The 72089-nt window shown below is 38.2% G+C and overlaps 2 non-coding genes across 2 annotated transcripts; both read right to left on the reverse strand.

Moving 5' to 3' along the window:
• Nucleotides 1-7949: 7949 nt before the first annotated feature.
• On the reverse strand, nt 7950-8056 carry LOC112619804. Its single transcript, XR_003118307.1, has one exon. It is a non-coding gene; the product is annotated as a U6 spliceosomal RNA (small nuclear RNA).
• Nucleotides 8057-48887: 40831 nt separating this feature from the next.
• LOC112619908 lies at nt 48888-49022 on the reverse strand. Its single transcript, XR_003118386.1, has one exon. It is a non-coding gene; the product is annotated as a U8 small nucleolar RNA (small nucleolar RNA).
• Between the last annotated feature and the right edge of the window lie 23067 nt (nt 49023-72089).

Below are 72089 nucleotides of genomic sequence, written 5' to 3' on the forward strand. Positions count from 1 at the left end.
TATGTTTTGTATAGGTAATACTGAGTGGATTGACAGGATATTGCTGCTGAGATATCTCTGGGCAGTCTGTCTTTTACAAACCTCTTTGTCTTTTTCAAACATTGATGCCTTATCTGTTCTGAGAACTCATATGTGATATTTTTGGCATGCTTGTCCATTTAGGTTGTATGTAACTTTCAGTTTTCCTAAAACTCTATCATGGATGTTCATTTCAGTTTCTCTAAGATCCATGCAAGACCCATGTTCACTTGGGGCATATGACACACTTCTTCTGTAAGGCTAGCCTTACCATGTCACATCTTAGGTCTTGGAGGGAGTTATGAAAATTGTCTTAGTTCTTCCTCACTTTAGCATCCATTTACTCTCTTCCACATACTATGTTTTATTTTCCCAAAGACCATGAAGTGATCAAATACCAGCTCCCCAAGGAACTTTTTTCAGTTTAATTAGAAAAGAACAGTACTCAGTTCCTTTACTGTTCTTCTGGAAGTAATTTCTAGCTCCTGTACCCATCTTCTTCCTCTGTTCCAGTAAATTATCTTTTGTCCTGTATTGTCAATCAGACTTCTAGCCCTATCTTACTATGTCACATACCTGGATTATAGTCATTGCAGTAATGGAATTTGACAATAAATCTAGTTTGCAGACCTATGGCAACTGGGGTTAAGGTATGGCAGCATGACTTAGGAATTATTGATGTTTTTTCCTGGTCTACATGATTAAATGGTGATGCTTTTCTCAGTGGGGCACTTACCATAGAAGGGTAACTATTGTTTCACAGACTGTCAATAATAGTATATATGAAGAAAGTCAAAAGCCTTGACTCCTGATTGCAGCTATGACTGAGGAACTGGTACAAGACTAACCCTTCTGCCATAACAAATCCCCTGCCACAGAAAGGAAACAACAAAATTACATGAAACAACTGCTTTTAGATATTGGACAACAGGCCATGAAGGACTGCACTGTCTGAGAGAAGAAAAATACACTAGATAACTGTTATTAGTGCTGGGTTTTCTGGTTAGAGGCAATTACTGGGCAAGGTGCAGAGAGGTGAAACCCAGACAGAGCATGGCAGCCTTGCTGAGATGATGAGACAGATATTAGAGTTTGGAGAGGCTCAAACAGCTGAAATTTATGGGCAGGAGACCAAAGAGGAGAGAGCTAAGCAGGGAAAGAACTCCAGAAATCTGCATAGGTTCCTTTTGAGTATTTGATTACTAATCTGCACAAATATAGGGTGAGACTCCACAAGACCAAAGAACAATTACCAGGGAAAGAATAATTACTGGGAAGCTATAAGCTGAACAAGTATCAGAATTTCACAGGACTGAACAACTAGGGTGGAAAGACCCTGTGGAACACTCAGACAATTCATTAGAGATTGCCAAAAGGCCATACCGCTTTTTAGTTTTAGTCCTAAGAAGAAGGGCTAAAAGTAGTCTTCTAGTAAAATCTATTCTAGACCCTTCTTAACAAGGTTGAAAAGGAAGTTTCAAAATAAACAATGCAATTCAACATGTCCTATATATATATATAGATATCAAAAGTTACTAGACATGAAAAAAAAAAACAAAAAACCCATGAAAATGTGACCCATAACCAGGTTTGAAAAATCCATTCATAGAAACAGTTCTAGAAACAGGCAAAATTAATGGACTTGGACTTTTAAAGAGCTATTTTAAATATGTATGCAAATTGAGGCCGGGCACGGTGGCTCACGCTTGTAATCCCAGCACTTTGGGAGGCCAAGGCTGGCAGATCATGAAGTCAAGAGATCGAGACCATCCTGGCCAACGTGGTGAAACCCCGTCTCTACTAAAAATACAAAAATTAGCTGGGCGTGGTGGCGCACGCCTGTAGTTCCAGCTAATCGGGAGGCTGAGGCAGGAGAATCACTTGAACCTGGGAGAGGGAGGTTGCAGTGAGCCAAGATCACGCCACTGCACTCCAGCTTGGCAGCAGAGCAAGACTCCGTCTCAAACAAACAAACAAACAAACTAAAAAAAAAAAGCAGAGTAGGAATGGAGATGGAAGAAAGGAAAAATAACTTAGGTATTTATTTATTTATTTTTTTCCTGTCGGTTTCTGCCTTGGAATAAATTCTGGTGCAAGTGCAATGAAGGAAGAGAGTAGAGGTAAATTGCTTCTCCCCGTCTTCCTCTGATGAGTCTAGTCTCTGTGTCTTACACTTTCTCCCTGGAGCTCTAGTAGGCTTGCCGAGGTTTACCATGCTGTGGCAACTTGAAAAAAATGAATCAGAAAATGCATAAGTGATGCTTTAGAACAGTGAATACCTGCTGGACAACCCTGGGACTCTGTGGAGTCCAAGAGGCATGGAAAAAAGCAGTGAATGTTTCTCTGTGTCCACAAGAAAGAAAGGGCATAGACTATAGGTGAGAAAGTGGAACTAAACAGACTTGGGGGAGACTTATTCGCTTCCTTAGCCAGGATGAGGAAACCCCTGGGGAAGATGCGAGAAGATCAGAAGAAAATGCTGCCATGTCTCAGTAGATTATCAACACAGTGGGGAGACATGATCTCCAAGGACACCAGCTCCTAAGAATGAGACTGGTTAAAATTCAAAGTACACAACTCTTCTATCAGGATGGCATGGTGGCATTTATTAAGACTCCCAGCTCAGCAACAACTAGGGAAGAGGAAGAGGGCAAAAAGAAAGCAATCTTAAATAGTGCTAAGTGCACTATTTATTTTGGTACGTCTCAGTTTGTTTCATTTTGGTACATCTCAGTTTGTTTCTTGTTAAACAGGCTAAAATAAAATGATATCCTGCTCCCCAATTGCTCTTCTAAACATGTAGCTTTAGATTCATTACTGAAGAAGTTTAGAAATGTACTTATTTCTGTAGAGAAACATGAAACCAGTCAACAAATTTGTGCGAAGCTAATGCACTTTGTGTAGGTAAGCAATTTACAAAGTAATATGTAGGTATGTTATTGAAAGGAAAAGTTAAAAATAAATAAATAAATAAAAGCATCATAGACAGCTAAAAAGAAATGATCTTCTCTATCATTTTAAAGATGTGATGATTAAATACTTGCATACTTCACTTTGTCTTATCAGCACATATGCAGCTACATTAAAAATCTCCATCTACCCTATCAGTGTGATCTGAGAGAACAGAATACTATGTCTACTTGGTTAAAGCTTTTCTTCTCTAAACATCAGGATGATTTAAGGAAAATACACATCTAAGCTCAGTTCTAGTAGTTCCTTGCCACTCACTTGGAAAAATTCACTGTGAGTTGCAAGTTCATGTAGTAGTATACCTGGTTAAAATACAGCAGCTCTACCATTGTTACCTCATCATACTATAATTTCTTTGGGACATGAACTTACATTTATACAATATTTTATTATAAAATGCTGTCTAATTTAGGGTCACTTCGATTTTTTTTTTTTTTTTTTTTGACAGAGTCTCACTCTGTTGCCCAGGCTTGAGTGCAGTGGCATGATCTTGGCTCACTGCAACCTCTGCCTCCCGAGTTCAAGTGATTCTCCAGCCTCAGCCTTCTGAGTAGCTGGGACTACAGGCCTGCGCCGCCACACCTGGCTAACGTTTTATATTTTTAGTAGAGATGGGGTTTCACCATACAGTCCAGGTTGGTCTCGAGCTCCTAACCTCGTGATCCGCCTGCCTTGGCCTCCCAAAGTACTGGGATTACAGGCGTGAGCCACAGTGCCTGGCCATGGGTTTCATTGGTTCTTAATGCCTAAAATAACTTGTACATTTCCAGCTTTAAATTTCTGTGACTATGTGATCTTTAGTTTTCATAACCTTTTGTTTTGGGAAAGAAGTTACACTTCCTTTTCAGACTAATATAGCCCAAAGTGTCATTTATTTTATAACTAACATCAAATTGACTCATTAATTCACCCTCCTGTGCCAATAGAAGGAGTTTGGGAAGAAAATATAACTAACAACAAAAATATAAATGGCTTTCTTTTTTCAAGGATTAGCAGGCTAAACAGAATGCTTATGTTGTGGAAAGTGCTTATGAAATCAAGAAAGGCAATAGAAATATTTAATAACACAAATCAAATTATTGCATATGGCAAGTTTTTATATATATATATATAAATGTATATATATAAACATTTGTTTCATGTCTTTATTGGCATAAAATGTGGAAATTAGAAGGTAGACGTTGTCACCATATTTTTAAATGCTACTTAGCCTAAACTGGTAGGTTCTTATATTCCTGAACATCATGACACTTGACAGCTAAGAAGAGAATCAGATTCCAAATACGGTACTGGGGCTTTAGTGGTTATTTGTTGTTTTTTGGTTGCCTAGTATCTATTTTTCCTAGTTTTGGTAATAGTACCCAAGGGCTCACCCTTCCTCCACTCTCTGTCATTGGGCTGTGGTTGGCCTGTAGCACTGAATCTAAAGACAGGCCAGTCATCTTGCTTAATACTTACGATTAAATCGATTGGCTTAGGAATGGGCAGGTGACTTGATTTAGGACAACAGTAGTCAAGCCCAGGATCTCTGATTAAAGTGTTGAAAGGACCTTTTAAAATTTTATTAGTTTAATTTAAATTATTATTTATTATTTTTTTGGAATGTCAAGCTGAAATTACTATCAGATATCTTGCCACCACATGGAGGCTTTGAGTGAAGTCTACATGGAGGCGAACAGAGCTGACAGATGGAAAGATACTGAATCCCAGCAACATCCTTTGAGATGCTGGATCAGCTGAGCTGGGCTTGAAGATAGAGCTACTCCTGTACTTTTAAGGTACATAAGTCAATGAATTCCCTTGTTTGCTTGGATTAGCTTGATTTTATTTTCTGTTACCTGTAGCAAGAGTACTACTACCTTGAATATTTCCCACTTGCTCTCCAGATTCACTCTCTACTTTTTTTTTTTTTTCCCAACCTTCTCTGTGCCCGGGGACTTACCTATAAGGATTGTATCAAAGAACACATTTGCCCTCTGGCTTCTGATTGTGTTCAGCCAGTGGGAATCTCCCTAGAGAGGGAGGTCAGAACATATATACTCTAGGGGCTCTCCCTGCTATATCACAATAGGGTGAATGGTTCCTCTTTTAAAGGCTATTGATCCTGTCAATTGCCCTTTCCTCTCCAGGTTTAGTAGCCATCTTCTCCCTGTACACATCAGATCCAGGGGAGTTATACCTTCTTACAGTTGCAAGCTCTGGAATAAAACAGTATCCCTAACTGGTTTCCCTTAGCCCTTCCATATTTCTGCAAATAGTGCCTCTATTAAATTCTTCTCAATTACACAGTTTGAGTGAGCTGTCTCTTTGTACCAGGAGCCAGAGTGATACATACTCCATTCATTTTGGTATTCAAAATAAGTGGAAAATGCAGTATTTTTAAAAGACAAAATCATATTAGCCATTTGAACAATTTATTGCTTGATAGTGAATACCCAATTTAGTATCACGATAAGATTTTAGAATTTTTGCAATACATGGAATTTTAGGAAGTCTGTGGTGCAGGGAACTGAAGGCTGTTGCCATCTACATGAGTGGGGACTTATTCTAAGATTTTAGATTATTTTCTAGACTACCACTCACAGAAACTACCTTTTAGTGCAACCACGGTGGAACCCTGCATTTTTCTTATCCATAGTATCTCTAGGTAAGCATCACTGTGCTCTTATAAATTTATATTTTCACTTCTCCAGGTCTTAGAAAGAGGACTGCTTGATTTTTTTGTGAATAAATGAATAAAAGAAATAATTTTAAGATGCACACTGAAATCTATGCTCAGTGAATTTACATCTCATGATTTATTAGAACAAACTTTCCATAGGTCTTTTGTAGTTCAGAAGGACACAGCAACAAGTATGTTAATTTCAAATTTATTCACTGAAGCAAGTTTTGAAGAAGTCAACTAGGTATCATGTAATTACCCTGTATATTTTAGGTATTAAGATTAATTTAAGATGATTTATCACTCTGTTTACCATGTTAGGCTTTTCTTCAATTAGTCTAAATTGATGAGTCCTGATGAGCTTTTTTAGTGATATACTATTTAAAAGATTAACTACATTGAACATATGTAATGGATTAATAGCAGTGTCTATTCAATATTAGCTTGAGGCTATGGAGTATATTCAATAGTCAACATGAAGCAAAATATTATTTATGCTTTGAATGGAGAATACTTTACTAAACCAGTCAAGAAACCTTCTCATCTGGCTTTCCCTGGTTCTTCACTTGCAGTACTATTTTATATTGGACAACAGTTCAAACTAGTAATAAATATGTGATTGCCATATTCTTCTGAACCACAATATCTACTAATGTTGCTAATCAAACAAAATATTTGGATTGCCCCAACCTAAGAAAAAAAAATTTAGGCCATAATGTTGCTAGGTGTATCCTGTCATATGTGTAGCATGCTTCCTTTCAATCCATTTCAACAACAAGCTTAAAAAATATGTGCCAGTCTTCAGGGAAATATAATAGATAAAACAGCTAAGAATATAAGTGTTATAATTAACATTACATAAGAGTTCTGTAATAGGAATTAGAGATTCAGTTTATGCAAGTCAAAAGGTGGTAATAAGTAGCATATTTTCATCTTCCAAATAAAGGAAAAGCTCAAACTTTACAAACATGGTAGGGTTTTTATTTTCTCCAGAGTCATAAGTCAGTGAATAGATAGATAGATGATTCTTATAGTGTAGAATTCTGCTAGGCACCTTTGTTGATTCAAGAGCACAAAGAAATATGATTCCTGCTTTTAAGGACAGTGAAATGAACTATTAACACAAGTCCTCTAGTAATCCAGCCCTCTGAAATGTTATGGCTTCTTATACTGCCTTGTGTTAATAGTTCACTTCTCTTAAATTAGATTACACTTGATGAACCAATATTGACACATTATTATTAACAAAAGTCTGTAGTTTACATTAGGATTCACTCTTTATATTATAAAGTTCTGAGTTTAGAGAAATGTATAATATCATGTGTTCACCATTACAGTATCATACAAAATAGTTTCATCACCCCCCAAATCTCCAATGTCCCACCATCCCTCCATTCCTCCCCTAAGCCTGGAAACCACTCATCTTTTTCCTGTCCTCATAGTTTTACCTTTTCCAGGATGTCATATAGTTGGAATCAAATAGTATGTAGCTTTTATAGACTGCCTTCTTTCACTTAGCAATATACAGTTAAGTTTCCCCCATGTCTTTTGTGGCTTGATAGCTCATTTATCTTTTTAAAAATCACTGAATAATAGTATATTGTCTGATGTGCCACAGTGTGTTTATCCATTCACTTATTGAAGGATATCTTGGTTGCTTCCAGAAAGCACAGTGCTGAGTGATGAGTGCTGTAAGAAAGATATGCAGGGTGTTAAAATGAAGAATGAGTTTAGCATTTAGAGGAGGCTTCACAGAGAAGGTGACACAAGCTGAGTCTTGAAGGATTAGTAGGAGTAGAAAGGTATACTAGGGCAGGGGTCAGGGGAACAGTGGACTATAGGTAGAGGAGAAAGAATACAGAGATGTGAGACAGCATGGCACATGTAAGGCACTGCAGAAACCCAATATGGCTGTTTCATAATGCAGGTTGGGGCTGGGCTGGAGGAGGCATAAGAGACTATCCTAGAAGGACTTTGTATACTAAAGAGTTTAGATTTATTCTGGATAAATGGAGAGCTGTGGAAGGATTTTAAAGGGAAGAGTGATTTAAAAAATAACAACGTGGCTAATAGAAAATTTGAAATTACATATGTGTTCACATTATATTTCTATTGGTCAGTTTCTATTTGGATATCCTGTCATCAGTTTGAAAATTCCATGTCTAAAATGAAATGTTTCATTTTGCTCTCAAAACCAATTCTTCTCTTTTCTATTTCTGCTGGTGGTGTCATAACCTATCTTCCCATTGCCTCATTACCCTAAAATCTGGCTCTACTAAAACATACCAATAGCCTCCTAATAAATATGGAACACTTCATGAATTTGCATGTTCTCCTTGCACAGGGACCATGCTAATCTTCTCTGTATCATTCCAATTTTAGTATATGTGCTGACAAAGCAAGCACCTAATTTTTTTGTGATCCTCATTTTCACTGGTCTTTTTTTCCTACTGCTTCATGCAACTGAATCTCTACTTTCTTGATTATCTTCCTCCTTTGACTTCTGTAACTCTGAGCTACTACAGTTCCTATCCAGTTTCTCTGATTACCTTTCCTCTCCTTTCTTTCACTGGCTTCTCTTCTTCTTCATACCTTAGAGATCTAGCCACATGCTCTGCTTTGTTTCCCTTCCCTCCTCTTCAGATATCTCATCTATTATAATGACATAATCATTGCATAAATGAAAATGATCACATTACCATCTCCAGTCTCAACCCTTCTTTTTAGCTGCACTATTGCATCTGCAGTTTTCTGCCAGATGTTTCTATTTGGACATCCTGTCATCAGTTTGGAAATTCTATATCTAAAATGAAATGCATCATCTTGCTCTCAAAACCAGTTTTTTTTTCTTTTCTGTCTCTGCTTGTGGTATCACGATTCTCTTTATCACTCAGCTTGAAATCTCTGATTTAAGTTGAACTCTTACCTTTCTCCCTAGCCTCTCCCATTCCTCCAGTCATGAAAACCTGTAGGCTCTTCCCTCCTAATGTCCCTTGTATCCATTCCCTTTCTCTGGTCCCATGGATAGGTATCCTCACATGCTACACAGTCAGCTGCTGCTTTCTGAACTCAGGGTACCTGGGAATATGAATGGATAAGAAACACCAAGGTATGGGGTGGGGAGTGAGAATGGCAATTCCTTAGATAAATGCTCCAAAGTGATTTATTCGCAGTATATTTTGAAGTTGCTGACAGAACATAAATGAAACTAGTGATTTAAAAAAGAGCTGTTCTTATATAGTTATGGTCAGAGATGACATTCTTTATTTGGAGGTAAAGAGTTAAATGTAGATATACAGGCAGGAAAAAAAAAAAAACAGCATGAAAGCACAGTATGTACATTAGAAGAGCTGAAGAGAAATGAGCCTTATCATGCAAACCAGATTGACTTTGAAACATATTGAAGTCATAATATTCTGAAATTCTTATTGTAGGATACATATTGAGATTGTCAGAAAGGCTATGTGACCACTGGGGCTTTTGCAGCACTGACAACATTTTTACCTATTTTGTTGCTTTGGCTTTTGAACTCTCTTCCCTCCCTTCTTTCTTTCTTTTTTTTAATGGAAAAGTGGTTCCTGAAGAGACAAAAACCACTCCACGCATTCTTTAATTGCTTGACACCTTTCATATGTTATGGCCACAAGGCACTCTATAATTCTCAAAGATATGAGACAGAAAACTGCAAAAAAGCAAAGTGTAAGGGTCTTTGGGTAGCCTTAGATAGAAGTTACTTAGGCAATTCAAATGAAATGAAAACACTGTATAATACAAAGTTGTATTTGAGTTTGGGCAGGCTGGTCAGAGATGACAATGCAAAGAGACTGTGTGCCCTGTTTTTGTTCCTACCATGACATACTAGTGATGCATGACACAGTATGCAGGTCCTTCACGTTCTCCAAAAACCCTTAAGACAGATTGTTATTTTTAGTGTATTTCCCAATAAAAACTTTTGCTTCTTTGTTGTGTAAGTCTCTGACATCATTCTGATGTTATTTATCTTAGTTAAAGAATCAGTGAGTACAAAACTGGGCTTGGGCAAGGATGTGTTACCATTTTTATTTTGATGTACCCAGTCTCATGTTTCTGCCCTCCAATCAGACTCCCATTACTCTTATGGTTTTTCATCTTTTCATGCATTTTTAAGGGAAAATATTTTTTATACTTGTATCATTCACTTATGTTTTAGTTTACTGACCCTCAAACTTGTGTATGCATAAGTGTAACTGGAGGAGCTAATGTAAAATGCAGGTTACAAGTCCCTAGTTCTACAGATGCCAATTCAGTAGGTCTGGGAGAGGATTTTTTACTAGGTTCTCTAGTTATTGTGATGCAGTATGCTGCAAGAACATACTGTGAACAACACAGGTATAGTGAATTTGAGAAAATTTCTTCTAATTCCTAAGTTATTGTGTGCATATTATTTCCTGTTTTTCATTTTGGAACACAAGTTTTATGTCCCTGCACATAGAATTTCAGATGACAAATGGTGTGGGAAATATTGAGGAACAGAGTAAGTAGAAGCCTATGTGGTATGTGAAGGTGATGCCAATTTAAACAAAAGTTTAAAGTATTAAAATGGTGTTGAAATCCATTTCCTCTAGATGGATTTTTTTTTATTAAATGCCTTAAGTAGAAATTATTTATATAACCAATCAGTGAAACAGCGAGGCTAGGATGAGCCAAGTGAAGAGATGGGCAGGATCCTATGTTTACTTGCTCATTCATTTTTCCATTATTTTTGAGGAAAAAAAAGTATTACTGACATTGATCAAGAAAGGCCCCCCTTTTTATTGTGGTAAAATGTGCATAAAAAATTTACCATTTTAACCATTTTAAGTATACAGTTTATGGCCTTGAGTATATTGACATGGCTGTACAACCATCATTTGCAGAACTTTTTCATCTCCTCCAACTGAAACCCTAGACCCATTAAACACTAACTCCCCATTCCTCCCTTTTCCCAGCCCCTGGCAACCACCAGTCTACTTTCTGTCTCTATGAATTTGACAACATTAGGTACCTCATATAAATGAAATCATACAGTATTTGTCCTTTTGTTGCTGACTTATTTTCACTTCACAAAATGTCTTCAAGGTTCATCTAGGTTGTGTGTGTTGGAATTTCCTTCTTTTTTAAGGCTGGCTAATAATATGTCATTGTAGGTATGCACAATATTTTGTTTATCCATCTATTGATGGACACTTGGGTTGCATCCCTCTTTCACTATTGTGAATAATGATGCTGTGAACATTGATGTACTATTCGAGTGAGAAAGCCCCTTTTCTAATTTAGAAAAAAAACCCTAAAAGGTCATTTCTGTGCTTTTTAGATACATAAAATTTCTACATCCTCAGCCACCTACTCATAAAGTAGGTATAATGCTACAGCTTGCTTGCAGAACACACAAATCCCTAGGTTGTAGGTCTGCTGCATTATTATTTATTTATCTGTTCTGACACAAATAACATACTTGCTCAACAGACGGTGAAGTCTGCAAGTAAAATACCATTTGAAAATCGGAGTTCAGTTTTGCCAGCCAGTGACCTGGAACCAATCCATATGTAATAGTACCACAGCATACATAATACAGACATATAAGAGAAAAATAAAAATACAGCAGAGATCATTAAACCTATAGCAGACTTGTTTTTAGCTCAGTTCTTTCTGCTCTTGCAAGAAAGAAAGGAAGGAAGTTTCATCAGTGATGCAAAAGCAAAATGATTATTAGGTAAATGTGTTTTCAAAAAAAGAAGTAAGTATAGGCAGAAAGAAGACAAAAAGAGCCAGAGCCTTTGCTAGATCATTGGGTTGAAGAGAGAGGCCTAGCTATGTATGAGAGAATGTTGCTTTGGAGTGTCTCCCATGGAGGTTTTCCTGACTCCCCTCATTTGTGTTAGTGTACTGGGAAGACCCTATGAATAGCTCCTATAACACTTCTCTCCTTAGTTTGAAAGGAAAAGAAGCACTCTTCTGGTCTTCCTGGAATTTATACTCTGGTTATGGAGAAGTAGAGAAGTGAAACAGCTCAGTAAAAGCAAACAACCAAGAAATAAGATATATGAGCGACAGAGACAATGATGCTTTAGAGAAAAGGGGAATTGATATAGACTGATATATTTGGAAGGCAACTCAGGAAGAAGTTGGATGGGGGAGGGTTTGATTTGGAATTGAAAAAACAGACAGGCTCCGGATCAGTGGAGAGGCGGAAAGCTTCTCTGAGAGATGTTATGTTGTAGAAGCTATGCTAAAGACAGAAGGCAAGACTTGAGCAGGCTTTTTGTGTGTGTGTGTGGTGGGGTGGGTGTGTGGGGGATGGAAGGGATATACTAGAATGTTCCTCTAAAATAAGGAAAATACAAAAACAGTTTTAATTCAAGCAGCACTTCCTTTTCCAAACACTTGCACACTTATAACACACACATACACAAGCTTCCTTTCCTTAAGTTTTTTTCTTGCGATAACTAGACATCACAGCTTGACAAGATTATCTCTTTTCAAAGAGTTATTACAGACTCAGGAACAATTTAGCCACCTCTTTCAACTCTGCACATTGGGCCAACCTATGCAAAACTTGCAGATTAAATTCTGAGTACATATCAGAGTAGCAGATTGGGGTTTGGCAGAACTGGGTCATTAGATTCATTGATAACTTTGTGCAGAAGATGCCAAAAGACTAAAGAACATAAAGGGTTTCAGGAATCTTTATGTCTGATGAACTTGTGGGTAGTTTTGCAGTTTTCCTCTTATCTCCAAATCAGCAATTCTAAAGAGCAGCTTGTGTAATGTGCACAATAAATAGTCACTAAAGAGCAATTAGAACAAATAACCATGGAACATTCAATGAACAGGGAGTTAATACATTTCCCTGAAGTAATTAACATTCCCTTTCCTTGTTTTGTTTAAATTTTGTTTTTACCTAAATTACCTTAATGCTGCCCTTAGTGAAACAGTTTAAAATTAGAGTTGCTGGAATTGGATCTTTCTTGATTAAGTGCTAGAAATACTGAGGTTAATTAGATCAAATCTGTATCTGGAGCTGTTGAGTACAGATCAGTGGTCCTGACGTTTTCCACGGAAGCCTTTCTCCTATCTCACAGTAGGCCCAGATTTTAAGACACAAAGTTCTGCACCATTACCCCTGGAGCTCCCTTTTGTACATGCATGTCTGTAAAAACAAAATACACAGAGACCTAATGATTTGGAAGCATTATCTTGGGACTCCTGTCTTCTCACATTTTGCCTTAGAAACGGCTACACAAGTTGCATCACCTTATGTGAGCTGAGGTAAGGCTTAGCAGAAATGTTCCAAAAGTATAGCCTTGTGGTAAAGAAGAACCAATTTATAAAAACCAAATGTCCATGGACCCCTGAATCAAAGGGTGTCAACTGAGATATGCCTCTGTCATCACCATTTCTTGCAAATTCAATGGCTGTCAAACTTCTGCCTATTTTCCAGTGGAATAAGAACTTGAAGGTTACAATAAAGATCTCTGTTAACTGCTCCTACTCCTCCCACATCCCAGGAGTAAATTTTATCTGGCTGTTTTAGCAATGGAAATATGAATAACTCAGAAACATATTTCATACTTTTCTTAAAGACCAGTGTAGAATTATAGACTCAAATACTGCTGGTACAAACATTCATCATTATAAGCAATAGGATAATCAAATAATTACCAATAAACTAGATTGATAATATTGAACCTAAGTGAAAACCTCTTTTTAAAATTGTTTTATTTTTTATTTTTAAATTATTTTTGTTTGTTTTTATTTTTTATTTTATTTTATTTTTTTTGAGATGGGGTCTCACAGTCTCGTCCAGGCTGGAGTAAAGTGGCGTGATCTCAGCTCACTGCAAGCTCTGCCTCCCAGGTTCACGCCATTCTCCTGCCTTAGCCTCCTGAGGAGCTAGGATTACAGGCACCCGCCACCACGCCCGGCTAATTTTTTTGTATTTTTAATAGAGACGGGGTTTCACCATGTTAGCCAGGATGGTCTCAATCTCCTGATCTCACGATCCACCTGCCTCGACCTCCCAAAGTGCTGGGATTACAGGCGTGAGCCACCGCGCCCAGCCTGTTTGTTTGTTTTTGAGACAGAGTCTCACTCTGTGCCCCCGGCTTGAGTGCAGTGGTGTGATCTTGGCTCACTACAACCTCCCGGGCTCAAGTGATTCTCCTGCCTCAGCCTCTCAAGTAGCTGGGACTACAGGCACCTGCCATCACGCCCGGCTAATTTTGTATTTTTGGTAGAGGTGGGGTTTCACCATGATGGCCAGGGCAGTCTTGAACTCCTGACCTCAAATGATCCACCCACCTCAGCCTCCCAAAGTGCTGGGATTACAGGCGTGAGCCACAGTGCCCAGCCATGAAAACTTCTATATAATAACTTCTGTATAATTAAATAGTAAGAATTGCAGCAGTCAACACCAGAAGTAATTCATTCATTCGTTCTTTTAGCCCACAAGTATAGACGTGTATATGTATATATATATGCACACAGACATATATACATTTGCATAATGTACAAGACATGCTATGGGCTGGGTTCATATTGGTGAAAAAACAGACGTGGTTACTGACCTTATGAAGCGTAGTCTACTGAGACCAACAGACTTTAAACAATTTAATTAATTACAACTATGGTAAGTGATGTGGAATAAAAGTATAGTATGTTATGGTTATGATGGTATATAATGTCTTTGAAGTAATGTAGGGAATATAATATGTAATCTTTGTACTGTTAAAACTAAACAGGCTCAGAGGTGGAGAAAAATCCTAATTTTAAATTGGTTTTAGTTTGTTATAGTCAAATTTAAGTAGTGCTTAGTAAACCATTTAGTTTTATTAAGCATTATTAGATTACTAATAAGTAGTTTATAGTACATAAAGATAAGTATATAGCACTTGGCTCATTAATGAATCCTTAATGACCAAAGAAATAATTCACAATTTTGAATCAGATCCTACCACAGGGAACCTTGCAGCTCTCAGGAGGCCAAATATTATAGTTTAAGAGTTGTCACCTTAGACCAAGGATGACCTGTATGAGCAAGCAATAACAGGCCCCTGGGCTGTTACTGTATGGCTTGTGAGATAAGAATAATTCTCACATTTTAAAACGTCAAAAAATAAATAAAAAGAAAGCTTTTTTTGTGACATGTGAAACATATGAAATTCAAATTTCAGTGTCCATAAGTAAAAGTTTATTGTAACACAGCCATACCCATTTGTTTGTGTGTTAGCTATGCTGCTTTTGTGCTACAATAGCGGAGCTTTGTGGTTGCTACAAAGATCTTATGATCTGCAAAGCCTTAAATATTTACTCTCTGGCCCTTTACAGAAAAAGTTGACTGACCCCTGACCTGGATTATAGCACTTTAAAAGACCCCCTTTTTGCAACACTACCAGTCCCCAACTTTAAAAGCTTTTTGTATTAGAGTTTTCCAGAGAAACAGAACCAATAGGGTGTGTGTGTGTGTGTGTGTGTGTGTGTGTGTGTGTGTAGGGAGACAGAGGTTTATTTTAAGGAATTGGCTCACATGATTGTGGAGGCTGGCAAGTCCAAAGTCTGAAGGGCAGATTGGCAAGATGGAGACACCCAGGGACGAGTTGATGTTTCAACTCAAGTCCAAAGGCAGTAGGGAGGCTGAGTTCCCTCTTCCTTGTGAGATATGAGTCGTTTTTTCCTCTTGAGGCCTTTAAATGGTTGGATGAGGTACACTCACATTACGGAGGGTAATCTGCTTTACTTATTTAAATGTTAATCTTATCTAAAAAAATACCTTTACAGCAACATCTAGAGTGGTGTTTGTCCAAATATCTGAGTACCATGGCCTAACCAAGTTAACAGACAGAATTAACCGTCACATTTTCTTAACAGATACTAGAAATATGATCCCCAGAGTATTAAACAAAACTCTTATTTATAAGTGTCTAATGATTGGGATGGATGAAGACAGTGAGCCCAACAATAATCAATTGGTGTGGGGCAAAATTAGTTAAGGATTTTTTTTTTTTTAAAACATGGTATGCTAATTCATAAAAGGGAAAACTTGGCTGCATATACCGTCAATCAGTTGCAGCAAACAATATGGTTCTGAACCAAGCAGAGATTTTAGCAGAGGCGTTAACTCAGTGATCTGAATTTCCTTAGAGTTTTTTTCCTTGACGATCAGAAGACAAGGAGAAAACGAGCTTTCCTCCAGGCTTCAGGAGGTGTAACCTCAGACTTTGTCCATCTAGCAAAAGTAGGGACTTGCTGCTTTCTTCTGGATGCTCCCAGACCTCTGGTTATTGGCCACATGAGCCTGGGGATTCGGTGTGGGGAGGAAATCTACTTGAGCTTCCATACTGTCTCTGAGGGTTGACCTCTAAGGGGAGCTTCCATCCTTTCTGACTAGAGGCCTCTTAGAGAATTCCTTTGGTTTTACCACTCAATGGATGGGCCATTGTCTCAGTGCATCCACTTTCTCCTGTGAGCCTTAATTATAATACTACAATTTGTATTTTGAAGTTTTATGCCATAAAAGAAGCAGTAATCCAACTAGCTTCATAGCCCATCCTCTGGAATTCCCTTTTCAGCTTTTTCTCTTGGCAGCCCCACTTCTCACTCTACTGTTCATCTCCTCTGAGTCCTTTCCAAGGGAGTGCTGCAAAGTGAGATTGCCGTTAGGTCTATGGATATCTCGACCCAAGAACAGATGCCAACTCTTTCTGTTCCTCCTTCGGTTTCAAGCCGCACCCACCCATAGGCCCAGTCCTACCCTCAAAACCTCCAGGTTTAAAATTTATTTTATTCTGTTTCATCAGACCATCAAGGCACATTTCTACAACATCAAATTTTGGTGTAGTTTAGACATTTAGCTAGCATTTATTAAGTGCCTAGGATTTTTCAGGCACTTTATTTTTATTTGAATCTTATGGCAACCAGCAGGTTAAACATTACTAAATTATTTTACCAATAAAGAAACTTAAGTTCTGTGAGGTTAAAAATATTTTTCAAAATTACATAGCATGTAAGTGGGAGGCCCAAGATAGTGAGCTCAGGCTTGTTTAAATCCAATGTCTGTGTTCTTTCTATTGTTATACAGTATCTGAGAGATCAGCTTCAGCTTTTGAGTTCCCGGTTAGATAATGCCTTATAGGACTAGCTAGCACAACTTATTGATATGCAAAGCCACTATCTATGCAATTTTGTCAGCTGTATGTTTTTTTGGTACTTAGAGTGGAATATGGCAGATGTCAGGAAGCAACAGGCATCTGCTGTAGCCAGAAATCGGCACCCACATAAACATCAGTTGCCTAAACGTTTTCTTTAATATATCCTGATATTTCCTCAGAAGTACACCATCTGCTCATGGAATAGATAACCTGAAAAAGTCTGACGCAGTTTTTCTTATCTCTTTTCTTATAATGCATTACTTTGGTTCTTATGCATACCTAATCCAATCCTGTACAGAAGCACAAAATATCTGCCAGCTTACCCACATAAAATGGATTAAACATGAGAAGAAAAATAGGTAGAGATTAAGAGCTCAGCCTCTGCTCTTTGACAGACAGTATTTGAAACACTTAGCACAGTGACGAACCTATAGGAAAACTCAATAAATGCTAGATATTTTTATTGGTATCTTTTTTTTACTTGCAGAACTTTCTCCCTTACTGTGAGTGGACTAATGATAATAATGAAGTCAGTTTAATTGATCTTTTATTTTGCCTTATGTAGCATGTAAAGTTAAAAAATCAAACTAAGTTTTCCATTCATTTGTTTATTAAGAATACTTATTGTGCATCAAATATCTTTCTTTCTTCCCTTCCCTTCCCTCCCTCCCTTTCTTTCTTTCTTTCTTTGACGGAGTCTTGCTCTGTCACCCAGGTTGGAGGGCAGTGGCACGATCTTGGCTTGCTGCAACCTCCGCCTCCCGAGTTCAAATGATTCTCCTGCCTCAGCCTCCTGAGTAGCTGGGATTACAGGCACACGCCACCACACCCAGCTAATTCTTTTTTGTATTTTTAGTAGAGATGGGGTTTCACCATGTTGGTCAGGCTGGTCTTGAACTCCTGTCCTTGTGATACACCTGCCTCAGCCTCCCAAAGTGCTGGTGTCAAATATTTTTCTAGTTGCCAGGAAGAAAATGTTGAGCAAAAAGAGAAGGTCCCTGTGTTCAGGGCCTTAGAGTCTAGTGTGAAAAAGAGAGAGAAAGCAAATGACCACACACATACATGTGTACTTACAGAGAGAGGGGAGTGAGAAGAAGTAGGGTAGAGGTTTCTGTTGGTAGTGGGGAATTTGACTTCATATATGACATGTGAGTTGAGATCCATAAGATGAGTGGGATCTCACTAAGGGAAGATAAGTGAAAGGTAAGTTATTCTAGAGGAAATGACATGTTCATTGCTCCTTCTTTCTCTTCCTTTCCTCCTTCCTCAGTTCCTCAAAGCTCATGACAGCACCAAGGGTAATGCACTGTATGTCTCTTCCAGGTGTTAAAAATACTAAAAATCTTTCATTACTGGTTGGTAAAGAGTTTCTGCAGCAAAATCTTTGAGTGGGTCCTCCCTAGTCTTCCCTCCGCCTTGGCTGCCCTAGACCCTTTCCCAGAACCCAGCAGAGCTCCCCATAATCAGCAACTAAATGGTTGATGCCTGCTGCAGAAGAGGCTCTCGGGACCTAATTCCTCATTCAGGCTGGAGTCTGCTCTGCTAGATTGGTGCTGGTGCCATATTAGTTGTGAAATATTTCGAATGTCACTCATTGATACAATATCCACAGTTTCTCTATTTCATCTCCTGGGAGAGGTATGAAGAAGTGATAAATTACCTACCTAAATCAGTCTCAAGAGTTATTTGCTCGTCCTTTAATTTTTTAAATTTGCTTATAGTTTTTAGTTTATTATCTATAACCTTTGAAGCTAACAGCAGAGAAACTATCTTGCCCTTTGCATGAATTACTAAGTGTCTCACTTTCATTCCTTGGTTCATTGTGATTCTATTTTACTTTTGTGTTACTTATTTTAATGACAGAGTCACAGAAATTTTACTCTATCCTTCAAATATAGTTTAAAATGTATAGATTTAATCACAGTAGAAGGTAAGCAAGAGAGCACAAATTCCAATCTATTTCTAGAGGATTAAATTCACAGTTCTGGTTAGCAAAGAAGAAGACTATTGCTTTTCATACTGCTTTGAAAATTGAGAGCTAACTGTTGTGGTTGAACTGAGATATCAGCCAGTGTAGAAAATTTTAGTTTTATTATTGCCTGTACATATGGATGTCAAATCTTAGATGTTGCAGTGGGATATTTAATAAAAAGAAAAATGGGTTACATCCACTATATTGTCCTTTAACTCACTAAATTTTCCTTATTTCTGTAGACGTCTAAGTGAGGAATGGATGCTTTTAGCATGTGAACAGAATCTTCTAAAGCCCTTTCCTGAATGATCACTGGAAATAAGGGCTTGTTTTTCAGTTTCTCTGTGTTAGCTGTGTTTAATCTATTTGATTTTTCTTTATGAAGAAGTCAGGTTCGTGGAAGCAGCAGCCTTACCTTTCCATACATTATGTATGCACGCCACCTAATTTGGCACAGGTTTTAACAATACACAGTATCAGTAATTATTCCAAAGTTTCCATCTGAGCTAACAAACTTCAGTCTTAGCCAGCAGCTTCTCACTTTTAATGATGAATAGTCAATACCTACAGAATATAAAAGACTACTGCACAGGTTGTGTTTGTTACTTAACGGAAATTCTCAGGGAATCTTAGAAAGTTTTCAGAGGTTGTGATGAGCAGAGGAAGCAGGGGGCAGCTTTCATTTCTACATCTCCACATGGCAGGGGATTTTAATACAGTAATTATCTTAGTGTTTAATGCTAATGAGTTAACTCTCATCTAACAGATATATAGCAGTTATATTTTGGTAGGAAAGAATACAGAACATCACCACAGAAGTTCAAAGACTTCAGGAAGTTTTATTTAGATAGCAAAATATATTCCATGACAAAAACAAAGTGAATAATGAGAAATGAAAAAATGTGTCTACCTCAAAGGAAAGAGAAAACAGCAAAGCCTCCTCACACCATCACCAGGAAAAGAGAAAATGAGAGAGGAGTGCTACTGCAGGTGGGGCATTTACCTCCATAATAAAGGTGCTGTTATGGGCCACTAATTCCAGGCAATCTACCCTAACATAGATGAGTGGTGAAGTCTATTCAGAATCTTGACAGGGCCAGGTCCTGTGAATATCATGGTATCAAAAAATGATGGAGCTTGGAATTGGAGGAATTAATTCATTTGGTTAATAGTTATTGAGCATTTACTATTATAGCTGCCACTATACAAGCACTGAAGGTAAAGCAATTAAAAAGGTACCCTAGGTCTGTATCCTCAAGGTTATCATCAAATAAATTTTGAATGTAATTTCAGGTAACTGCAAATGCTATGAAGAGAAATGAAGTCCGAGGTGTGGGGATTGTGAGTGAAGGGCTGAGTTGTTTTAGTGAGGGTAGTCAGGAATTGCTGTTTGTGGAAGAGACACTTAGTCAGGGGCCTGAATGATATGAAGGTGTGAAATGTATAAATGTCTTTGGGAAGAACATTCCAGGCAGATAGAAATGCCAGTTCACGGGACCTGAGGTGGGGGTGAGTTCACATATTTGAAGAACAGCCAGAAAGAGAGTGGAGTAAGTTAGGAAGGGTGGGTAAGGATGAGATGAGAGAGGTAGTCAGGCTACATCATGTAGTATTTTATTCCAAATTTGACGGGAAGTCACTGAAGGTTTTGAGTAGGGCGAGGGGTGATGTGATCTACTCCATGTTTTAGAAATGATTACTCAGTATGCTATAAGGAGATGAGACTATAGAAGAGTAAGTAGAAAAGCAGGAAAGCCAATAGGGAGGCAATTGCAATATTCCTGGTGATGATGAAAATGGACATGCACTAAGTGGTAGCAGTAGAGTGGTGAGAAATGGTTGGATTCTGGATTTATTTTGATGGCAAACCTAATAAGACCTGCTAATGGGCTATGGGGTGAAAGAAAGGCAAACATCAATAATGATTCTTTGATTTTTAGCTTGAGCACCTTGGTGAATATTGGCAACTTACTACTATAAACTGGGAAACAAGCCTTAGGAAAGATGCTGTTATCAGAAGTTATCCACTTTACCTCAAAAGACCAGCAAGGTCTCTTAATCTCTGTCATGACCAGCTACCTAAATCTGTCAGGTTACCCATCGCCAGAGGGTCATAGCTCTGGAGTCAGACTGGTTTCAAATCCTAGCTCTGCCATTTACTATATGTGTAACATTAACAAGTTACTAACCTGTCTGTGACTCAGTATACTAATCTGGAAAGTGGGGATGAAAACAATGGTGCTTGCCTCATTTAGTTTGTGTGGCAGTTATTGTATGAGTTTACATATAGCTCTTCAACAGTGTGGCATATGGTTATTGTTCTCTAAGTTAGCTGTTATCACACAGACTTTTCTGTCCATAAGCCATTCTTATGTCTTAGACCCTATTATTGCTAATAATTGGAGTACAGTCTATATGGAGTTCTGGAGGCTTCATTTAAATGCAGGAATTTTTTAGGCTATTCAATTCAATGATTTCAACTTGTTGAAAAAATTGTTTTTGACAGATGTGTAATCTAGGCCACAGGGAAGTTAAGTGAGTTGACAGAGGTCCCAGAATTAATTAGTGGCTGAGCTGGAATGCCTACTTGGATCATTTTCACTGTATTTTTACATCTCTACCTTTCTTTTAATTTGAATTTCTTGACTTTTCTGTATCCTATCAAATTTCATATCTCTTATTGATAAAGTCACTTAAAGATTTTTGAATGTCATTGGTCATTAATAGTGTCTATCACACATAAATCATATTTGACAATTTTTGAGTCATATAGGCTCATAAATGTATAAACCCACTGGATATTACATTTGTGTTGTGTTTTGTTTTTAGCAATAACAAGCAAGATTCAGAAGTCCAACAAGTAAGATATTGATTTCAGTAAGAGAGAACTAGTAAGCAAGCTATTTGAGAAATACACTCTTGTAAGAATATTGTTTCATGAAGTCTTGAGCAACTTGGGAAATAGTAAGTAAGGGGAGCAAAATGAGGGAATCACTGTGCAGGGAAAAAGAAAGTACTTACTAGGCATGAGTTCCTCTCATAGATTCTAGTCCAAATATTAACTAGTTGTGCCATGTCAAAGAAGTCATTCCACCTCCCTGTTCCTTAGTGTTTTGCATGTAAAATGAGAGGAGGGAGCCAGATGATATTAGGATCTGTGCCATCACTAGACCGCTAAGGTAAGGCTTAAGTGATCTTGTCACCATTTTACATTTTGTTCATTGAGTCTTATTCAAAGGATTCATATGTAGAACCATTTGAAAAATATTGGCTAAAGATAGCTTAGGAGTTGAAGGAAAGTGTTAAAAATAGAATCAAATAAATGGATTTTCTCTGAGCAAAAGGCAGTCATCAGTTTCACAGACTCTGAGGACTGGTATAAGGAGTGAGCAGCAGGGTGATTTTAAGAGCTCTTCTTGGGAAATTTCGTGACTATCAGACTCAACATTAGTCTATCCTTGCTGTGTCCTGCCCTGACCTTGTATGCTATTTGTGGTTATGCCTCTAAAGTCTGGCATTTTCCTCCCAAGCCCAGACTAATACTTTATTTGCCTGCACAGGTCTATGAAGTGCACTGCTGTCAGACTCCCTCTAAGAACAATTCAACTGCTCATGAAGCGGGGGGCCTTAACTATTTACTTCTTTTGGAAGCCTCCATCTGGCCCATCTATCTTTATTCTCCCAGGATCCCAGGTACATTGTGATTATTGTACTTTCTTTTGCTGACCAAAGTCAGTTTTATCTCTCAGTCTGCTCATTAGATGGGGCCATCTAGTCCCTGGACGCTGTCATCCCTGCTGGAACTTCTGAACCCATTCTGACAGCAGGGTCCCAAAGTTTTATTTATCTTCTCCATAGTTCTGGGTCTACAGGGGTTGGATCATTCACCAACACTTCCCAGCACTGTTTCTAAAAGCCTACTTCTTCGTCATGGGCTATCTGGTGACAGGCGTGGTCTATTTGTTCATTCTATTTTCAGAAATGAGCTGAAAGTCACTGGGGCTATACTAAGGAACTTCGGGTACTATCCCTTAACACTCTTACCATCCATTCAGTTCCACTGACCCTCATGGAAGCAGTCAGTTACTATGGCTTATTTAAATAGACAGATGGGGGGCAGGGGTTGGTATATTGTCAGTAGTAGAATTAGAATCTCTGATCCACAGAATACTGTTCTTTTATTAAAGATGTCCTATAGAAGTTTGAAGTGATATAAAGCTCATTTATCCAACAGATTTATTATTATTCTTTTAACACAAACTATATATGAAGCATATACATGGGACTAGAGTTAAAAATAGTGAAAAAGGCATTTTGGTAATGTCTGAGGTATCCAGAGGACCTGGGAATAGTTACAGATACTCTTCGCATGTCTTCCTTAGAGCATATGCAAACTGAGCCATAGAAATGGTCCTAAACATGCTATAGTTGCCCCAGGTAAATATGCAAACTACTATTGGTTATATTTTCTTTGGTTATATGAGACTATATTTAAAGAAATGAACAAAATTCCCTGTCATGTCTATTACATGAATAAGTACTCAGTAAGAGTTTATTGTATAAGTAAATCAATAATCAAATGTTTTTATGAAATGATCACAGTTAAGTTCACTACCATGGAAGTTAAAATAGAACTGAGTAGCTGCAACTCTTAGCTATTGTTTGTCAAACACAGGAAAAATCCAAGTTTGGGGTATTTTACAGACTGCAGGCTTTTTAGACTTGAGAGGTAACTTCACTGCCAAAGGCTGCAACTGAAGAGCCAGCAGGAAAATTTCCACACTGACCAAAACAATGATAGTTTTCCTGTTACCCCCTGTAAAATTTATCATGACGTTGGCTGTTGGCAGGGGCTACAGATGAGATTGGGAAACATTGCTGTCAACAGCAAAAGTACTTTAATATTTATGCTTTTGACCTCAAATGAAATTTAGATGGCTAACTGAAAAATGATTTATATTTACCTTAACAGATTATTGATTTATGCTTTGTTTGGCACTCTCAATATCTGTATTCCTTCAATCTTGAAATGCTTTTAGGTGGTTCTTGTGGTATAATAGAAAAAAATAAAGTCAGATGTAAATTCAAATCCCGGCACTGCCACATATGACAAGTTATTTAACCTCTTCAGCTTCCTATTTTTCTTCTGTAAGATGAGGACAATAATAATAATAATACCTATAATTATTATTCATAGTATCTTTGATATAATGTGTGTAAAATATATAGTGTAGTGCTTCACACACAGTAAGTGCTCAACAAATACTAGTTAATTATATTAGATTGGTGCAAAAGTAATTGTGGGTTTTGCCATTAAAAGTACTAGCAAATGCCATTAAATGCCAATTAAAAGTAATGGCAAGACCCGCAACGCCATTAAAAGTAATGGCAAAATCCACAATTACTTTTGCACCAAAGTAATATTAATGTCAATTAAGATATTGCCAATATGAAATACCAATTAAAAGTAATGGCAAATGCCATTAAATGCCAATTAAAAGTAATGGCAAATGCCATTAAATGCCAATTAAAAGTAATGGCAAAACCCACAGTTACTTTTGAACCAATGTAATATTAATACAGTACCTTATATATAATAGATTATTATGAGTTATTATTAAATGAAAGAAAAAGTGAATAACTTTAGTATCACAGGATCTCAGGAATATTTTACCATTTATTATAATTTTACCCAGCTCTTTTTCATAGATCCAGCACATCACATTTTTCTTTTGTGAATAGGTACACTCTTTCTTAATCTCAGCCCTTTGGTGTCATGACAGGGAAGCCTTGGGATATTTTGTTTCTCAGGCCAAGTTTCATTAACCTGTGAAGGGATAATGGGAAAATCTGGGAAAATTTTCATCTGGGAAAAGAAATGGACATGGAGCTACTGCACACATGGTTTGGGGTGTTTTTCTCTTAAGAAATAGAAACATTAAACATGGGAAGTAACAAGAACATGAAGCATTCTTCAGATTCTGCACATCTTGCCCTACATTATGAGAATCTTATGCTTGCTGCTGAATAATTTGTATTGGAAGAAAGTGTAATGCACATTTCACTGCCCCAAATAAAACCGGAAAAGTAGCATTTGTATATTGTCACTAACAGTCACGTTTTGTACGAAAGAGTGAGGAAGATCATCTCAGCTCCAGTGAAGCATTAACTGTAAACAAGCCCTTCTTTGTCCATCTCTCCTATAATTAGATGTGGGTCAGGGGATGCCACTGTTGGGAAATTTGAAACAATAAAAGGAAAGGACTCTCACAAGAAAAAAAAAAAGGGCCATGCAAACAGTGTGAGTGATATTTGATTATGTCTCAATATTGTTTTGAATAGAAAACAAAAATAACTTCATTGAAAAACCATTCTGGCTGATAACTGTTTATACAAGCTCTAAATCTTTCCTTCACTGCCTTATACAAATATTGATTGGTTAGTTTCTGACCTATCAACAAGAGTCTCTCTGATTAATGGCTAAGTAGTTTCCCAAGCAATGTCTCATTTTTATTGTCTAATTTCATATTCCTTCTGCATTTTTAAATGTATTTATCTTGGACTAAGATATGTTCAATAGTTGCTTTTTTAACCACATGTTCTTTTTCTTGTTTTAAGAATAAACCTTTACTCATTACTAATTCTAATATGACTGAAGGGCATTGGTCAAAGTCAGGATAGCATCAGGGAAGATTAGTTACCTGCCAAGAGGTATCTATTTTGACACATTCATATTGGTTTAGGTCAGGCTCTCCTTGAAGGAAAAGAAGCCTAAACATGTATTAAGTTATGTTATAAGAACATACTGATATTTGACCATTTTTGACCTACAAGACTGGCAATTTCACATAGTTCAACCTAATCCATCAAAGATGGTTTCTCCTCCTGTCTCGGAGGAGAACCATTTATTTATTTATTTATTTATTTATTTATTTATTTATTTTAGGGTGATGAAACTATTCTTTTTTGTTTTTATTTAAGTTCTAGGGTACATGTGCACAACGTGCAAGTTTGCTACATATGTATACATGTGCCATGTTGGTGTGCTGCACCCACTAACTTGTCATTTACATTAGGTGTGTCTCCTAATGCTATCCTTCTCCCCTGCCCCCTCCCCACAACAGGCCCCGGTGTGTGATGTTCCCCTTCCTGTGTCCAAGTGATCTCATTGTTCAATTCCCACCTATGAGTGAGAACATGCTGTGTTTGGTTTTCTGTTCTTGCAATAGTTTGCTGAGAATGATGGTTTCCAGCTGCATCCATGTCCCTACAAAGGACACGAACTCATCCTTTTTTATGGCTGCATAGTATTCCATGGTGTATATGTGCCACATTTTCTTAATCCAGTCTGTCAGTGATGTACGTTTGGGTTGATTCCAAGTCTTTGCTATTGTGAATAGTGCCGCAATAAACATACATGTGCATGTGTTTTGATAGCAGCATGACTTATAATCCTTTGGGTATATCCCCAGTAATGGGATTGCTGGATCAAATGGTATTTCTAGTTCTAGATCCTTGAGGAATCACCACACTGTTTTCCACAATGGTTGAACTAGTTTACAGTCCCACCAATAGTGTAAAAGTGTTCCTATTTCTCCACATCCTCTCCAGCACCTGTTGTTTCCTGACTTTTTAATGATTGCGATTCTAACTGGTGTGAGATGGTATCTCACTGTGGTTTTGATTTGCATTTCTCTGATGGCGAGTGAACAACAAAGCAAGGCCTCATCTCTAAAAAAGAAAATAAATAAAATATCAACAGTAAGAGAAAAATATTTTCCAGAAAATATGAAAGAAAACTGCATAATGTAGGTGTTATATTAAAAGTACACATAAATTGGCAAGAAAAAACTGGCACTTGTCTATGATAAGAACATTATTTAAAAAAATTTTAACCAGGCATGGTGGCACATGCCTGTAGTCCCAGCTGCTCAGGAGTCTGAAGCAGGAGGATCACAAGTACCCAGGAGTTTGAGGCTGCTGCGAGCTGTAATTATACCACTGCACTCAGCCGGACAGCAGAGTGAGACTTGTCTCTTAAAAAAATTTTTTTTGATAGACTTTATTTTTAGAGTAGTTTTAGGATTACAAAATAATTGCAGAGAAAGTACCCCGCTCCCCGCCCATGACACAAACATTTACCTCTTATTAACATCCTGCATCAGTGTGACACATTTGCTAAAATTGGTGAACCAATATTTATATGTTATTATACACTAAAATCTACAGTTTCCATTAGGGCTCACTCTGTGTTGTAGTTTCATGGGTTTCAACAAATGCATAAGGCCATGTAGCTACCACTATAGTATCATATAGAATAGTTTCATCACCTGGAAAATTGGCTAGCCATAAGTAGAAAGCTGAAACAGGATCCCTTCCTTACTCCTTATATGAAAATTAATTCAAGGTGGATTAGAGACTTAAATGTTAGACCTAAAACCATAAAAACCTTAGAAGAAAACCTAGGTAATACCATTCAGGACATAGGCATGGGCAAGGACTTCATGTCTAAAACACCAAAAGCAATGGCAACAAAAGCCAAAATTGACAAATGGGATCTATTTAAACTAAAGAGCTTCTGCACAGCAAAAAGAAGTTACCATCAGAGTGAACAGGCAACTTACAGAATGGGAGAAAATCTTTGCAATCTACTCATCTGACAAAGGGCTAATATCCAGAACCTACAAAGAACTTAAACAAATTTACAAGAAAAAAACAAACAATCCTATCAAAAAGTGGGCAAAGGATATGAACAGACACTTCTCAAAAGAAGACATTCATACAGCCAACAGACACATGAAAAAATGCTCATCACCACTCGCCATCAGAGGAGAACCATTTAATAGAGAGATTGATAGAGTAAACCAGTTCATAGAGATTGATGTGTAAACAGGAATGCTACTTTCACAACATGTAATAGCCACTGTTAACTGCTGTGTGAAGCAGTTACTGGTACACTGTGACCAGGGTGACAGATCTGCCCTGCAGGCGGATCTATACAAGAAGCCAAATGATAAGCCAGTGGTGATCAAAGCTACAGAATGTATATATTTTTCTTTTTTTTTTTTTAAAAGACTTTATAAATTGAAAATACCATGAAGATATATACAAATATAAAACTAGGTAAAAACCCTTCAGATGTCCAAGTTTTTAGTAACAACCACCTAAACCCCCTACAAATCAGATACAAACAAAACTACAAAACCAATAAAATATAAATGAGTCACACTGATTTAATAAAAGTATTTTTTTTGTTGTTGTTTGCTCCAACTAATTCACAGATTGCATTATTGATAGTACAGATTTGAATAGTGGAGAGTCCTCTGAGTCTGTGTGAGTAAGTATCCTATGCATGTGATCACTGAGTTTTCTCTACATCATCTCTATTGTGAAAGCTTCATTCCTACAGAGTGGAGTGAAGTCGTTTGGTTTTCCCTTGGATGGGTCATTAAACATTGGGACCACCTCTGCTCTTTTGAACAGGGGTTGGAACAATTAAGAGTTACTCTTTGGTGTCAGAACTATAGCAAACACCAGCACAAATAACTCTTTGTATCTATTTACGCTTATATGGTTTCAGGGGGTAGCTCCTTGGGGATTCAGCTTTATGTGGGGGTGTCTGATGTTAGTTTCCCAACCCTCTAGCAAATCATTTACTTTAGCTGCAACATTTTGCTTGGCTCAATATAGAAGGCATGGTAAGACTATCTAGTCAGTAAAATAGCTACAACAAGAAGATTTCAGTTGCCATTATTTTAGTAATAAATAAATAAAATAAATCTTTGAAATTAAATTCTCATTTATGGTTTAAATCTTGCCTAAGTTGAGATTGTATTCCTCTGCTTTCCTTTCAGTAGACAGTTTTCCTGTCAAATTTCATTAGATTAGAAAAACACTATAAAGCTTCCATCCAAACCTTCCATCTCCTAATTGCTGACAAAGGATGATGGCCTTCCAACTTTATGGATATTAAAAAGTTAAGTAATGACTCAGGTGTTAAGTAATAGTATAGATTTTTAAAATATCAATTTTGCAATGGACATTACCAAGCATATCACTTTTGTATGTTAGGAAGAAGAGTAAACAACAAAAAACAAATATTTTAAAAATAAGCCTAAATTGTATCAAAGATCCCTCATGGTAAGATTTTTGTCTTTTTTTTTTTTTTTTTTAAGGAAAACTATTTAAAATCAATTAAAGTCATTCTATTGATTTATAGCTAATGAGTAGAAAAAGTGATCTTGGCCTAAATGCCAGCTGTTTCAGCTGTTCTTTAAAATAAAGGGCAAGAAAATGGGGTTAACCGTTTTTAAAAAAATTATACTTTAAGTTCTGGGGTACATGTACAGAGCATGCAGGTTTATTATATAGGTATACATGTGCCATGGTGGTTTGCTGCACCCATCAACCCATCATCTACATTAGGTATTTCTCCTAATGCTATCCCTAGCCCAGCCCCCCACCCCCTCACAGGCCCTGGTGTGTGATGCCCCTCACTCCTGGGTTCTCATTGTTCAACTCCCACTTACAAGTGAGAACATGTGGTGTTTGGTTTTCTGTTCTTGTGCTAGTTTGCTGATAATGATGGTTTCCAGCTTCATCCATGTCCCTACAAAGGACACAAACTCATCCTTTGTTATGGTTGCATAGTATTCCATGGTGTATATGTGCCACATTTTCTTTATCAAGTCTATCATTGATAAGCATTTGGGTTCGTTCCAAGTCTTTGCTATTATGAACAGTGCTGCAGTAAACATGTTTGCATGTGTCTTCATAGTGGAATAATTTATAATCCTTTGGGTATATAGCCAGTAATGGGATGGCTGGGTCAAATGGTATTTCTAGTTCTAGATCCTTGAGGAATCACCACACTGTCTTCCACATGGTTGAACTAGTTTACAGTCCCACCAACAGTGTAAAAGCGTTCATATTTCTCCACATCCTCTCTAGCATCTGTTGTTTCCTGACTTTTTAATGATCGCCATTCTAACTGGCGTGAGATGGTATCTCATTGTGATTTTGATTTGCATTTCTCTAACGACCAGTGATGATGAGCTTGAAAAAATATGTTTGTTGGCTGCATAAATGTCTTCTTTTGAGAAGTGTCTGTTTATATCCTTTGCCCCCTTTTTGATGGGTTTGATTTTTTCTTGTAAATTTGTTTAAGTTCTTTGTAGATTCTGGATATTAGCCCTTTGACAGATGGGTAGATTGAAAAAATTTTCTCCCTTTCTGTAGGTTGCCTGTTCACTCTGATGGTAGTTTCTTTTGCTGTGAAGAAGCTCTTTAGTTTAATTAGATCCCATTTGTCAATTTTGGCTTTTGTTGCCATTGCTTTTGGTGTTTTAGACATGAAGTCTTTGCCCATGCCTATGTCCTGAATGGTATTGCCTAGGTTTTCTACTGCGTTTTTATGGTTTTAGGTCTAACATTTAAGTCTTTAGTCCATCTTGAATTAATTTTTGTGTAAGGTGAATGGAAGGGACCCAGGTTCAGCTTTCTACATATGGCTAGCCAGTTTTCCCAGCACTATTTATTAAATAGGGAATCCTTTCCCCATTTCTTGTTTTTGTCAGGTTTGTCAAAGATCAGATGGTTGTAGATGTGTAGTATTATTTCTGAGAACTCTGTTCTGTTGCATTGGTCTATATCTCTGTTTTGGTACCAGTACCACACTGTTTTTGTTACTGTAACCTTATAGTATAGTTTGAAGTCAGGTAGCGTGATGCCTCCAGCTTTGTTCTTTGGCTTAGGATTGTCTTGGCAATGCGTACTCTTTGTTGGTTCCATATGAACTTTAAAGTAGTTTTTTCCAATTCGGTGAAGAAAGTCATTGGTAGCTTGATGGGGATGGCATTGAATCTATAAATTACCTTTGGCAGTATGGCCATTTTCATGATACTGATTCTTCCTATCCATGAACATGGAACATTCTTCCATTTGTTTGTGTCCTGTCTTATATCCTTGAGCAGTGGTTTGTAGTTCTCCTTGAAGAGGTCCTTCACGTCCCTTGTAAGTTGTATTCCTAGGTATTTTATTCTCTTTGAAGCAATTGTAAATGGGAGTTCACTCATGATTTGGCTCTCTCTTTATCTGTTTTTCGTGCATAGGAATTCTTGTGATTTTTGCACATTGATTTTGTATCCTGAGCCTTTACTGTAGTTGCTTATCAGGTTGAGGAGATTTTGGGCTGAGATGATGGGGTTTTCTAAATATACAGTCATGTCATCTGCAAACAGGGACAAATTTGAGTTCCTCTTTTCCTAATTGAATACCCTTTATTTCTTTCTCTTGCCTGATTGCCCTGGCCAGAACTGCCAATGCTATGTTGAATAGGAGGGGTGAGAGAAGGCATCCCTGTCTTGTGCCAGTTTTCAAAGGGAATGCTTCCAGTTTTTGCCCATTCAGTATGATATTGGCTCTGGGTTTGTCATAAACAGCTCTTATTATTTTGAGATATGTCCCATCAGTACCTAGCTTATTGACAGTTTTTAGCATGAGGAGCTGTTGAATTTTGTCAAAGGCCTTTTCTGCATCTGTTGATATAATCATGTGATTTTTGTCTTTGGTTCTGTTTATATGATGGATTATGTTTATTGATTTGCATATGTTGAACCAGCCTTGCATCCCAGGGATGAAGTCAACTTGATCGTGGTGGATAAGCTTTGATGTGCTGCTGGATTAGGTTTGCCAGTATTTTATTGAGGATTTTTGCATTGATGTTCATTATGGATATTGGCCTGAAGCTTTGTTTTTTTTGTTGTGTCTCTGCCGGGCTTTGGTATCAGGATGACGCTGGCCTCATAAAATGAGTTAGAGAGGATTCCCTCTTTTTCTACTGATTGGAAGAGTTTCAGAAGGAATAGTACCACCTCCTCTTTGTACTTCTGGTAGAATTTGGCTGTGAATCCATCTGCTCTTGGACTTTTCTTGGTTGGTAGACTGTTAATTGTTGCCTCTATTTCAGAGCCTGTTATTGGTCTATTCAGGGATTCAACTTCTTCCTGGTTTAGTCTTGGGAGGGTGTATGTGTCCAGGAATTTATCAATTTCTTTATTTGCGTAGAGGTGTTTATAGTATCATCTCATGGAGTTTGTATTTCTGTGGGATTGGTGGTGATATCCCCTCTATCATTTTTCATTGCATCTATTTGATTCTTCTCTCTTTTCTTCTTTGTTAGTCTTGCTAGGAGTCTGTCAATTTTGTTGATCTTTTCAAACAGTCAGCTCCTGGATTCATTGATTTTTTGAAGGGTTTTTTGTGTCTCTGTCTCCTTCAGTTCTGCTCTGATTTTAGTTATTTCTTGCCTTCTGCTAGCTTTTGAATGTGTTTGCTCTTGCTCCTCTAGTTCTTTTAATTGTGATGTTAGGGTGTCGACTTCAGATCTTCCCAACTTTCTCTTGTGAGCATTGAGTGCTATAAATTTCCCTCTACACACTGCTTTAAATGTGTCCCAGAGTTTCTAGTATGTTGTGTCTTTGTTCTCATTGGTTTCAAAGAACGTCTTTATTTCTGCCTTTATTTCATTATTTACCCAGTAGTCATTCAGGAGCAGCTTGTTCAGTTTCCATGTAGTTGTGCGGTTTTGAGTGAGTTTCTTAATCCTGAGTTCTAATTTGATTGCACTGTGGTCTGAGAGATAGTTCATTAAGATTTCTGTTCTTTTACATTTGATGAGGAGTTCTTTACTTCCAACTCTGTGGTCAATTTTGGAATAAGTACTATGTGGTAGTGAGAATAATGTATATTCTGTTGATTTGGGGTGGCGTGTTTTGTAGATGTCTATTAGGTCTGCTTGGTCTGGAACTGAGTTCAAGTCCTGAATATCCTTGTTAACTTTCTGTCTCATTGATCTGTCTAATGTTGACAGTGGGGTGTTAATGTCTGCCATTATTATTGTTTGGTAGTCTAAGTCTCTTTGTAGGTCTCTCGGAACGTGCTTTATAAATCTAGGTGCTCTTGTATTGAGTGCATATATATTTAAGATAGTTAGCCCTTCATGTTGCATTGACCCCTTTACCATTATGTAATGGTCTTCTTTGTCTCTTTTGATCTTTGTTGGTTTAAGGTGTGTTTTATCAGAGACTAGGATTGCAATGCCTGCTTTTTTTTCTTTTCTTTTCTTTCCATTTGCTTGGTAATTCTTCCTCCATCCCTTTATTTTGAGCCTACGTGTGCCTTTGCAGGTGAGATGGGTCTCCTGAATATAGCACACCAATGGTCTTGACTCTATCCAATTTGCCAGTCTGTGTCTTTTAATTGGGGCATTTAGCTCGTTTACATTTAAGGTTAATATGGTTATATGTGAATTTGATCCTGTCATTATGATGCTATCTGGTTATTTTGCCCATTAGTTGATGCAGATTCTTCATAGCATCGCTGGTCTTTGCAATTTGGTATGTTTTTGCAGTGGCTGGTACTGGTTGTTCCTTTCCATGTTTAGTGCTTCCTTCAGGAGCTCTTGTAAGGCAGGCCTGGTGGTGACAAAATCTCTCAGCATTTGCTTGTCCGTAAAGGATTTCATTTCTCCTTTGCTTATGAAGCTCTGTTTGGCTGGATATGAAATTCTGGGTTTAAAATTCTTTTCTTTAAGAATGTTGAATATTGGTCCCCACTCTTTTCTGGCTTGTAGGGTTTCAGCTGAGAGATCCACTGTTAGTCTGATGAGCTTCCCTTTGCGGGTAGCCCAACCTTTCTCCCTGGTTACCTAACACATTTTCCTTCATTTCACCCTTGGTGAATCTGACCAAGTGATCAGGTGAATGTGTCTTGGGGTTGCTCTTCTTGAGGAGTATCTTTATGGTATTTTCTGTATTTCCTGAATTTGAATGTTGGCATACCTTGCTAGGTTGGGGAAGTTCTCCTGGATAACACCCTGAAGAGTGTTTTCCAACTTGGTTCTGTTCTCCCCATCACTTTCAGGTACACCAATCAAACATAGATTTGGTCTTTTCACATAGTCCCATATTTCTTGGAGACTTTGTTGGTTTCTTTTCACTCTTTCTTTCTCTAATCTTGTCTTCTCGCTTTATTTCATTGAGTTGATCTCCAATCTCTGATATCCTTTCTTCCACTTGATTGATTCAGCTATTGATACTTGTGTATCATACTTGTGTATGCTTCACGAAGTTCTCATGCTGTGTTGTTCAGCTCCATCAGGTCATTTATGTTCTTCTCTAAACTGGTTATTCTAGTTAGCAATTCATCTTACCTTTTTTTCAAGGTTCTTAACTTCCTTGCATTGGATTAGAACATGCTCCTTTAGCTCAGAGAAGTTTGTTATTGCCTACCTTCTGAAGCCTGCTACTGTCAATTCGTCAAACTCATTCTCCATCCAGTTTTGTTCCCTTGCTAGTGAGGAGTTGTGATCCTTTGGAGGAGAAGAGGCATTCTGGTTTTTGGAATTTCAGCCTTTTTGCACTGGTTTCTCCCCATCTTCGTGGATTTGTCTACCTTTGGTCTTTGATGTTGGTGACCTTCGGATGGGGTCTCTGAGTGGACATCCTTTCTGTTGATGTTGATGGTATTTCTTTCTGTTAGTTTTCCTTCTAACAGTCAGGCCTCTCTGCTGCAGGTCTGCTGGAGTTTGCTGGAGGTCCACTCCAGACCCTGTTTGCTTGCGTATCAGCAGCTGAGGCTGCAGAACAGCAAAGAAAGCTGCCTCTTCCATCTCTGGAAGCTTCGCCCCAGAGAGGCACCCACCAGATGCCAGCCAGAGCTCTCCTCAGCTCTCCTCTATGAGGTGTCTGTTGGACCCTACTGGGAGGTGTTTCCCAGTGAGGATACACAGGGGTCAGGGACCCACTTGAGAAGGAGTCTGTCCTTTATCAGAGTTTGAATGCTGTGGTGTGAGATCTGCTGCTCTCTTCAGAGCTGTCAGGCGCTGCACCCACAGCCACCCCTTCCCCCAGCTGCTCTGTCCCAGGGAGATGGGGGTTTTATCTATAAGTCTCTGACTGGGGCTGCTGCCATTTTTTCAGAGATGCCCTGCCCAGAGGGGAGGAATCTAGAGAGGCAGTCTGGCCGCAGTGGCCTTGCTGAGCTGCAGTGGGCTCTACCCAGTTTGAACTGGGTGGCTTTGTTTACACTGTGAGGGTAAAACCATCTACTCAAGCCTCAGCAATGGCGGATGCCCCTCCCCGCACCAAACTCAAGTGTCTTAGGTCGACCTCAGACTGCTGTGCTAGCAGCGAGAATTTCAAGCCAATGGATCTTAGCTTTCTGAGCTCCGTTGGGGTGGGACCTGCTGAGCCAGACCACTTGGCACTCTGGCTTCAGCCCCTTTTCCAAGGGAGTGAATGGTTTTGTCTCACTGGCATTCCAGGTGCCACTGGAATATGAAAAAACTCCTGCAGCTAGCTCAGTGTCTGCCTAAATGGCCACCCAGTTTTGTGCTTGAAACCTAAAGCCCTGTCGCATAGGCACCAGAGGGAATCTCCTGGTCTGTGGGTTGCAAAGACCATGGGAAAAGTGCAATATCTGGGCCAGAGTGCACCATTCCTCCCGGTATAGTCTCTCATGGCTTCCCTTGGCTAGGGGAGGGAAATCCTCTGACCCTTTGTGCTTCCTGGGTGAGGTGATGCCCTACCCTTCTTCAGCTTGCCCTCCGTGGGCTGCACTCACTGTCCAACTAGTCCCAGTGAGATGAACTGGGTACCTTAGTTGGAAATGCAGAAATCACCCACCTTTTGCGTCGATCTCACTGGGAGTTGCAGACCAGAGCTGTTCCTATTTGGCCATCTTGCTAGCCTCAGGCTCGAGTTAATACTTTTAGGAGGTGTTGATTGGTTCTCTGTGAGGTTGTCCAGAATTCACTTATCCTACACAAACATTTTGGAGATCAATTACTGATGAGATTAAAGAATTTAAAGATGATTTTAAGAAGCAAAATTCTGAAATGTAACTGATATAAAATTAACTTGGAATTTTTTAACTTTTATGATCTGAATGTTGGTGTTTCTCCACAATCCATATGTTGGAACCTAATAGTCATGTGATAGTATTAAAAGGTGGGGCCATTTGAAAAAATCATTAAATCATGATGGTTCTACCTTCATGAATGGGATTAGTGCTTGTCTTAATCTGTTTTGTGCCATTATAACAGAATACCCAAGACTGGGTAATTTATAAAGAGTACAGATTTATGTATCATGGTTTTTGAAGCTGGGAAGTCCAAGATCAAGGGGCTAGCATCTTGTTTAGGGACTTCTTGCTGCATCATAAGGCATCACATGAGCAAGATACAGAAAAAGTAGCTGAACTCCCTCTTTTAAAATGAGCCCACTTCCATATAACTAACATACTGCCATGATAACAGCATTAATTCATTCATGAGAGCAGAGCCCTCATAGCTGAATCATCTCTCATTAAGCCCCTCCTCCTAACACTGTGGCATTGAGGTTCCAGTTTGAAATATATAAACTTTGGAGGACACATTCAAGCCATAGCAGTGCCTTTACAAAAAAGGTTGAAGGATGTGCCCCTGGCCTTTCACCATGAGGGAATGCAGCAAGAGGTACCATCAATAAAGCAGAGAGTGAGCCTTCAGCAGACACTGAATCTGCTGATGTCCTAATCTTGGACTTTCCAACGTCCAGAACTATGAGAAATAAATTTCTATTATTTATAAATTACTCATTCTAAGACATTTTGTTATAGCAGCCCAAATGAAGACAGAAATATACCATTGTATTGTAATAGTTAACTTTTAGTGACTGAAATACAGAAGACAAAGGATATTCAGAGAGAAAGAAATAATATTTATTTATAACTTATTTATTACTAATCAACAAACATTAATTGAGCATTTTGCTTTTGAACTAGATACTGGAAATACAAACAACTCAATGGCTTCACATATGTAATTTTTTCCTTCAAGAATGTTGCTACTAGTTCTCTATCTAGAAACCTACTTATTCTTCCAGATTCAGTTTAAGGGATATTCCCTGAACAAAGATTAATTCGTTGATCAAGCCTCTGTTCTTTGGTATATTATTTGTATATTGTATATTGTGTGCATATTTATGTATATTGTATATTATGTGCATGTTTTCAACCATGACTCTATTTTCTGCACTCTGTTTTTTTATCAAAAGAGGAATTAAGATATTAAATAAAAAGCAACTTCAAATATGCTTTAAAAAGAATAAGAATGGTTAAATAATATACTTCTTGAGTCAAGTTTTAATCCTTTGTAAGTACAGATATAAAAATATTTTATCATTGTGGTGATAATAACTAAATAGATAAAAGTAATGTGTCTACCAACTCATATCTACAAACTTAAGTGTAAACTCTTCACAGAGAGATATCACTGTTAACCTTTTATCTTTCCTTCTTGCTTTTTAATTTTCACTGTTTTATAAAATTGTGATATTATTTTTGCCTCATTCTCTACACGTTACATGAGAAGCACTTATTTATGTGGCTAAATATTCTTCAAATTAATGATTTTTTTTACTGGTATCATATCATGTGTGTATCATATTTGGTTTAGCTATTACTCTATTCTTGGACAGTTAGGTTATTTCCAGTTTCCTAGTATTATAAATCATGCTGAAATTCTTGAAGAAACTTTTTATTTTGAATTTTAACATTTCCAGAAGTGATATTACTATGTCAAATGATATGAGCACTGTTAAAGTCAAATTACTTTCTAAAAAGTTTGTTCCATGAGTAATAAATGAACATGCCAATGTTACCACACCCGCCCTTGCCAACACTAGACATTATCATTTCAAAAACTTTGCCAGTTTGATACACAAGAAATATCTCATTTTATTTCTTGAATAATTATTACTGTTTTTATTCTGCTTTTGTCCTTTGGACAGTTGTGTTTTCGACCATGATTCTATTTTCTGCACTCTGTTTTTTAGCAAAAGAGGAATTAAGACATTAAATAAAAAGCAACTTCAAATATGCTTTTAAAAAGAATAAGAATGTCTAAATAATATACATCTTGAGTCAATTTTTAATTGTTGATAAGTACAGATATCAAAGCATTTTACCATTGTAGTGATAATAACTGTAATGAGTAAAACCAAGACTCATATTTTAGAAACCATCCCCCAAGCTGGGAGGGAACTAAGAGATCAAAAAATGATTCAGACAAGCCCAGCATGGCGAGTAAGTAAGTTTATTAGGGCTTGCATATGAGGCACTCCTGGATGGCAGCAGGGCATCTTTAGAGATCTGTCCTGCCTCCCATCTCTAAGCTGCTTTTAAGTTAATTTTCTGGCTCTTTGCCGTGTGTGTGTGTGTGTGTGTGTGTGTGTGATGGGACTGTTTTCCTTGTTAGCTTCTCATATACTCTCTCCGAGATGTTTGAGTTCTTAGGGACACTTGCTCCTTGGCTAGGCATCATGGCTTTGGCTCACAGCTTGGCCTCCAGGGTTTAGGCAGCAGACATAAACCCTTAAGTAACATGGTGAGGGACCTGTCACACTGCAATCCATCAGCCCTTACATTCTTTCCACAAATCTTGTGTAAGAGTCCCTGAGTGGGGTATGAGGGGAAGAACTCTACAAGTTTGTAACATGTAGACATGGCTTGTGTGTACAAGTCACATCCACAGTATACATAACAGCAGAAAAAGCAGAAGCTAACTATAACTATAATGTCTATTAGCAAACATAACTCCAATAAGTAGGTAAAGTATGTAACCATTTTGAGCATGAGTCAAAGAAACCTAATTGGGCTGTATCATGGAACTAAGTTGACGTATTATTCAATGCATCTGTGACATTATCCTTTTTATCAGGGATATAGGTACAACAACAGGTAGTGTGTATAAGGGCACATATTGTTGGGTCTCCATCAAATTTGCCATTAGGCTTCCAGGTGGAGACAATCCCCAGTGAACCTGGGTTGCACTGTTGGTGCTGATGCACCTGACACTCCAGTTCTGTACGAAGAAAGGCAGACTGTTGCGAGGCATATCATTATCATTTGATAAGGGGAGGTATCCATATACCCAATAATTGGACTGGTTGCTGACTGCTACTGTAGTTACATTCCAGTGCAGCTTCCGTGGGTAGCAGGAACAACAGCCTATTGGCATAAACACAGGTGTTTAGTAGGAACCATCATGGGTGTATCCACTGCTTGTAACATTATTACTGCTATGTTATCTCCCATTGGCCCCATTAGGGAAGCCACCATGTACTTCATGCCTGGCTTACGGTACAATACATAGTTTCCTTCCCCAAGAGTGGGCACAATAGCCAACTGCTAAGTTTCCAGCCTTGCCCACACTATCAGCACTATGCCTACTCCTGTAGATATTGGTGCTGCCATGTGTTGATATTGTAAAGCTCTCAGACCTCTATAAAGGAGCATAGCTTGGATCACCTCTCCTCCATCAGTCCTCATAGTGCCCTCCAGTGCCATAAAACTGACCCAGCATGGGAGCACGTTCCAGCTCAACTTCAGGTCCACGTAGCCATTGCCACTTGGCAGATCCACTGCTGTTCTCAGGAGCACAGTCTGCCCATCTGCTTTGGGAGCATGGATTGGAGTCTCAGGTAATATTGAGAGTTTGTGACACCTGTTTTACAGGCCTACCCAACCATTCACAGGGAATGATGCCATGTGTGGTAGTGGGTGACTCATTTAAAATTTGTATAGCTTCAGGAGATCCTTAGTCTAGTACCCTTAAGAATTGCCCTGAGACAATGCACATAATTGAGTTTTTAACAGACCATTTTTTTTCTATGAGGCCTACCCTGTTGGGTTATATGGCCAGTGGAATCTTTAGTCTATATTTTATTCCGATGCCCCATGTTGGATATCATGACCTGTGAAATGGGGACCTTGATCACTATCCTTTTTGGCATGTCATACATGACACCAAGAGCAGTGAGACTCTTGGTGTTGAATCTGGAGTTAAACTGGAGTTGAGTGGCATGTCTTACTGGGAAGGCCCCTCTAGTAGCCTCATTGTTGTGTCTGTACAAGTTAAGGCGTACCTTCTCCCTCTACTTGGGGACAGGAGGCCAATATAACTGACTTGCCAGTCTTGTACAGTTGTATGGCTTGATGTATGTGAGTTGGTGTGGAGGGAACTTTTCCAGGTTGCAGTTATGAGCAGCTTTCACAGTTCTGAGCAGCTGCCAAAGCATCTCCAGATTGGATTGGGATGCCTGCCGCCTTTCGTATGGCCCACCCGTCGCTGCCCCTTGGTGGCTGCTCATATGATGTACCCATATGGCAGCCTCCTACAATGGGCTTGAGCAAAATGCCCAAACATGAGTAAGGGCATCTGCCTCCTGACTTCTCAGAGGCAACCTGGGGCTGTGTGTATCCACAAGGTATACCTAAGTTAGGCATCATTCTCTTATAACTTGATGTGAATGTCTTGCCACATGGACATTCCCCAAAGGGGCTTGCCACAAACCTGCCAACTGTCTGTGGCCCACTGATTGATTCACGTGGTAAGTCCTCTTTGTGTAGCCCAACTGTCTGTATAGATGATTAGCAGCCAGGCCTCATAGGTGATGAGTATCTAAACTGCCTGTAACCTAGCCCTTTGTCCTAATCCCCATTCTCTCCGTATGGTGTCAGCACCACAAACTGCTGACGATTGGTGTTGGGTAACTTTGCTAGACCCATCAGGGTACCAGGCCTAGTAGGTATCAGCTGGTACTCCTCATATATGTGGTTGACCTGGTAGGTGGCTCCATTGCCATGTCTGCCACCTCCACTTGTTCAAAGTGGATGGATCTTAATACCTCCTATAGTGCCCGACTTAAAAGGACTAGTGGACAAGACACCCCTAAGTTGTAGACAGGGATGCCATTTACGCAGTGTGATTGTGTCACTCCAGGCATGGGCTTGGCTAGGAGACCTTTCATGCATCCTTTTATGGAGTGGGCAGTTTTTTCTGCGGTGACCTGCTTTCTGGTGATGGCCTCCACTTGTTGCAATGTCCTATATACAGGGCCAAGAGTTATTGCTCCAGGACTGTATAGTAGGATTCTGACCCCTTCTACAATTGAAATAAAAGCTCAACAGGTAACATTCCTGTTGGTTGCTTTTGCCACAAACCCCAGCTCATCCCTGTGGCATCTCTAGTGGCTTCTAATCCAAAAGGATGCACCTAATGCTTTGGCTTGTTTTATCAATATTTTTGCTTTGTCAAATGCCTCTTGCTCTATATGTGTACAGCCTCATTTTTAATTTTCCTTTATTGAAGGAAAGGGGAAGAGTTTGTACCAAATGAAGAATGAGTGTTCTTCAGTAGCCCAGTAAACCTAGGACAACCTGGAGTTAGCTTACTATCTGGGGAACAGGCTACTGTGATACCTTATTGATGACAGCTCTGGGTATGTTTTACATCTTATCCAGCCAGTTGACTCTCAGGAATTTGATGGCTATACTGGGCCCCTGTTTCTTCCTGGGGTTAACTTCTCATTCCCTGTTCTTTGGGCCATCCAAGATAGTTTGTAGGGCAGTCTCCAAATCTGTAAAAGGCTCTGAGGTTTGCATGTCATCATTAATATAGTAAAACAGGGAGATCAAAGCAGGAAAAGAGAGTCTAGACAGGTCCTTTGAAACCATACTGTGACATGATGGGGCTGTTCAGGTACTTTTGTGGTAGCACCTAAAAAGTCTATCGTTGGCCTTACTAAGTGAAGGCAAACTGGTCTTGTGAATCTTCCACTAAAGGAATACTAGGAAAGGTGTTAGACAAGTCAGTCACAGCATGGACATTTCCCAGCTTACAAACCACTTGCTGTAACAGTTGAGCAATATTGGGTACAGCTGCATGTGCAGGGCACACCTCTTTGTTCAGCTCATGGTAGTCTACAGTCATTCTCCAGGTGCTATCTGGCTTCTTCACAGGACACATAGGGCTGCTACACGGGTTGTGGGCCATACTGACTATTTGTACTTTGTGCAATTCTTGAACTGTTTGGGTGATTTCAGAGTGTCCCCCTGACAGACAGTATTGTTTCATATATATTGCCTGCTTGGGCTGGGGCAAGTGTACAGACACCCATTTGGCCCATCATCCCTTTTTTGTTCCTTAATTACTTTTTGGACATGGTCTTTGTTTTTATCCAGTGCATTAAAGTCCACCAATGCTTCCCCCATATGATAACCTTTTTTAAATTGGAAATTATCAAGACATTCAATGAGTGCCTAAAATAACTTTGAGAGTTTAAATTACATGAAAGTTTTACCCACAAGCATTGACCACATTTACATTTACTCTATTCACTTTTAGTAGTTTATCTAGGTTACTAGTGAGAACCAAGACATTATGTAAAGCTAAATATCATTGCAAGCTATTTTTCTGTTAACTATTTTCATAGCTTGTGAATATCAGGTATTCAGCTGAGCAAGAACCTTTAAGTTAAACATGGGCATTTTTGCTGATAACTCAGAAAAATTCAGCTGTTCCCATTAAACCAACAATATCAAATTATTTTTGCTTATAAGAAAAATCACACAAATAAAGATAATTTTGTTTATGTCTGGGTTTACAGTTTTATAACCTTCATGTCAAACCCTGACACCATAAAGTATCTAGCAAAGGTAAATATAAAATGTATCTAATTAGCAAACTTAGACAAAAATGTATGCTGACACTTTTGAAGACATATTTTTATTTTACCAGTAATTTTAAAGCCAGCTTATTTAGTGCAAAGATTATTGAATTTATATAAACTTGGAAAGCATTTGAACTTGTTTAATTTATGAGTACTCATTTATTTATAAGCTAATGTGGTAGAATGCTAGATATAACACATAACGTAATACATGTACATACACATCAACGCTTGTAAACATGTATGCACACATACAAAGATTCAATGGCTTTCACCTTGGAATTCTAGCCATGAGACAGCAACATAAACTCATTACATTACAAAAGACAGCTGGATTCCAATTATTTTTTATAAAATTGGGATCTGTTCACATGGCTAAACTTTATTTGTCCTGATAGTTAATCCAAGGAAAGCTATGGATCAAAATTTTGGGTAAAGCAGTTTCTATGGAAGTTTGATTTTTAAAAACCTCTTTTGTCCTTTTTTTCCCTTCAGTTTCAAGTGAACTACATTGTTTAAATTTTAGCTGGAACTGGCTGAACTGTATAAGAAAAACAAAATCCCCAAATAACCTTGAATTAGTGTTACCATAAACAGTGAGTTTTATTTAAACACTAGCAACTTAAAAATAGCAGATTCAAAGCAGGCAGAAAAAGCAAGAGAGAAATAGAAAGTGTTAGAAGACTCTGCTTAACTTTATAGTTGTGGGTTAACCATTTGACCATTTGAACTCTGATTTTTTTTTATTTGGTAATTTGCCCATCAGTTTTCAAATGTGCACAAGAAGGGGCCATGATATGTAACAAGCTGGAGTCCTAGAAAGCCTGATATGCCTTTGACCCTCTGCAGGAGTTTCTACTCTTTCTCCCTTTCCTGTGCTAATGATTTCTTAGTAGCTAGCCTTATTGCAACAACAGTGCATTTACTCTCCTTATTGTATTTTAGTATCTTAGCTTCTTGCAATAGGTACTTAGTCTCCACCAGTGTTTTCCAAGTGTCCCCATACTTATATGGTGGCCCACAAAGGTTGAGCAGTTGGGCATGTCCACCTCACATGCACGTTGCCAACTCTAAGATTTCCTCCATAGATACTCCTTCCTGACTCACCATTTGATCTCTCAGATCCTGTTCACAATGCCAATTGTAATGAGAAAAACCTGGAATCATATTTTAAAAAAATCCCCCAAACTGGCAGGGAGCCAAGGGACCAAAAGGAGATAGCAGTGAAGTAGAATAGAATTGAATACAGAATCTGAGCTCTGGCCCTACTGTGTGAATACCTGAAAAATACCCATCTCTCTAAAATGGTATTTTCTTATTTGTAACAAGAATAAGTTTGGTTAATAGCAATCCACAATAATAAATTTATAAGAGAAAACCAGGATTAAACATAGTCTTTTATTTTATGAGAAAAAAATGGCCAGCCATACTATTTATCTATAGGAATTGACTTTAAACATATTTAGGTTTATTTATTAAAATCGAACCCTCTGCCATTTCTTAAAATATTAAATGATTTGTGAAAATCTATTTCTTCCCTTCAACCTTACTGAGATGAAATCTAAAACCTAGGTTGACCTTGGAGATTATCTGTTGGATCTGATCCAATTCAATGGAGTGCCAAATTTGATTTACGATTTCTTTTGGAGAGTCTACGTAAAATGAATTTGGGAGCTTAATTCTAAATGTTTAGGTCTATCAAACAGCTCTTTTTTAAAAAGAGAAGCATTGGTAAAATCATTTTATCTTTCTAGATTCTAAAAATATACTATTGAATACATAAGGCATGCACTCTACCTGTTTCTTTTAAAGTTACTAGATGCTTGATTTGTTTGAACAAAGTGACAGGTAGTAATCTATCATAATCTCTTCATTTACAAAATAAAAATTATCGGATGTTATCCAGTGACGTAAATCTGGCAGGTGAACATCTTTCTTTGCTCTCGGGTAAAGCTGTAAATCTTCATTCATGAGTTTTTTTCTTCTTTAAACACATGTATAGCTGTTTAGTTGAATTATAGAAGCTGAGACCTGAAAGAGATCTTATGAATGATTTTGCTGTAACTCTTCATTGTAGCACGTGCCTCATCCTACAATTAATTAGGTTATACCATTCATTGGTGTAATTTCTACACACATCAGGTTTGGAAGACCTGAAGCTTGAACTGATATTTTCACTCCTGGTAGATCACTTTTCTTTCATATCATCTGACGCATAGAAGATACTCTAATGATATCCACTGGCTAAATGAATGTGGCAAATAAAAGTATTTTGTCATTGTGGCAAAATACTTTAACATCACAGGCTATTTTTACATGGTAATGGATGTAAAGGTAAGATAACCAAACAGAATAAGGAAGTTTCAGTTTGAGCTCAAGCCTGGCGACTTTTGAAATCATTTAAACTCTACGAGTCTTAATTTCTTTATCTCTAAGATGAAGTACCAAAGGAATTTAGAATTGTTTTTTTCCTGTTTCTCTGGCAAATGACTTTGGCAATTTGATAGGAATAGTGTTGAATCTGTAAATTTTGGGGGGCAGTATGACCATTTTAATGATATTGTTTCTTCCAATTCATGAGCATGGAATGTTTTTCCGTTTATTTGTGTTGTCTCTGATTTCTTTCAGCAGTGTTTTGTAGTTCTTCTTGTAGATATCTTTCACCTCCTTGGTTAAATGTGTTCTTAGGTATTTCAGTTTTTTTGTGTGTGGCTACTGTAAATGGGATTGTATTCTCGATTTGACTCTTAGCTTGAATGTTATTGATGTATAGAAATGCTACTGATTTTTGTACATTGATTTTGTATCCTGAAACTTTACTAAAGGCATTTATCAGTTATAGGAGCTTTTGGTGGAGTCTTTAGGGATTTCTAGGTATAGAATCATATCATCAGTGAAAGAGATAGTTTGACTTCTTCCTTTCCTATCTGAATTCATTTTATTTCTTTCTCTTGCCTGATTGCACTGGCTAGAACTTCCAGTACTATACTGAATAGGAGTGGTGGGAGAGGGCATCTTTTTCTTGTTCCAGTTATCAAGGGTAATGGTTCCAGCTTTTGCCTGTTCAGTATGGTGTTGGCAGTGGGTTTTTCATAGATGGCTCCTATTATTTTGAGATATGTTCCTTTTATGCCTAGTCTGTGAGGGTTTTTATCATCAATGAATTTTGGATTTTATTGTACACTTTTGCTGCATCTATTGAGGTAATCATATGGCTTTTTCTTTTAATTCTGTTTATGTGGTAAATTACATTTATTGATTGCATATATCGAACCAGCTGTACATCCCAGGAATAAAGCCTACTTGATCAGGGTGTGTTAACTTTTTGATACGCTACTGGATTTAATTTGCTAGTATTTTGTTGGGGAATTTTGCATCTATGTTCATCAGGAATATTAGCCTGAAGTTTTCTTATTTCATTGTGTCTGTGCCAGATTTTGGTATCAGGCTGATGCTGGCTTCATAGAATGAGTTAGAGAGGAACCCCTCCTCCTCAATTTTTTTGGAATAGTTTCAGTAGGATTGATAACAGTTCTTTGTATAGCTGATGGAATATGTCTGTGACTCCATCTAGTCCAGGAAGTTAACAAAGCTGGAGGCATTATGCTACCTGACTTCAAATTATGCTATAAGGCTACAGTAAGCAAAACATCATGGTACTGGCACAAAAAAGACACCTACACCAATGGAACAGAATAAAAAACCCAGAAATAAAGCTGAACACCTGCGACCATCTGATCTTTGACAAAGCCAACACAAGTAAGCAATGGGGAAAGGAATCCCTATTCAATAAGTGATGCTGGGATAGCTGGCTAGCCATGTGCAGAAAAATGAAACTGGATGCCTACCTTTCACCATGTAAAAAAATTAACTCAAGATGGGTTAAAGATTTAAAAATAAGACCTCAAGCTATAAAAATCCTAGAAGAAAACCTAGGAGGTACCCTTCTCTATATCAGCCTTGGCAAATAATTTTTGGCAAAGCCCCCAAAAGCAATTGCAAGAAAACCAAAGGTTGACAAGTAGAACCTAATGAAAATAAATAGTTTCTGCACAGCAAAATAACTATTGACAGAGTAAACAGACAACCTACTGAATGGAAGAAAGCATTTGCAAACTATGCCTCTGATAAAGGTCTAATATTTAGAATCTATAGGAATTTAAACAGATCAACAATCAAAAACAACCCTATTAAAAATGGGCAAAGGACATGAACACATTTCTCAAAAGAAGACACACAATGCCAATGAGCATGTGAAAAAATGTTTAACATCACTAATCACTAGGGAAATGAAAATCAAAACCTCAATGGGATACCATCTCACACCAGTCACAATGGCTATTACTAAACACTCAAAAAACCACAGATGCTGGTGAGGCTGCAGAGGAAAGGGAACACTTATACACTGTTAGTGGAAATGTAAATTAGTTCAGCCACTGTGGAAAGCAGTTTGGAGATTTCTCAAAGAACTCAAGACTGAACTACCCTTCAACTCAGCAATCCCCTTCCTGAGTATATACCCAAAAGAAAATAAGTTACTCTACCAAAGAGGTACATGCATGCATATGTTCATTGCAGCACCATTCATAGTAGCAAAGACATGGAATCAACTTAGGCACCCATCACAGTGGATGGGATAAAGAAAATGTGCCACATACATACCATGGAACAGTATGTAGCTGTAAAAAAGAATGAAATCTCATCCTTTGCAGCAACATGAATGCAGCTGAAGGCCATTATCATAAACAAATTAACACAGGAACAGAAAATCAAATATTGCATGTTCTCACTCGTAAGTTAGAGCTAAACATTGGGTACTCAGGGACATAAAGATGGGACCAAGAAACACTCTGGCCTACTTGAAGGACGAGGGAGATGGGTTGAAAAACTACCTATTGGGTACTGTTCTCAGCACTTGGGTGATGGGATCAATCATACCCCAAACCTCAGAATCATGCAATATGGTCATACAATATGACCAGGTAACAAACCTGCACACGTACCCCCTGTTTCTAAAATAAAAGTTGAAATCATTAAAAAATAAAATAAAAAAATGAAGTCATTGGCCTTTATATTTACCAAGATTCTTTTACTTGAAACATGTTTATTATTGAAAGTTAAAGACTATGAGTGTATTCTTATTTCATATGTTAATTTGCAAATAGAATTAATGGTAGGTGTGAATTTTGTAATCTGATTATTGGGCTCATATCCTACCTTCACATTTTTAGCAAGTAACATTGAGATTGATCTGAGACTTGAAACAATGCTCTCAATATTTGAGAACATATTTGCATGTAAAATGCCGACTAGGACCATTTTATTATAAAGTTATGTCTCTAATAATTCAAAATGTGCTATTAATTAGTTTTAAAATTTGGGACTAGCAAAGTCAGGACTGAACATATCAAGGTATCAAATACTTTACTGTCAGTCTACCTCATAACTTCTAACTCCACCTCTGGCTTTGTCTGACATCAGGGTCAGACTCTTACTGACATTTGTGAAGGATAGAAAGTGGCTTCATTAAAATCTTCAAAGGAAACCAGAGTAAAATAAGAGACAAAGGGGTCCTTAAGAGAAAAGAATTACCGCAACAAATGAAAGAGTCTGTCACAATGGGAAGAGAGAATTGATGTAGGGTACAAATGTGAGGCTGCTTTTAAATTTACACAGCTCAGACTTCTGTGGTCACTTATGACCCTGGAAAAGAGATAGTTAACGTGTGGAAGTTAAAAGCAATTTATTACTATGAGCCCAAACATTTCTGCTGTCAGATTCCTTCTTCCTTCTCATGGAAGTGATGAAAATATGGACATCATTTCTCTACCAGTCAGAGAGAGGTGAGGACTGGAGGTCAAGGTTGGGTTAACACCAATGTATTGGTGACCAGAATAAAGTATCAGGTGGCGTTTATGACAGGAACTTGGAGGCAGGTAGGATGTCATCCCAAGCATCAGAATTTGAGAAGATAGACACTCCCAATGATGTCAAAGGCCATTGACACCATGTGGGTTCTATGCCAAGCAGAATTAGCTAAGAGGAATGTAAAGTGCCAGAGCATAAGGATAGCAGAGACACAGGAAACTGTGTAAATTTTATGTGAGATAGTCCCCATCCACTTTGGAGTATCTAAGAGACATCAGAAAGGATAGAAGCCTTGCCATTTGGTAGAACTGTTAATCTAGTGGCGTTGGCAAAAAGGATTGAAGTAGCTATACTTAAGATCCACAAGCAGGTTGTAACTAGAGAGTCACTTGAGTTAAACTATATTTTATACAATGAATTTTAAAAATCCTACTAATTTGGTTGATGAGATAATCATTTATGTAGAAAAAAAACAATCATTAACCAAAATTGGAAGAGCAGTTTCTTTCATATTACAGACACAATTTACTATTTTACAGTTTGTAGCTTTGGTCCTTATTTCAAAACCTGGGGTCCCAGATTAATCAAAGAGTCTGACATCAGGTGCTCCTTGTGGCTATTGATCACCCACATCCCATATTTTAGCCATATACCTCTAATATATCTTTTTTTCAGGAAGAATAAGGTGGAATAATCAGGATATTGTAAGTTGTGATTACCCAGAGACTTTAATCATGTATCATGTGAACTCCAATTATCATGTTCTAATCTGCCCTTCAAAAGGAGAAACAGATAAGAATTATTCCACCTGACCCTAACTCCAAGATATTGTTATGGTATCTTTGTTACATTTATTCCTGCTCTCTGTCTTGATTTTCTTTATTTAGTTTGGCAAGCTTCTGCTCTTTGGCTATCTTGCTGCCATTTCCCTTTGAACAGATCAAGGGTTCTACACAGACATTGGATACATGCTATGTACAAGTTTGCTTTGTGTTCTTGTCTTGTTATTTAACCATTTAACAGAAGGGCCTGTTTAGCGCTACATGTGCAACTTTGAAAGAGTTTAATTTACTTACATGCATTTTGAAGTTCTGAAAAATTGCTGTTGTGCTCATTTGATTTTTTTTCTATTTAGGGTTCTCCCCTTCTTTTGTGTTTAGAGGAAAGATAAATTGAAGGAAGATAGAGGGAAGGAGAAGAAACCATTTCTTTTTCAGTCTCCATTTGAGAATTTAAGAAGAAACATCAAAGAAACTAATTATACATTTTAATAAAAATGAGCAGATTCAACTCATGGGGAATAACGATATGTAAAAATACATTTGAGTTTTAACTTCAAAGTAGAAGTTAAAGGGGTTACTAAATGGTTCCAACTTTTTTGTAGCTAGATTTGACAGATATTTTAGGGGTTTTCAATAGGGGGTTACTAAATGGTTCCAACTTTTTTTGTAGCTAGATTTGACAAATATTTATTGAGGGATTACTCTGGCCTTCAGATGCAATGAAATAAAATCACCGAACATCCCTGGGGGTTATTACTTAATCTCACTTTTAAGATGAAGAAACTAAGGTAAAATTTAGTGTGACTAGTAAGTGGCAGAATCAGGATTAGAGCTCAGGCTTACACATTACTCTTCCATTGTGCCCCAAACCAATGCTTCTCTGTTTTGTGTTGCTATAACATGCTACTGCACACTAAATAATTTATAGACAGAAATGTATTAGCTTAAGGTTCTGGAGACTGGGAAGTCCAAGATTGTCTGGCAAGGGATTTATTGCTGTATCATCCCATGACAGAAGCACAAAGAGAGGGCACATGAGAGAAAAAGGGGCCAAAATTATCCTTTTGTAAGGAAACCATTCCTGTGATAACTAACCCACTACAGTGATAATGACATTACTCCATTCATGAGGGTAAAGCCCTCATGGTCTAACCACCACTAATCATTAGGCCTTATCTCCCAACAATGTTGTAATGAGGATTAAGCTTCCAGCACATGAGTTTTGGGGGACATACTCAAACCTTAGCTTCTCCAATTATGATCTACACATAAATCACCAGGGGGTCTTGTTAAACTGTAGAGTTTTTAAAAAAATTATTTTTAATTTTTGTGTATACATAGTAGGTGTGTATATTTATGGGGTACATGAGTTATTTTGATATGCATACAATATATAATAATCACATCAGGGCAGAAACTGATAAATCAGTAAAATTTTAGAATACAAAATTAATGTATACAAATCACTAGTCCTGCTATATACCAACAGTGACCAAGCTGAGAATCAAATCAAGAATTCAACCCATTTTACAATAGCTGCAAAAAAATCAAAATACTTAGGAATAGAGAGGGCATCCCTGTCTTGTGCCAGTTTTCAAAGGGAATTTTTCCAGTTTTTGCCCATTCAGTATGATATTGGCTGTGGGTTTGTCATAAATAGCTCTTATTATTTTGAAGTACGTTCCATCAATACCGAATTTATTGAGCATTTTTAGCATGAAGGGCTGTTGAATTTTGTCAAAAGCCTTTTCTGCATCTATTGAGATAATCATGTGGTTCTTGTCTTTGGTTCTGTTTATATGCTGGATTATGTTTATTGATTTGCGAATGTTGAACCAGCCTTGCATCCCAGGGATGAAGCCCACTTGATCATGGTGGATAAGCTTTTTGATGTGCTGCTGAATCCGGTTTGCCAGTATTTTATTGAGGATTTTTGCATCAATGTTCATCAGGGATATTGGTCTAAAATTCTCTTTTTTTGTTGTGTCTCTGCCAGGCTTTGGTATCAGGATGATGTTAGCCTCATAAAATGAGTTAGGGAGGATTCCCTCTTTTTCTATTGATTGGAATAGTTTCAGAAGGAATGGTACCAGCTCCTCCTTGTACCTCTGGTAGAATTCAGCTGTGAATCCATCTGGTCCTGGACTTTTTTTGGTTGGTAGGCTATTAATTATTGCCTCAATTTCAGAGCCTGCTATTGGTCTATTCAGGGATTCAACTTCTTCCTGGTTTAGTCTCGGAAGAGTGTAAGTGTCCAGGAAATTATCCATTTCTTCTAGATTTTCTAGTTTATTTGCATAGAGGTGTTTATAGTATTCTCTGATGGTAGTTTCTATTTCTGTGGGGTTGGTGGTGATATCCCCTTTATCATTTTTTATTGCGTCTATTTGATTCTTCCCTCTTTTCTTCTTTATTAGTCTTGCTAGCGGTCTGTCAATTTTGTTGATCTTTTCAAAAAACCAACTCCTGGATTCATTGATTTTTTGGAGGGTTTTTTGTGTCTCTATCTCCTTCAGTTCTGCTCTGATCTTAGTTATTTCTTGCCTTCTGCTAGGTTTTGAATGTGTTTGCTCTTGCTTCTCTAGTTCTTTTAATTGTGATTTTAGAGTGTCAATTTTAGATCTTTCCAGCTTTCTCTTGTGGGCATTTAGTGCTATAAATTTCCCTCTACACACTGCTTTAAATGTGTCCCAGAGATTCTGGTATGTTGTATCTTTGTTCTCACTGGTTTCAAAGAACATCTTTATTTCTGCCTTCATTTCGTTATGTACCCAGTAGTCATTCAGGAGCAGGTTGTTCAGTTTCCATGTAGTTGAGCGGTTTTGATTGAGTGTCTTAGTCCTGAGTTCTAGTTTGATTGCACTGCAGTCTGAGAGACAGTTTGTTATAATTTCTGTTCTTGTACATTTGCTGAGGAGTGCTTTACTTCCAATTATGTGGTCAATTTTGGAATAAGTGCAATGTGGTGCTGAGAAGAATGTATATTCTGTTGATTTGGGGTGGAGAGTTCTATAGATGTCTATTAGGTCTGCTTGCTGCAGAGCTGAGTTCAATTCCTGGATATCCTTGTTAACTTTCTGTCTTGTTGATCTGTCTAATGTTGACAGTGGAGTGTTGAAGTCTCCCACTATTATTGTATGGGAGTCTAAGTCTCTTTGTAAGTCTCTAAGGACTTGCTTTATGAATCTGGGTGCTCCTGTATTGGGTGCATATATTTTTAGGATAGTTAGCTCTTCCTGTTGAATTGATCCCTTTACCATTATGTAATGGCCTTCTTTGTCTCTTTTGATCTTTGATGGTTTCAAGTGTGTTTTATTAGAGACTAGTATTGCAACCCCTGCTTTTTTTTGTTCTCCATTTGCTTGGTAGATCTTCCTCCATCCCTTTATTTTGAGCCTATATATGTCTCTGCATGTGAGATGGGTCTCCTGAATACAGCAAACTGATGGGTCTTGACTCTTTATCCAGTTTGCCTGTCTGTGTCTTTTAATTGGACCATTTAGTCCATTTACATTTAAGGTTAAGATTGTTATGTGTGAACTTGATCCTGCCATTATGATATTAACTGGTTATTTTGCTCGTTAGTTGATGCAGTTTCTTCCTAGCCTCAATAGTCTTTACATTTTGGCATGTTTTTGCAATGGCTGGTACCGGTTGTTCCTTTCCATGTTTGTGCTTCCTTCAGGGTCTCTTGTAAGGCAGGCCTAGTGGTGACAAAATCTCTAAGCATTTGCTTATCTGTAAAGGATTTTATTTCTCCTTCACTTATGAAACTTAGTTTGGCTGGATATGAAATTCTGGGTTTAAAATTCTTTTCTTTAAGAATGTTGAATATTGGCCCCCACTCTCTTCTGGCTTGTAGAGTTTCTGCCGAGAGATCTGCTGTTAGTCTGATGGGCTTCCCTTTGTGGGTAACCCGACCTTTCTCTCTGGCTGCCCTTAGGTAGTACCATTAAGGACATAGGCATGGGCAAAGACTTCATGTCTAAAACACCAAAAGCAACGGCAGCAAAAGCCAAAATTGATAAATGGGATCTCATTAAACTAAAGAGCTTCTGCACAGCAAAAGAAACTACCATCAGAGTGAACAGGCAACCTACAGAATGGGAGAAAATGTTTGCAATCTACTCATCTGACAAAGGGCTAATATCCAGAACCTACAAAGAACTGAAACAAATTTACAAGAAAAAAACAAACAACGCCATCAAAAAGTGGGCAAAGGATATGAACAGGCATTTCTCAAAAGAAGACATGCATACAGCCAACAGACACATGAAAAAATGCTCATCATCACTGGCCATCAGAGAAATGCAAATCAAAACCACAATGAGATACCATCTCACACCAGTTAGAATGGCAATCATTAAAAAGTCAGGAAACAACAGGTGCTGGAGAGGATGTGGAGAAATAGGAACACTTTTACACTGTTGGTGGGATTGTAAACTAGTTCAAACATTATGGAAAACAGTATGGCAATTCCTCAAGGATCTAGAACTAGATGTACCATATGACCCAGCCATCCCATTACTGGGTATATACCCAAAGGATTATAAATCATGCTGCTATAAAGACACATGCACACGTATGTTTATTGCGGCACTATTCACAATAGCAAAGACTTGGAATCAACCCAAATGTCCATCAGTGACAGACTGGATTAAGAAAATGTGGCACATATACACCATGGAATACTATGCAGCCATAAAAAAGGATGAGTTCGTGTCCTTTGTAGGGACATGGATGCAGCTGGAAACCATCATTCTTAGCAAACTATCACAAGAACAGAAAACCAAACACTGCATGTTCTCACTCATAGGTGGGAACTGAACAATGAGATCACTTGGACTCAGGAAGGGGAACATCACACATCGGGGCCTATCATGGGGAGGGGGTAGGGGGGAGGGATTGCATTGGGAGTTATACCTGATGTAAATGACGAGTTGATGGGTGCTGACGAGTTGATGGGTGCAGCACAGCAACATGGCACAAGTATACATATGTAACAAACCTGCACATTATGCACAGGTACCCTAGAACTTAAAGTATAATAATAATAATAAATTAATTTAAAAACAAAGAAAAAAAAATACTTAGGAATATACCTAACCGAGGAGGTGAAAGACCTCTGCAAGGAAAACTACAAAACACTGATGAAAGAAATCAGATGATACAAACAAATGGAACAAATATGCTCATGGATGGATAGAATCAATATTGTGAAAGTAACCAAACTGCCAAAAACAATATATGAATTAATGCAGTTCCCATCAAAATACTATCATTCTTCACAGAACTAGAAAAATAATTCTAAAATTTATATGGTATCCAAAAAGAGCCTGCATAGCCAAAGCATGACTAAGCAAAAAGAACAAATCTGAAAGCATTACATTACCTGACTTCAAAATACACTATAAGGCTAGAGTCACCAAAACAGCATGGTACTGGTATAAAAATAGGCACATAGGCCAATGAAACAGAATAAAGAACCCAGAAATAAAGCCACATCCTTACGCCAACTGATCTTCAACAAAGCAAACAAAAACATAAAGTGTGGAAAAAACACCATATTTAACAAATGGTGCTGGGATAATTGGCAAGCCACATGTAGAAGAATGAAACTGGATCCTCATCTCTCACCTTATACAAAAATCAACTCAAGATGGATCAAAGACTTAAATCTAAGACCTGAAACCATAAAAATTGTATAAGATAACATTGGAAAAACTCTTCTAGACATTGGCTTAGGCAAAGACTTTATGACCAAGAACCCAAAGGCAAATGCAACAAAAACCAAGATAAATAAATGGGACATAATTAAACTAAAAAACTTCTGCGCAGCAGAAGAAATTGTTAGCAGAGTAAATAGACAAACCACAGAATGGGAGAAAGTCTTTGCAAACTGTGCATCCAACAAAGAGTTAATATCCAGAATCTATAAGGAACTCAAATCAGCAAGAAAAAACAATCTCATCAAAAAGTGGGCTAAGGACATGAATAGACAATTCTCAAAAGAAATCATACAAGTGGCCAACAAACATATAAAAAATGCTCAACATCACTAATTATCAAGGAAATTCAAATCAAAACCACAGTGTGATATCACTTCACTCCTGCACGAATGTCCATAATAATAATAAAAAAATAGATATTGGCGTGGATGTGGTGAAAAGGGAACACTTTTAGACTGCTGGTGGGAATGTAAACTGGTACCACCACTAGTAGTTTCCTTTTCACTGTGAAGATTCCTTAAATAACCAAAAGTAGATCTATCATTTGATCCAGCAATCCAACTCCTGGGTATCTACCCAAAAGAAAAGAGATCATTACACAAAAAAGATATGTGCACGCACATGATTATAGCAGCACAATTAGCAATTATAAAAATATGGAACCAGCTCAAATGCCCGTCAATCAATGAGTGAATAAAGAAAATGTGATACACACACACACACACACACACATATGTATATATATACACACACACACACATATACACACACACACACACACACACACACACACACACACACACACACACCCCATGGAATACTACTCAGCCATGAAAAGGAATAAAAATAATGGCATTTACAACAACCTGGATGGAATTGGAGACCATTATTCTAAGTGAAGTAACTCAGGAATAGAAAACCAAATATCCTATGTTCTCACTTGCAAGTGGGGGCTAAGCTATGAGGATGCAAAGAATGATACAATGGACTTTGGGGACTGAGGCAAAGGGCAGGAGGGGGTGAGGGATAAAATACTACACATCAGGTACAGTTACTCTACACCTGCTCAGGTGATGGGTGCACCAAAATCATTATTACCCATGTAACCAAACACCACCTGTTCCCCCAAAACCAATTGAAATAAAAAAGAAAAATTAAAAAAAATCACATTAGGGCAAATAAGGTATCCATCACCTCAAGCATTTATCATTTCTTTGTGTTACAAACATCCCATTTATATACTCCTGTAGTTGTTTAAAAATCTATAACAAGTTTTCTTGACTGTAATCACCCTGTTGTGCTATCAAATACTAGATCTTATTAATTCTATCTAACTATATTTTTGTACCCATTAACCAGGCAGGGTCCCTCCCTGCCCTGCACTATTCTTAGCAGCCTCTGGTAATCATCATTCTATGCTCTATCTCCGTGAATTTAATTGTTTTAATTTTTACCTCCCACAAATGAATGAGAACATGTGAAGTCTATCTTTCTGTGCCTGGCTTATTTCACTTAACATAATGTCCTCCAGTTCCATGCATGTTGCATATGACAGAATCTCCTACATTTTAATGATTGAATAGTACTCTGTTGTGTATATGTACCACATTTTCTTTTTCCATTCATCTGCTGATGGACATTTAGGTTGCTTCAAATCTTGGCTATTGTGAATAAGCATGGCAGTGCAATAAACGCATGGCAGTGCTTATTATAAAATAAAAGTATATCTCTTTGATTTACTGACTTTCTTTTGAGCGTATACCTAGCAGCAGGATTGCTGGATCATATGGTAGCTATCTTTTTAGTTATCTGAGAAACTTCTGTATTGTTCTCCATTGTGGCTGTACTAATTTACATTCCCACCAACAGTGTATGAGGGTTCCTTTTTCTTTACATTCTCACCAGCATTTGTTACTGTCTGTCTTTTGGATATAATCCATTTTAACTGCGGTGAGATAATAATATCTCATTTGATTTGTATTTCTCTGATGATCGGTGATGTTGAGCACCTTTCCATATACATGTTTGCCATTTGTGTGTCTTTTTTTGAGAAATGTCCAAATCTTTTGCCCATTTTTAAATTGGATTATTAGATTTTTTTCCTATTGAGTTGTTCAAGCTCCTTACATATTCTGGTCATTAATCCCTTGTCAGATAAATAGTTTGCAAATATTTTTTCCCATTCTGTGGGTTGTTTCTTCATTTTGTTGATTGTTTTCTTTGCTGTGCAGAAGCTCTTTAACTTGATGTGTTCTCATTTGTCCATTTTTGCTTGGGTTGCCTGTGCTTTGGAGTATTACACAATAAATCCTTGCCCAGTCCAATGTCCTGGAGAATTTCCCTAATGTTTTCTTTTAGTAGTTTCATAGTTTGAGGTCAAATATTTGTCTTAATCCATTCTGATTTCAATACTCTCTTTCCCTTTCTCGTCCGGTATGATGTTAAAACCAGGTACTGTGAATTTGGTTCTTATGAAAGTGCTTTCTTGTGTGTATAGTTGTTCAATTTGCTGTTCCTGCCAGGGTGGGTGGGAGAGAATTATCACTGGAGGATTCTTCTTGGCCATGATCTACTCTCACTCTAAACCATGAGTTTTAGTGCAGCAGGGTTAGAGTGTGAGATTCTGCTTGCCTAACAATCTCCCAGAGAAAGCTGATGTAGCTGTTCACACACCACACTGTGAGTGACAAGACCTTACACTTTTCTCACTTGGAGAAATAAAAAGGAACTTCCGTAATGACAAGCTTAAGAAGCACAATTAATACACCTACCAGTTTGCCTTTTAAATATTTTGTTATTGGAAAAATCTTACCTTGTATTCTTTATGATCCCAGAATAATTTGATGGATTCACAATTGTTCTGGTATGATCCAGTGAATATATAACACGCCTTTGAGAACATGACATAAAGTAGGAAGTACTAGTAAAGAAAGTACTCAGTGACTTTTTTGAAAGAGTAGATTGAAAACAAATCCAAATTAGACAATGCAGAGTAATTATGGCAAAGAAAGTTTGGGTGACTACTGAGAAAATTACTTCCTCAATCAGTTGTGTGGAAGATTTAATTGAAGAAAATGAATACACCCCCATCTTTCTCTTCTCTTTAATATTTATTTGGGCTTTAAATAGGCAATATCAGCTGTAATCTAATTGAGGTCAACAGCCCCCAAGTTATAAACAGAAGCTGTTCAGTCAAAATTTTCCAAATCAAGTCTGACATCAGATAAGCCATTTTGAGGGCTTTGAGATTGAAGTATATTTCTCTGTAGTGCTCCTAAATTAGTGAATTCTTTTCTGCATTAATAAAACTATTTTAAAATTTATTTTAATGATAGTCACAAGAAGATTTCACTGATAGTAGAAGTTACAGCAGGCAATCTACTTCTAAGAAATGAGCATTCTAAATTTTAGAATAAATAGCAGAGTATGAAGAATTTAGAGGTGAGGATGTCAACTGCCCTAAGACCCCTTCCTCCAATGTCATATGAAGACATTGAGTCCAAAAGAGATTTATTAACTTGTTTGAGGTCAATCAGCTTGTTGGTGGCACAATATTTGTTAGAAGTTTGGTCAATGGGCCGGGCGCGGTGGCTCACGCCTGTAATTCCAGCACTTTGGGAGGCCGAGGCGGGCGGATCATGAGGTCAGGAGATGGAGACCATCCTGGCTAACACTATGAAACCCCGTCTCTACTAAAAATACAAAAAAATTAGGCAGGCGTAGTGGCGGGCGCCTGTAGTCCCAGCTACTCGGGAGGCTGAGGCAGGAGAATGGCGTGAAACCAGGAGGCAGAGCTTGCAATGAGCCGAGATTGCGCCACTGCACTCCAGAATGGGCGACACAGTGAGACTCCATCTCAAAAAAAAAAAAAAAAAGGAAAGGAAAAAACGAAGTTTGGTCAATGGTCACAGAGTCAACTGTTAGAAAGGCCAAGTAAGAAACAATGTAGCTTCATAAAATATAACATAAAAGGAGGTCATGGGAAATGTGGTAAATAGCATGGGGAAAGGTCACTGCCACACAGTTGAAACTATTTATATGTGAAAATGAGGGCTCAGTATAGACAGATCATCTGCCTTTGATTTTTAAATTTTTAAAAATTTTTAATTTTGTGAGACAGGGTCTCACTCAGGCTGGAATGCAGTGGTGCGATCTTGGCTCACTGCAAACTCTTCTTCCCGGGCTCAAGTGATCCTCCCACCTCAGCCCCCGAAGAAGCTGGGACTAAGGCATGCATGCCACCACACCCGCTAATTTTTGTGTTTTTGTAGAGATGTGGTTTTGCCATGTCCAGGCTGGTCTCAAAGTCCTGAGCTCAAGCAATCCACCCTCTTTGGCCTCCCAAAGTGCTAGGATTACAGGTGTAAGCCACTGTGACTCGCCTCATCAGCTTTTTAAGTAAAAGTTGGGAATTCAGAATTATATGTAAAATATTTTAATTGAAAAATACAATGAGCAAAAAAAAAAGCAAAAACAGTGTGAGTCAAACAAAACACACATGTAGAGAAGACTGGACCTATATGGCTGTGTTTGTACAATGTCTGACCCAGATCTTTTGTTCTACCAATCTAATGTGCTTTTATTTTTTTTAAAAATTTAAGTTTTAAAGTTTTAAAAATATCTGTGGGTACATAGTAGGTGTATATATTCATGGGATACATGCGATGTTTGATACAGGCATGCAATGTGAAATAAGCATATCATAGAGAATGGGAGTATCCATTCCCTCAAGCATTTATCCTTTGAATTACAAACAAACCAATTATACTTTATAAGTTATTTAAAAATGTACAGTTAAGTTATTATTGATTATAATCACCCTATTGTGCTATCAAATCATATGTCTTATTTATTCTTTCTATTTTTTTGTACCCATTAACCATCCTTACCTCCCTCCAGCCCTCCAATACCCTTTCCAGCCTCTGGTAACCATCCTTGTACTTTCTATGTCCATGATTTCAATTGTTTAGATTTTCAGATTCCACAAATAAGAACATGCAATGCTTGTCTTTGCCTGCCTTACTTTTCTTAACATAATGATCTCCAGTTCCATCCATGTTGTTGCAAATGACTGGATCTCATTCTTGTTTATTGTCGAATAGTACTTCATTGTGTATATGTTCCATGTTTTCTTTATCTATTCGTCTGTTGATGGACACTTAGGTTGCTTCCAAATCTTAGCTATTGTAAACAGTGCTGCAACAAACAGAGGAGTGCAGATATCTCTTTGATATACTGATTTTCTTTCTTTTGGGTACATACCCAGCAGTGGAATTGCTGAATCACACAGTAGCTAAATTTTAGTTTTCTGAGGAGCCTCAAAACTGTTCTCCATAGTGGGCTGTACTAATTTACATTCAACAGAGTACAAGGGTTCCTTTTTCTCTGCATCCCTGCCAGCATTTTTTATTGCCCATCTTTTGGATATAAGGCATTTTAACTGGGGTGAGATGATATCTTATTATAGTTTTACATTCATTCAATGTTATTATTGATAAGTAAGGACTTACTCCTGCCATTTTGTTATTTGTTTTCTGGTTGCTCTGTGGTCTTCTCTTCCTTCTTTGTTTCATTCCCATCTTCCTCTAGTGAAGGTGATTTTCTCTGGTAATATAATTTAGTTTTCTTGCTTTTTATTTTTTGTGTATCCACTGTATGTTTTTGGCTTGAGGTTACCATGAGGTTTGTAAATTTATCTTATAACCTAATATTTTAACCAGATAACAACTTAACACTATTTGCCTAAACAAGCAAGGAAAAAGAAAACTATTAAAAACTCTATGCCTTAGCTTCATCCCCTCAATTTTTAACTTTTGTTGTTTCTGTTGATATTTTATTGTACTCATTATGTCTTGGAATGTTGTAGTTATTATTTTAGATTGGTTCGTTGTTTAGTCTTTCTACTTAGGATAAGAGTTCCAGTGTTACAATATTCTGTGTTTTTCTGTGTACCTACTCTTATAGTGAGTTTTGTACCCTCAGATTGTTATTAGATCTTTAGGGTGTCAATTTTCTGGCCAGAAACCTCTGTGACTGCAGTGCCTTTGCCCAAGTTCTTGTCCCACGTTGTCCGGGAAGAATGAGGTATGCAGACAAGTGAAGAGTGAACAAGATGAAGATGAGCTTTATTGAGTGTTACAACAGCTCATAGGAGACCTGCAGTGGGTAGCTTCTCTCTGTGGGCAGATTACTGTCAAGTGTTCAGTTCTCAGCAGTGAGGAGGCCCTGGAGAGGGTAGCTACTCTCTGCTACTGGTCATCCTGATGTCTGTAGCTCTCAGCGGATATGAGGCGTTGGAGAGGGTGGCTCCTCTCTGCTGGCAGGTCACCTCTGCAGCTCTCAGCAGAGAGGGTAGCTCCTCTCTGCAACTGGTTGTCCTGTCATCTGCAGCTCTCAGCAGAGTGTCATTCCTCTCTGCAGCTGGTTTTCCCATTGTCTCTCTGCCCTCTTTATCCTCTGGTCATCCTCTGCTCTGCTCTGCTCTGGCTGAGCCCAGGAATTTTATGGACCTCAGAAAGGAGGAAATGTGTTCCAGTTAGTCCATGGGTGGCCATGGGCAGCCTGGAAAAGGCACCAGGAGATCCCTCTTCGGTCTGTGGGTCTGGCACTCCAGCCCCCAGCCTTCAGGCCCTCCCTGGCCTAAAGATGGGGCCTTACTGGGGACCTGCGTTCTTCTGCCCAGGAATCAATCTGTCTCCAGCTGCCATTCATGGCCCTTGGGGCTTGGCCCCAATCCCCTGCTCAGAGATTAGAACAGGTTACAGAAGTGGAGAGAGGTCAGGCAGCAGGAGAAGATACCCCAAAGCCTGCAGGGATTGAGGGGTTCCTTTCTGGGGCCCCCGAGGGAGCAGGCTGCAGAGATGCCCAGGTTCCTGTGCCTGGGAGGCAGAATGCAGCTGCACCCGGGAGCTCTCGCTCTGCCAACTCGGAAGGGGTGGGGCTCCTGCTTGTCTGTGGCTCCCACCTAATCCATGAACCAGAGGTCCAAGTCTGCAGTCGAGGGTCCTGCAGCTGCAGCTGCACCTTGGAGGTCAGATCCTGCCTGTTCCCAGCCCCTCTCCCAGAGCACAGGGAGGCTCAGGTCCACAGCAGCAGTTTGGGTGGCTGTGGCTCCTGCCTGCTCCATAGAGCGGGAGGCCTGGGTCTGCAGTTGCCTTTGGGTGGCTGCAGTGACACCCAGGGAGCTCCTGCCCCGGCTCAGAAGGGGCAGGGCTCCCACCAGCTCCATGGAGTGTGCAGCCCCAGCCATGCTTCCCTGCTGCAGCCAGCATCATGGCAGAAGCCACTGCCATCAAGATGATTATTTATCACTCATTAATATCCTTTTTTTTTTCCACTGAAGTACTACGTTTAGCATTTTTTGTAGGACATGTCTGGTATTAATGTAATCTTTCAGCTTTTGTTTGTGAAAGTCTTCGTTTCTCCTTCATGTTTCAAAGATACTTTAGCTGGATATGCTATTGTAGGGTAAAAGTTTTTTTCCATCAGCACTTTAAATATGTCATGCCACTCTCTCCTGAATGGTAAGGTTTCCACTGAGAAGCCTACTATCACACTGACCTATTGGAGCTTCATTTTATGTTATTTGTTTCTTTTCTCTTGCTGCTTTTCGGACCCTTTCTTTATCCTTGACCTTTGGGAGTTTCATTATTAAATGCCTTGAGGTAGTCGCCTTTTGGCTAAATCTGCTTGGTGTTCTATAACCATCTTGTACTTGGATACCGATATCTTTCTCTAGGTTTGGGAAGTTCTCTGTTATTCTGCCATTGAATAAACGTTTTACCCCATCTCTTTCTCTACCTCCTCTTTAGGGCTGATAACTTTTAAATTTGTGCTTTTGAAGCTATTTTCTTGATCCCGTAGGTGTGCTTTATTGTTTTTTACTTTTTTTTTTTTTTTGCCTCATCTGACCTGTATTTTCCAATAGCCTGTGTTGAAGCTCACCAATTCTTTCCCCTGCTTAATCCATTCTGTTATTAAAGGACTGTGATGCATTCTTCAGTATGGCAATTGCATTTTTCAACTCTAGAATTTCTGCTTGATTCTTTTAATTATTTCTATCTCTTTGTCTGCTTGTCTGCTATCAAATTTATCCGATAACATTCTGAATTCCTTCTCTGTGTTATCTTTAATTTCTTTTTGTTTCCTCAACCCAGATATTTTGAATTCTCTGCCTGAAAAGTCACATATCTCTGTTTCTCTAAGATTGCTCCCTGGTGCTTATTTAGTTCATTGGGTGAAGTCATGTTTTCCTGGACGGTGTTGATGCTAGTAGATGTTCTTCAGTGTCTGGGATTGAAGAGTTAGGTATTTATTGTAGTCTTCACTGTCTTGAGTTATTTTTAGCTGTCCTTTTTGGAAAGGTTTTTCAGATATCTAAAAGGACTTGGGTGTTGTAATCTAAGCTGTATTTACTTTAGGGGGCCTCAGTAATGCTGTGGCACTTGCAGACTTGTGGAGGTACTGTCTTGATGTTCTTGGACAAGATCTGGGAGAATTCTCTGGATTACCGGGCAGACATTCTTGTTTCTTCCCTTCCTTTCCTTTACCCCAAACAAACAGAGTCTGTCTTTGTTCTGACCCACCTAAAGCTAGGAGTGGAGTGACACAGCACCCGTGTGGTGACCACCATGACTGTGCTGGATCAGACCTGAAGCCAGCACAGCACTGGGTCTTGCCCAAGGCCTGCTGTAGCTACCTTCTGGCTACTGTCTATGTCCCCTCAAAACCCTGGGGCTCTACAATCAGCAAGTGGCAAAGAAAGCCAGGCCTGTATCTTTCCCTTCAGGGAGGCAAGGTGCCCCAGGCCCTGGGTGGGTCCAAAGTAGCTGTCTGAGAGTCAGGGACTAGAGTAAAAAAAAACCTTAGAAGTCTACCTGGTGTTCTATTTTATTGCAGCTGAGCTTGCACTCAAACCACAAGATGCAGTCCTCCCACCCTTCCCTCCTCTTTTTAAAGGCAGAGGAGCCTCACCCTGTAGACACCACCACCCCAGGCAACAAAGAAGATGGCCAGACTACCAACCAATGTTCCCTTAAGTCTCAAAGGCTATTAAGTCAACTTTTGATGCATGTTGCCTGGCCTTAGACTTACCCTTCAGGACAGTTGGCTCCACTCTGGACCAGGGCAGGTCCAGAAATGCCATCTGATATGGTTTGGCTCTGTGTCCCACCCAAATCTCATATTCAATTGTAATTCCCAGTGTTGGAGAGGGATCTGGTGGAGGTGAGTGGATCATGGAATGGATTTCCCCCTTGCCGTTCTCATGATAGTGGGTTCTCATGAGATCTGATGATTTAAAGATGTGTGGCACTTCCCCCTTTGCACTTTCTTTCTCCTGCACCACCATGTGAAAATTGTGCCTGCTTCCCCTTTGCCTTCTGCCCTGATTTTAAGTTTCCTGAGGACTCTCCGGCCATGCCTTCTACACAGCTTGCAGAACTGTGGGTCAATTAAACCTCTTTTCTCTGTAAATTACCCAGTCTCAGGTATGTCTTTATAGCAGTAAGAAAACAGACTAATACACCATCCAGGAGTCAAGTCCTGGAATTGGGAATGCCAAGAGCCCACTTGGTGCTCTGCCTCGCTGTGGCTGTGCTGGTATCTCAGGTGCAAGAGAAAGTCCCCTTTACTTTTCCCTCTGCTTTTTTTCTCAAGCAGAAGGAAAGCCCTGTAGCTACCACAGCTGGGAGGTTATCAGTGTTATCAGCCTTGGCATTCATTCTTGGTCTCAACCATTTGTGAGACCTTCTGATAAGTCAATGTCACATAATAAATGGCCATTTTCCTAAGGCATAAATTTAAGCTGCAATATATGATTGCTGTGCAGAAGAGAGATATTTATTTGGTGGGAGAGCTTAAACTATAATTCAGCATTTTTGCAAGTATTAAAAAAGTTAATACGAGTAAAGTATATCAAGCATATAGAAAATCAATGTTAGCTAATACTATTATTTATTATTTCTTGTGGCTTTGTTGTTTTCTATTTTCCACTATGCTTATAATAATTCTTGTAAAACCATTCTGTGGTGCGATTTGTGGGGAAAATTATTTGCTGCTATTATAGTCCAGAATTGGGAATTATCCAAGAAACCGAGACTTATCCCTTGCAGATGTCAAGGGTTTCTTCTGTTTAGCCCTGGGATCTCGAGGAAAGTCACCAAATTTAGCCTAGCACATAAACATACCAACCTGGGTAATAATTAAGGTGCCATGCCTTACCCTATTTTTGAGAAGTAGGATACTAAAATTGAAGTTAAATTTATCAGCATATTTTGAGAATAGGTATGATGGAAATGGATTCCAGTATTTCTGGATGGAGACAACTACTTGCTAGCCCCGAAGGAAAAGGCTGCTAGAGCTCAAAACTGCTTCTGCAAAGTACTTCTGGGAAACTGGAAACTTTGTGAGTCCTTTGAGACTCATACCATTTGACTAGGTCACTCTTTGTCCTTCCTTATCATTGTCATCTGTAGATTTTAAGGATTATATGATTTCTGACCAATAATAATTTAATTCTAATTTTCCACTGGTGTGTGTGTGTGTGTGTGTGTGTGTGTGAGAGAGAGAGAGAGAGAGAGAGAGAAAGAGGGTCTCATTCCATCACCCAGGCTGGATTGCAGTGGTGTGATCTCGGTTCACTGCAACCTCTGCCTCCTGGATTCAAGTGATTCTCATGCCTCAGCCTCCTGAGTCAGCAGCTGGAATTACAGGCACGCACACTGATTTTTGTATTTTTAGTAGAGATGGGATTTTCCCATATTGGCCAGGCTGGTCTCGAACTCCTGACTTCAAGTGATCTGCCTGCCTTGGACTCCCAAAGTGCTGGGATTGCAGGTGTGGGCTCCCACACCTAACCTTATTGACTTTTTCCATTAAAAAGTTTATTTTCATGTATCACATTTTGAGTTAGTTATATTATGCAAAAATTATGTTATAGAAAAGGCATATTTAGTTTTTGGTCTGATGAATGTGGATAAGAGAAAAATTTATCATGGCTGTGAGCAGTCCAAAATATGGTCTAGAATAAGGAATGTAGGAAATGGAGACTACTGTAGGCCTTATTAAATTATAACATTTCATAATTAAATGAAAACTAGTAAATGAAATATAAACATCGGACTTGATTTTTTCCCTAAAGATGCAGTTTTAAAACTTAAATGAAAAAATGCCGATAGAAAATTATCTTTAGAATTTATCTTTTTCGACTAGTTAGTTACCTTTTGCATTTTTTAGTAATAAAATTTACTTAGTGGAGTATTTTCTTTCCTTAACCATACTTTAATATTTTTGTCTAACTTACCTCTTTCTCATCCTGAAGGCAGACAGTGAGCAGCGAGGGATTTGGAGACAAACTTTGGGGAATTTGAGTGTTTTTAAAAATCACCTCCATAAAATCTTTATTTTATTTTTTTCACAAAACCCTTAGACATAAAGTTCTCTATGTGCTGTTCCAAACGAAGTCTCCTTTTAGGCAGAGCTGTGGTGTTCCAGAATTAAGTCTCCTTTTGGCCTGCCTTTCTCCCTAGGCAGAACACCTGAGCCACAGTATCAGAACTAGGGATGGAAGCCTGCTTTTTCTGGAATGAAACCCCTCACTCTTCAAGTGGCCACAAGAGAAGAGGTAACAGTCCCTGGTCTCCATATTCATGTGTGAAATCTCTGCCCTATGAGCAAGCTGAGATGAGGGCAATTTGGAACCCAGTATTGTGGCCGGAGTAGACTTCCATTCTTTGAGCCAGGGCAGAGATGGGGAGACCCAGCGCTCTCTACCATCTAGAATAGAGTTTCTGCAGCACAGGGTATGGTTGGGGCAGGGTGGCAGCCTACTCCTGATGCGGGGGAACTGTAGCCCCAAACCAGGTGTGGGGAAGGAATAGAACTCCTGTCTTTTTGGTTGCAACTGCCTGGAGTAAGGAACTTGGGGTACAGCTTCTAAAATACAGAATTGGCACTGGGGGAAAGGGAGCAAGTCATGATCCAAAGGCCACAGACTTGCTTTTCTTGCTGATATTTACTAGATTTTCTTAAATACATGTTTCACCATTTGCTGTATGTTCTTACGACACTCGCCAGATGACTGTTGTGTGTATTTTAAAAGTAGTTTTTACCAGTTTTATTTCTTTTTTCTGGGGAGACAATCACTGAGCTTATTATTCCAGTGTTCTGGAGTTACAATTTTGAGCTTTTTCTAGAGGTGCAAGTCACAGAAATTCCTAGTGCTTCATGTTTCTCATTTATAAAATAAAGCTTGTCATAAGTATTTACTCAGATGATGTCTGAAAATTACCTAGTTCGTAGAGCTAGAATAGAATGGATATTAGATCTCTTTTCTGCTTACCCTTTTGCTAATTATAGATTCAATGTTTTTTACTCTATTTCATCAAAAGCCTTCAGCTCAAATTTACACCATATATATTCTGTCTATAAAGACTTCAGATCACTCAGCTATTTGTCAGAAAAATAAGATGCTTAATCAATCAGTGAAAATCTTAATGTTTATTTCATCTTAATTCAACAACTATTTATTGATTTCCAATTCTTGCTAGTTATTGTGAAAGCGTATCTCTAGAGAGGCTAACAGACTCTTGCTGGCTTTGAAAGAAACAAGCTGCCATATTGAAACAAACTACCATATTGTGTGTGAGCTGCCCTAAGGAAAGACACACATGGTAAGGAATTAGAGGGTGACCTCTGGCTGATAGACAGCAAGAAACTGAGGACCTCAGTCTGAGAACCTGCAAGGATCTGAATTCTTCCAATTACCATGTGAGCTTGGAAGCAGCTCCTTCCCCAGTCAAGCCTCGGATAAGACCCCAGCCCTGGCCAACACCTTGATTGCAGCCTCTTATGAAGATTGTAGTCCCTAAGCAGAAAATCCAGATAACCTGTGCCCATATTGCTGAGCCATAGAAATTCACTGAGATAATAAATGTGTGTTTCAAGTTGCTGAAATTGTGGTAATTTGTAGATAACTAATAGGTAACTAATAGATAATGTATGCCCTGTTCTTTAAACATATTCATTTATTTCTCCCTTTCTTTTCTCTAGCTCAGGGTTTCTCAACCTTGACACTACTAACATTTTGGCCCAGATAATTTGTTGTGGGGAGCTTTCCTGTGCATTGTAGGATGTTTGCAGCACTTCTGTCCTTTACCTACTACATGCCAATAGCACCCTCCCAATTTTAACAATAAAAAATACCTTCAGATATTGCCAAATGCTCCCTGGAGGGAGGACCCTCCCTATTGAGAACCATTGTGTTCCCTTTGTTTATAATACACTTACCCATCATTTTTGCTTGATAATCTGTTATAACAGAGTTCAAATGTCATGTTCTCTGATGCTTTGACTGACAAAGATTGTAAGGCAGATTATTTTTAGAAATGTCTCCAAATTCTTTCTGTCTGCACCCTGATAAGGTGGGTTGTACATGGTGTAAAATTTTAGAATGACCTAATTATTTATATTATTATTTTTATTATTTGCAGGATTGTGTAGGGGTATAGAACAATTTTCTGTTTCCCAAGGTTTACAGAATATTGATTTAAAATCATTATGTGTGACCTCAGACAATCAAATATTTGATACCCTAGCCCTGGCCAACACCAGTCATAGATTTACGTAGTCAAAGTATAGCAGGAAATGGGAAAGTGAATAACTGCCATTGGATGAAAGTTTTCATAAACATGATAAATTTAAAAATATAATCATTGTCAAAAATAATCAAGCTTGTCTTCTTTTTGTTTACTAACAACTTTCTTCATGTGGACAATGTGAGACATTTTGGTTTTGACATCAAAGCAGTAGCGTAACTCAGTTCCATACATAATTTATTGTGTTTTTGAAGTGTGAATTCAGAAACTCATTTTAATGCATAATTAAGCTAAATTTTATGTGGTTTATTTCATTTCACTTTTGGAGATTATCTACTTGTGTCTGACTTGCATTTATGAATGCTTTAGTAACTCAATAGTGAGACATTGGAGTCATTTTCTTAAAACCAAAAAAAAGAATGTCCCATGGGAGATGGAGGTATGGTATTCTTGACTCTGAGAAATCTTTACTTTTCTAATCACCTGAGAGATATATTGAGGGTACACTTACGATCTTCTATCTAATCTGCATGATTGTATTCTGAGATTTTGCTGCCATCTTGAATTACAGGATAGCATGTTGACAGTCAACTTCAAGGATTTCTCATAGGCATATTTGGTGGAAACTAAACTTTATTAGTCCCTGTGTGAATTAAGATAAGAAAAAAATTAAAGTTACTCCCTTTTCCTTTAACTTGGCAAATGAAACAGATAAAAGCTTTCTCTAGTTCTATTTCACAGTTTAAAAATTACCATAATTTGAGAGGAGTGTGCTGTTTTCACTTGGCCATTTGTAGACTTTAATGGACTTGAAGGTTAAACTTTGTTATTGTTTGGCTCTGTGTCCTCACCCAAATCTCATCTTGAATTGTAATCCCCACATGTCAAGGGAGGGATCTATAATCCCCATGTATCAAGGGAAGGAGGTGATTGGATCATGGGGGCAAGTTTCCCCATGTTGTTCTTGTGATAGTGAGTGAGTTCTCACAAGATTTAATGGTTTTATGTGTCTGGCATTTCCCCTGCTTGCACTTCTGTCTGCCTTCTCCATGTAAGGAAGGTCCTTGCTTTCCCTTTGCCTTCTGCCATGATTGTAAGATTCCTGAGGCCTCCCTAGCCATGTGGAACTGTGAATCAATTAAACCTCTTTCCTGTATTAGTTACCCAGTCTTGGAGAGTATCTTTATAGCAGTGTGAGAACTGATGAATATAGATTCGATTGCTTTATATATTGCAGTTGTATGTTAGTATCTTGGTGTTTTGATTTTTTACTGAAACAATTCATTGTGTACAGAGCTTCAAGTTCATGGATAGCTTAGAGACAGTGGATCCTCTATACATTATATACTGATATATTGCATCATTTAGGACTCTAGATTGCGAGCTCCAGAAAATGAAACTCAAACCGGCATAAGCAAAATAAAGAATTTAATACCTCATGTAACTAAAAAGTCCAGAAGGTATGTCTGGCTTTCAGGTGTAGGTGCAGACCTTGAGGCCCAAGGTCTCAAATGATTTCATTAGGACTCTGTTTCTCTCCATTCATTAGCTCTGTCTTCCATTGTTTTCTACTATAGCTACAGCCTGAATTTTTAAGAACGTGGCAGGTGCTATGAGAATTACGTAGCTGGAGTAAAGCAAAGGAGCAGTTCCCTGAAGAAGGAGGAGGGGAGTTTGGGGAATGTGGAGTTCTAGTCAGAAGAAAAGATGAATATGGAGTAGACTGAAAATTGATACCTACTCCAGAACCCAAATTTTAAGCATGTGGAATAGTAAAGAGTAATGTAATCAAAGAAAAAGGAGTTTTAGTTCGACTTTTATTTCATCAAATTTTCATAGCTTGATTTATGCATCTCACTAGTAAGAATATACATGCCAGGAAGACGAGATGTTCATTTTCACTGGGCAACCTTCACCTTGGGTAACGCTTGAATGGCTTCCAACTGTTTACTTCTGCAACACTTCCTTATTCCTGCTCTTGGTACTAATAAGTCTGCGTGAATACTCTGTTTAGATTTGTAAATATAGTTAGTGTTCTGTTTCTTTAAAATTATGTATGTGTGGGGTTTCCATTTGAGGTAACAAAAACGTCCTGGAATTAGATAGTGGTTATGGTTGTACATCTTGTGAATATGGTATACTAAAAACACGGAATTGTATAGTTTCCAGTGGTAATTTTATGGTATGTGAATTATATCTCAAGAAACAAAGGAAAAAGTACATAGAAATAGCTTAGATATGCGTTATCCTCATGAATATCATTGTCAACAATCCAACATAGATTAAATAAATAAAAAAACAAGAATCGGGCCCTTTTTTTTTTTACAATAAAAGCTTTCACTATTTTTATACATGGTGTTCACACAAAGCTTACGGGTTTTCAATATGGGGAATTACTGTTCCCTTCATAATCCTTTGTTTTGTTATGATTGCACAATGACCTACATTTGTTGTAAAAATGATTAATTGCCATGTATACACTTTCAACAAGTGTACACCATTTTGTAATTCCTTTTTTCTTCTTTTTAACTTTTAAGTTCAGGAGTATATGTGCAGGTTTGTTATATAGGTAAACTTGTGTCATGGGTTTTTTTGTTTTTTTTTTTTTTTTGTACAGAGTATTTCATGACCCAGGTATTAAGCCTAGTACTCATTAGTTATTTTTCCTGATCCTCTCCTTCCTCCCGCCCTCCCCATTCTCTGGTAGGCCCCCCATATCTATTGTTTCTCTCTCTGTGTCCATGTGTTCTCATGATTTAGCTCCCACTTTAAGTGAGAACCTGTATTTGGTTTTCTATTCCTGTGTTCATTTGCCAAAGATAATGGTCTCCATCTCCTTCATGCAGCCATATCATTCTTTTTTATGGCTGCAGAGTATTCCATGGTGAATATGTACCATATTTGCTCTATCCAGTCTAACATTGGTAGGCATTTGGGTTGATTCCATGTCTTTGCTATTGGGAATAGTGCTGCAGTAAACACACATGTGCATGTGTTTTTATGATAGAACAATTTATATTCCTTTTGGTATATATGCAGCAAGAGATGGCTGGGTTGAATGGTAGTTCTGTCTTTAGGTCTTTGAGGAACTGTCACACTGTTTTCCACAATGGTTGAACTAATTTACATTCCCACTAACAGTGTGTAAGCGTTCCTTTTTTTCAGCAACCTCGCAAACATTAGTTATTTTTTGATGGCTGTGATATGGTAGTTCATTGTGGTTTTGATTTTCATTTCTTTAATAATCAGTGATGTTGAGCTTTTTGTTTTTCATATGCTTCTTGGCCGCATGTATATCTTCTTTTGAAAAGTATCTATGTTTTTTGTCCACTTTTTAATGGGATTGCTTGTTTTTTTTTCTTGTAGATGTGTTTAAGTTCTTTATAGAGGCTGGATTTTGTCAGATGCATAGTTTGCAAAATTTTTCTCCCATTCTGTAGGTTGTTTACTCCGTTGATGGTTTCTTTTGCTGTGCAGGAGCTCTTCAGCTTAATTAGATCCCGTTTGTCAATTTTTGCTTTTGTTGCAATTCCTTTTGCATCTTTGTCACAAAATCTTGGCCATTCCTATGTCTAGAATGGTATTGTCTTGGTTGTCTTCCAGAGTTTTTACAGTTTTGGGTTTTACATTTAAGTCTTTAATCCGCCGGGCGCGGTGGCTCAAGCCTGTAATCCCAGCACTTTGGGAGGCCGAGACGGGCGGATCACGAGGTCAGGAGATCGAGACCATCCTGGCTAACACGGTGAAACCCCGTCTCTACTAAAAAATTACAAAAA

The sequence above is a fragment of the Theropithecus gelada genome, chromosome 2, assembly GCF_003255815.1.
Source record: "Theropithecus gelada isolate Dixy chromosome 2, Tgel_1.0, whole genome shotgun sequence".
In the NCBI taxonomy this organism is placed as follows: Eukaryota; Metazoa; Chordata; class Mammalia; order Primates; family Cercopithecidae; genus Theropithecus; species Theropithecus gelada.